The sequence below is a fragment of the Rhinatrema bivittatum genome, chromosome 5 (assembly GCF_901001135.1).
Source record: "Rhinatrema bivittatum chromosome 5, aRhiBiv1.1, whole genome shotgun sequence".
NCBI lineage: Eukaryota > Metazoa > Chordata > Amphibia > Gymnophiona > Rhinatrematidae > Rhinatrema > Rhinatrema bivittatum.
Window position 1 is genome coordinate 259,113,536 of NC_042619.1, and position 71,580 is coordinate 259,185,115.

A 71,580-nucleotide genomic window follows, 5' to 3' on the forward strand; every position below is an offset into this window, starting at 1 on the left:
AAGTACCTTAGGCAGATAACACCCAGGACCTACCTATCCCTGGTGACTCGGGCCCACTCCTTGAAAAACAGTGTTAGGCAACTGCCCACTGGAGGAGGTTTGGGGTGGGACCCCTGACTATCACGTAGCCCCTGTAAATCCCCCTGAAGCTCTGGGGGCTCTATCTCTAACCCAGCCCTGTGCTGCTCGGAAGGGGGGTCTCAGCTGGGGCCTAACTCCCTGACTACCCGGGACTCTCACTTGCCTAAACCTTTTAAATTCTTTGATCTTTTGTTTAAAGGGCCTTAAGAGACTTTTGGGCTTGTCCTCTGGGAGTCTCTGTGGTTTTGAATCTATCGGCTCTTCATTCCCCAAAGAGGAGACGCCCTTTGAAGGGCAGGACGCTTAACCTCGCTTTCGAGGGTGCATCTGCCGCCCAGTGTCTGAGACACAAAAACCTCCTTTCCACCACCACCGATGCCATCTGTTTGGCTGAGGATCTAATGAGATCATACAGTGTGTCTGCCAGAAAGGCTGTCCCTGACTCTATTCTGGCCATCCTATCCTCTGGGCTTTCTCCTGTCCCTAATGTTTCTTCCTGGAGCTGCTGGAGCCATTTGACCAATGCCCTGGCTACAATGCCCCCCACATACTGCTGCTTGCAAGGACAAACTCGCTGTCTCAAATGCTTTCTTCAAAAAGGCTTCTACCTTTCTCTTCTGTGCATCCCTATCGGGGTGCCCTTCTCTTTTCATTGCAACTTCAGTTTTACATGCTTTAGTGCTGGTTTTCAAGCATAAGAAACAACTGTTTAAATCACTGTTTTGTTGCATTGTATCTATTCTAGTGATCGATATATAGTTTCCTATTAATGTTTTAAGGTTCAGTGATATGTCTAATGTACATTTTTTCTATGCATTAATGTAAATGAGTAGAAGTGCAAAATATAAAACTTTTTAGGATTGTTTTTATGGTTGGAGTGAATGGGCAGTGATTTGCAATTAGGGTATGAGTGTGTTGTCTACATGATGATAGGTAGGTCTTTTTCTATTCAAAAATTGTAATGGAATTGCATTTTAATACTGTATAATAAAGCTTATTGTATAACAACCCTAAATTGTTAAACACATTGGTGGTGTTACTTCCCCTTTTTGTAGGGTTTCTTTTCTGTGTATTAAATTGAGTACCCACATAATATTTAACAGTGTAAAAGCCTTCCTGATCAAATGAGCATTCAAACAGGTCGATACAGAAACACGCGCAGGAGAGCCGGCGAGCGCTCGCTCTCCCGGCACGCACACAGGCAACTCTCCTGGGCGCGTGATTCAAAAGGGTGGCCTATGCAAATTAGGGCCCCCTTACTGTATAAGGGGTAAAGGGGTAAAGCTAGCGCGTCGAAAACGCGCGTCCAACCCCCCCCCCGAAACTAACAGCGCCCGCAACATGCAAATGCATGTTGATAGCCCTATTAGTTATTCCTGCGCGATACAGAAAGTAAAATGTGCAGCCAAGCCGCACATTTTACTTTCAGAAATTAACGGCTGCCCAAAGGCTGGCGTTATTTTCTGCCGGCACCGGGGAAGAGTACAGAAAAGCAGAAAAAACTGCTTTTCTGTACACCCTCCAACTTAATATCATAGTGATATTAAGTTGGAGGCCCCAAAAGTAAAAAAAAAAAGTAAAAATTAAAACATTTTTTTTTACTGTATAAGGGGTAAAGCTAGCACGTCGAAAACGCGCGTCCAAACCTGGGCTAACTGTATCGGCCTGAAAGTGATTTATAGTGTTGCCTGCTCCAAGACATCAGTACCCCCGACCACAGATACTATAAACCAAGCCCCTCCCCCAACCTATTCAAATATAAAAGGATGCCCCCCCCCCCCAAGAACTCCCTAACTCCAAGCTAACAAAACATCTATCGCCACAGGACACCCTATAACACAGAAAATACAGCAACAAACCTGTTAAAACTGTTATATTGTACAAAAAAGCAGAACCTCTATCACTGCCAGGCTGCTATAATGGAGGAACAGCAGACTGCAGATTCCTAGTTGGCATGCACATTTTTAAAAGTGAACTGCTACATGATGGTATATAGTCACTGAGGTTCAACTTTCCTTACAACCAGCGACTGCAGGCTTGTGCGAAAATCAACAAGAATCAAGTAGGGCTTCAGTCTGCCCAGGAGCAGGAGTTTAAAGAAAGCACTTCTTTCAGCAGTTTCGAGATTAAAAAAAAAAAAAAAAAAAAAGAGTTGAATCAAACATGACTCCTACATTTCTTTCCCGGTTTACAATAGGGATGGTGTAATTATGGAATTGAAGGCAACTGAAGAATTGGGTGGTGGAAACCTATTCATTATGATCATTTCAAATTTTGTGACATTTAGCACCAATTTGTAACTCAGTCTTACTTCCTGGCTTGGGTTACACCACTCAAGTTTACATGCTAAATCCCCTTACCCCTTAAAGCATGAAAAGTGAACACCATAAGTTTAAATTTGGCCCTTTAGATGAAAGGGAACCAATGTAATTAAGCATCTGGTATATTGGGCCCCTCCCATTTTGTACTTTGCTGAAGTCTTTACTATTTTCAGCCCCTCTCTCTCCATATATTCTGCATGTCAAGTCAGTCCCTAGTGTTTTCAGCACCTCCCCCCCCCAACCAGGATTGGCCACTGCTGGAAACAGGATACTGGGGAAGTAAGGGAATGGGGAATTATTACAGGGGAGAAAGGAAGAGAGAGGGAGGGGATTGGAGAGAGTCAAAGAGTAGGGTGGAAATGAGAAAGGGAAATGGGAAATGGGAAAGAGAAATGAGGTGTGGAAAGGGTGGGGGAGATGGAGAAGTGGAGACAAGCAGAAAGAGGGATGGGGAAATAAAGAAGGAATGTGGGGAGCGAGGTTACTTTTCCATACCTGTACTTATACTTGATTTATTACCAGTTTGTAATTTTCCCCTTCTTTTCCTACCCTTTTATTTTAATTATTCTGTATATTATTTTGGCAACACATGTAAAATCGTCATGCCAATAAAGTTATTTGAATGTGAAAATCTGAGCGACGATGATGGATGGGAGAAGGTGGATTTTTAGTTAGCTTGCGCCCCTCGCCAACCAAAAAAAGGCTTTGCTACCCCTCTCCGTAGTCTAACCAGCTGTCTCCTCCCTCTGTCGCCGTGAGCGCGCGCTGTGCGTGCTCATTCCCACGCTCAGCCGCGGAAGAGGGGTCTCGGGCTCTGCGTCTTACGTCGGCTCGTTGCGTCACCAGCCAGCGACACCCGGAAGCGAAGATCCAGTGCCACTGAGAGAGGTTCGGTCCTTGGGGCCAGTTCTGGGGTTGGTGTTGGAATATTTTACATATTCATGTTTTGTTTCTGGTTCTGTCTTATTAGTTTAGTTGCTGGTGCACTTGTTATTGTTCTCTTCCCAAGGAAAGAAGGTGCTAACCTCTTAGGGTTACATTTTGGGACATGTGGGGTGTGAATTACCGAACCGTTAGGATGAGTTTTCTCTTTTGGATGATAGAAAATTAATTTTGAAAGTAGGTGGGTGAGCGAGAGATCACAGGGAGGAACTCTTGCGGGAAAGTAGTTGAATTAACGCAACGTCTAGTCGAGAGGAAGTCTGTCTGTTATAGATCTCTCTAATTACAAATATTCCAAAGTCTTCAAAGGGGTCCTAGGTATGGGGAAGAGAGCCGGAACAATACTAGATACATATGAAGGGGCAACCAGAAATTGTGTCCGTTTACTCAAGCAGGTCCAGTTTTCAGGATAGAAAAGAGTATGCATATGTTTGATGAATATTCATTGTAGGTATCCTAGAAATAAGATGTAAAGCATTAATAAGGCAAGTAAAAAAAATAATTTGAAAATATGCTCACCAGAGTGGCAAAATAAAATCTTTTTAAAGTATATTTGCAGAAGCCTGTGAGAGAGTTGGTTGGACCACTTGATGATTAAGAGTTAAAAAGGATGTTCAGGGAAAACAAGTCCATAGCAGAAAAACCTAATGAATTATTTGCTTTTGTCTTTACTGCCCCCCCGCAACTCCCCAGAAAACGGATTGCTGTGGCAGGGTCCAATACCAATGGAAGACCCATCTCCATTATGTCTTATAGCCTGGCTCTTGAAAGGGCATGGCTGCCCTGCCACTCCACTCCAAAAGACTGGCAGTAGAAACCACACTAACAAAACTACTCAATCTAGGGCAATAACTCCGGTGCCCACGCTTCAGCAAAATACTGGGCACTATTCCATCTATTTTATCGTTCCCAAGAAGGAAGAGTCATTCTGGCCCATCCTGGATCTCAAGAACGTCAACCATTATCTGCGGGTACTACACTTCCGCATGGAAACTCTGCGCTCCGTTATAATGGCAGTACAACCGGGAGAGTTCCTAACCTCCCTGGACCTTTCCGAAGCCTATCTTCACATCCCAGTCCATCAGGATCACCAGCGCTTCCTGTGCTTTGCAATACTGGGTCACCATTACCAGTTCCGGGCGCTTCCCTTTGGCCTGGCAACCGCCCCCAGGACCTTCACCAAAATTAAAGAGGTTAGGACTTTTCAGCTTGGAGAAGAGATGACTGAGGGGGGATATGATAGAGGTGTTTAAAATCATGAGAGGTCTAGAACGGGTAGATGTGAATCGGTTATTTACTCTTTCGGATAGTAGAAAGACTAGGGGGCACTCCATGCAGTTAGCATGGGGCACATTTAAAACTAATCGGAGAAAGTTCTTTTTTACTCAACGCACAATTAAACTCTGGAATTTGTTGCCAGAGAATGTGGTTAGTGCAGTTAGTATAGCTGTGTTTAAAAAAGGATTGGATAAGTTCTTGGAGGAGAAGTCCATTACCTGCTATTAAGTTCACTTAGAGAATAGCCACTGCCATTAGCAATGGTTACATGGAATACTTAGTTTTTGGGTACTTGCCAGGTTCTTATGGCCTGGATTGGCCACTGTTGGAAACAGGATGCTGGGCTTGATGGACCCTTGGTCTGACCCAGTATGGCATTTTCTTATGTTCTTATTATGGTGGTCGTGGCAGCAGCGCTTAGAAAGGAAGGGATACTGGTACATCCTTACCTGGACAACTGGCTGATCAGGGCGAAATCTCCAGAGGAGAGCCGACATGACCAGCAGAGTCAGCCTACTGCAGGAGCTCTGTTGTGTCAACAGCCCTTCCAGGCATTGGAGTATCTGGGGGTCCAGTTCACCAAACAGAACAGAGTCTTCCTTCCCTCTCTGAGGAGAAGAAAGCTGATGACACAATTGCGACACTTGATGACCAATGCACGTCCCAAGGCATGGGACTACCTTCAAGTCCTTGGCCTCATGGCATCAATCCTGGAGGTCATCCCGTGGGCAAGGGCCCATATGCGACCACTCCATTGCTCCCTACTGTCACGATGGAACCCACTGTCCCAGGACTACTCAATTCACCTCCAACTACCAGCAGAGGTTTGGACTCAGTTCCAATGGTGGGTACAGGAAGTCCACCTAAGCAGAGGAGTAAGCCTATGCCCTCCAAACTGGATATTGCTCACCACAGATGCGAGCCTACAAGGGTGGGGAGCCCACTGTCAGGAACTGACCGCCTGGAAGCACGAGCAGTCAGACTAGCATGCCTGCGATTCAGCTACAAACTCCGTGGCAAATCAATCAGGATAATGTCGGACAACGCAACAACAGTTGCTTCCATCGACTGCCAGGGAGGAACCAAGAGGCAGCAGGTGTCTCTGGAAATAGACTCCCTCATGGCATGGGTGGAGATAAACCTACAAGGGATCTCGGCCTCTCACATCACGGGAAAAGACAACATCTCAGCAGAGAGAGCCTAGACCCGGGGGAATGGACGCTGTTGACCACAGCTTTCCAACTGATAGTAAATCGCTGGGGCCTCCCAGCCATGGATCTACTGGCAACCTGCCTCAATGCCCAAGTTCCCAGGTTCTTCAGTCGCAGACGAGAACCACGATCCCAGGGAATCGATGCTCTTGTCCAGACCTGGCCAGAGGAAGACCTTTTGTATGCCTTCCCTCCATGGCCACTACTGGGCAGAGTCATCCGCAAGATAGAGCATCACAGGGGGCTAGTTCTACTAGTCGCCCCGGACTGGCCAAGACTATCATGGTACGCAGACATGCGAAGACTACTTGTGGGGAACCCTCTTTGCCTACTTCCACACAGGGACCTTCTCTAGCAGGGCCCGATCCTCCACGTAGATCCGTCTCGATTCTCTCTTACAGTATGGCCCTTGAGAGGACTAGCCTGAAGAAGCGCAGTTACTCAAAGGCCGTGATTGACACCCTGCTCCGAGCGTGCAAGGTCTCCACATCCCTGTCTTACATACGGATCTGGAGAGTATTCGAAGCCTGGTGTGAGGACTGCCGGATCCCCCCGCAGACAGCAAGAATTCCATGATCCTGGAATTCCTGCAGGACGGGATGAAGAAGGGGTTGTCACTCAACTCCCTCAAGGTCCAAGTTGCTGCAGTGGCCTGCTTCAGAGCCGGTGGATGGTATCAGACTATCAACTCATCCAGATGTATCCCGCTTCCTGAAAAGGGTTAAACAACTCCGACCAGCCCTAAAATGGCCGGTGCCTCTATGGAATCTCAATCTAGTACTAGACTTCCTAGCAGGGGCTTCCTTCAGACCAACATGTTTGTTTATTTATTTAAAATCTTTTCTATACTGTCGTTTGGTATGTACCATCACAACGGTTTACAGAGAGGCACATATATTTAATGTTCAGCTTGGGTCATACTATCTTCCAAAGTGCCAATATAGTTTCGGTTACATGTTTCAATAATACAATCTATATGAAAGGTGACATGGGTCTTGTCCATATACCGTATTTTTCGCTCCATAAGACGCACCTGACCATAAGACGCACCTAGGATTCAGAGGGGGAAAATTTAAAAAAAAAAAATTGTGCTAAACCAGCTCTGCGTCTGGGCGTCTTATGGAGCAAATTAGGGGAGTGCATAGTTTGTTTCTTTCTCCCCATTTTGTTTTCGGGTCTGGGGAGGGCCATTTCGGTCCACTCCCCAGATCAGAAAATTTTTCTTTCTGTGGGAACCCCCAAAACCCCCCCCCCATCCCAACCCATTAAATTAACAACCTCCACCCCCCTGACCCCCCCAAGACCTGCCGAATTAATTTCCTGCAACCCCCACCCTCCTGACCCCCCCAAGACCCGCCGAATTAATTTCCTGCAACCCCCCACCCTCCTGACCCCCCCCAAGACCTGCCAAACGTCCCTGGTGGTCCAGCGGGGGTCCAGGAGCGGTCCGGGAACGATCTCCTGGGCGTGAGCCGTCGGCTGCCAGTAAACAAAATGGCGCCGACGGCCCTATGCCCTCACTATGTCACTGAGACCGACCAATAGCAGCGATCGGTCTCAGTGACATAGTGAGGGCATAGGGCCGTCGGCTGCCAGTAAACAAAATGGCGCCGACGGCGCTGCTATTGGCGCCGACGGCGCTGCTATTGGTCGGTCTCAGTGACATAGTGAGGGCATAGGGCCGTCGGCGCCATTTTGTTTACTGGCAGCCGACGGCCCTATGCCCTCACTATGTCACTGAGACCGATCGCTGCTATTGGTCGGTCTCAGTGACATAGTGAGGGCATAGGGCCGTCGGCTGCCAGTAAACAAAATGGCGCCGACGGCCCTATGCCCTCACTATGTCACTGAGACCGACCAATAGCAGCGGTCGGTCTCAGTGACATAGTGAGGGCATAGGGCCGTCGGCGCCATTTGTTTACTGGCAGCCGACGGCCCACACCCAGGAGATCATTCCCGGACCCCCGCTGGACCACCAGGGACGTTTGGCAGGTCTTGGGGGAGTCGGTGGGGGGGGGGTGTTTGTTAGATTTTTGTTTGGTTTTTTTTTTATATTCGCTCCATAAGACGCACATACATTTTCCCCCCACCTTTGGGGGAAAAAAAGTGCGTCTTATGGAGCGAAAAATACGGTATATGATTAATAGGGTAACCATATAAGTATAGTACTTTATACTGTCTCTATTTAGCTTTAAAAGTAAAGTATGAGAGAAAATAAAATATGCAAATACGCATTTAGGTGACTTTGTGCTGTGTGTTGATGTTCCGTTGCCTGTTAGTTCATATTTCTTATTCTCCATTTTCACTGTAAAAAGCTTTTTTGAAAAGCCAGGTTTTTAGACTATTTTTGAAGAGTTTTAAATCTCTCTGTAATCTAGTTTCTAGGGGCATTGTGTTGCACAAAATTGATCCAGCTAAGGATAGGGCTCGCTCTCTGACTTGAGTCAGTCTAGCTGTCCTGTCTGAAGGGATGGTTAGAAGGGCTTTATTGGATGATCTAAGATTTCTCTGGGGGACATGTAAGCGCAGCACTGTGTTTAACCAATCTGCTTTTTCTTCATTAATTAGTTGTGAATTGTGCAGTGTTTTATATTGAACCCTTTGTTCTGTTGGCAGCCAGGGTAGTTCGGCAAGTGTTTGAGAGAAGTGATCTCTTTTATTTTTACCAGTAAGTATTCTGGTGGCAGAGTTTTGTAAGATTTGGAGTGGTCTACCGTCTTATAGTTAAATCGGTAATCCCAGAAACAGTGTGTTACAGTAATCTGTGCTAGCGAAAATGAGTGCCTGTAGGACTGTTCAAAAGTGTGTTTGGGTTAATAAGGGCTTCAGCCTCCTCAGGACCATACGTTTGGTGTAACCTTCTTTGACCTTCAGTGATATGTGTTGTTTAAGGCTAAGTTCCGTCTCGATTATTACACCTAGGTTTCGAGCTTTCTCGGCTAGTTCTACTTTCTGATCATTTTTAAGTCTGTCACTATGCCTCTTAACTTTAAAGACTGCATTCTTGGTAGCAATATGTTCAGCTCGTCGCATCTCCGAACTTCAGACACTATCCTGTCGGGAACCGTTCCTTAGGTTCACACCTGGAACCATACAACTGCGCACTGACCCCTCCTCCTTACCGAAAGTGGTTTCACATGAACCAAACCATCTCGCTACCATCTGCAGATGAGCATAAGGACTCTGAAGACTCGCGCCTTCTTCGCCATCTGAATGTTGGCAGACTTCTGGTCCGATACCTGGAAAGATCTGAACCTGTGCGCAAAATGGATCATCTGTTTGTTCTCCACAGCGGGAAGAAACAAGGGGAAGCGGCATCACGGGTGACCATAGCCCGCTGGATCAAAGAAGTAATCAAGGAAGCCTACATAGAGGCAGGAAAGCCCTTACCTCTACAGGTTAAGACTCATTCTACGAGGTCCCAGGCAGCCTCCTGGGCAGAAACCAAGCTGCTGTCACCAGCCGAGATCTGACGGGCAGTGACGTGGTCGTCCATACACACCTTTTCCAGGTTCTGCCGCCTGGATGTTCAGGCCAGGGAGGACACAGCTTTCGCAAGGGCAGTACTAAGTGGGCCACGGGCAGCCTCCCACCCGGTTCGGGAGTAGCTTTTGTACATCTCATTGGTCCTGTGTCCATCTGGCTACATGCTAGGAAATGGAGAAATTACTAACCTGATAATTTTGTTTTCCTTAGTGTAGACAGATGGACTCAGCATCTCGCCCACGGCTGCGCCAGAAAAGGGAGAACCTCGGATGGCAAACCTTGAGACTAAACATATACGGGTAAGCCACGGCCTACCCCTAGTTCAAGACACCCACAGATATCCGGTGTCGGCGTTAATCGGTTGAGTGCCCTGGCGGTCTCTAGTTTGGAAATCAGTTGAACCAGTCAAGTTTTAATCAAGTTTAAGCAAGCTATTTAAGCAAAGATTTAACCACATTGGCTTTTTGAAGACTATACTGAGGAAGTGAGGTCAGTGCAGGGGTATATGTACCCAAGATGACGTCAGCTTTGAAATCTGACTCCGTCTCCCATCTGCTAGCAGAAGAGCACAATACCCATTGGTCCTGAGTCCATCTGTCTACACTAAGAAAAATGAAATTATCAGGTTAGTAATTTCTCCATTGTCTGGACTGATCTTTGGTACTTCAGGAACGAAAATTAGCAGGTAAGAACCACTTTTCCTTTCATGTTTAGCAGTTACTTGAAGCTTACTGCTGAGAACATAAGCCTTCCCTATGGAAGTCAAACATCCCATGAATCCTAGACTTGCAGAAGGACTTGGACAAAAGCTTAGCACTTAGTTTGCTAAGGGTGCAAGTGGTAGCCATTTCCTGTTATAGGGGCTGCATCAAAGGTACCCAGGTAACTGTACATTTGGATGTAGAATGCTTTTAAAAGGGGTGAAGGCTCTACAGCCATCCTTCAGACCTAGTGTTCTCAGTGGGATCTTAATCTGGTCCTTGAAGCATTAGTAGGAGCAGAGCACCCTTTGAGCCCTTAGAGCAAGCATCCATTAAAGATCTGACTTTAAAAACTACCTTTCTAGTAGCAATCTGCTCAGTCAGACATATTTCAGAGTTACAGGCCCTCTCATGCAGAGAACCATACTTGCCGATTTCTCCTCATTGTCCTCTTCTGACTGGTGCCCTCATTCCTGCTCAAGGTGGTGTCCCCCTTCCACCTGAATCAGACGATATCGTTATCAGCTTTTTGAAGAAAGGAACATGGAGGTAAAGATGAAAGACTGCACCTTCTGGATGTGCGTCATGCTTTATTAAGATACTTGAAGGTGACAAACCCTTTCAGGAAATCTGGCAGGCTGTTTGGGGGACCCCGAAAGGGATAAGCAACTAGCGAGATGGATTAAAGAGTCAATTGTTTCAGCCTGTATACTCAGTGGTAGGCAAGAACTAGGGGTGCTATGTGAATCAGCATGGACTGCAAAATGAATAAATAAATGAGATTGGTCTCTATTAACAATAAATGAGTACTGTGACAATTTTTATATAGAGATAAGACCTCAGTATTGGCAGGAGATCTGAATTAACAGAAACTTCTTATGGCCAATTGGTCCAATCATTGGTCTTATAATCTCTAGTTTTAATTTTTAATAAAAATTATTTTATTGAATTCAATTTTAACTTTTATCACAAACTTCCATTTTAATTTATTTTTATTTTTAAAATTGGATACATGTCTATAGAAAGTTGTTTAACAACACTGTGAATTTCAATATATTTGCTGTTCTAAAATTGCTTTAATCAAGCTTAGTTTGTTTTCTGTTTCTGTAAAGGATTATACTACTGAGTTGAAATTTTAATAATGCTGCAATGCTAACTATATAAGAAAATGATGTTGCAATATTACTTTTGTTTCTTAGATGATGATCGTGGAGCAATTGTTTTTGTAGCTTATTGTAGCTAATTTAAAGAGATGATGTAACAAATTGTTCACAAAGCAAAACAGAAGGCTATGCTGCTTAGATGGACCCGATCGTCTCAAAGGAATTTAATTTTGTTACTCCGGCAACTTTGTAACATCTTGTTAGGCTGAGATGTCTCAATATAGATTAAAGCACAGTGTTTGCTGGTAGAACTTTGCCAAACTAGTCCAATGGCACAGTATCTCAAAATCAATAGAACAAAATTCTCTGCAGTCAGGCTTGTTGTACAAACTTTAGCAATCGCATTTCAGTCTCATAATTTGAAGATCGGACGAATGGTATTAATCACTCCGTCTCGCATATGATTTTGAATCCCGACAAATTTGAAAACGGCAGAGCACTTATCTGAAATTCATGATGATCACATGCATTTAGGATTTTTCACCACTCTGCTCTGCTGTAACTTGGACCCGGAGGGTCTGGTCACCGCCGCCAACATGGCCGGCGTTTCGCGAAAAACGCTGCTTCAGGGCGGACTAATTTTTGGAGAGAAACTTCTTCTACTATGGTCGGGTTCAGACTGAACCCGGCCATAGTAGAAGAAGCAGTCCATGCTGATTCACATAGCTAGTTAATTTTTCATTTAGAGTGTATACTAGTTATATCCCTAATTTTTGTTGCTTAAGAACTAGGGGTGCTCCAAGCACACACTACAAGGGTGAAAGGCGTCATCCTAGGCAGAAGCATCTTCAATCTCCCTGGTTGAAATTTGCAGGGCCACCACTTGGTCATCCCTGCATTCATTTTCCAAACACCGTGGGCTGGATGTACAGACTAAGAAGGAAGCGGCCCTAGCTTCCTCCTACCCAGACTAGGGGAAGCTTTTGTGTCTCCAAAGTGCAAGGATTGGTCCAGCAGGAGGAAAAGGAACAACATGTTTGTTTATTCTTTCAAAAACAATCTAAAAGATTGTTTAGACAAGACTTCCCTTTTTAAAACCATGTTGACTGTTCCCTATTAAGCCATGTCTGTCTATATGACTAGTGATTTTGTTTTTTAAGAATGGGTTCTACTATTTTGTCCGACACTGATGTCAGGCTTATAGCTTCCTGGAGCCCTTTTTAAAAGTTCGTATCACATTGGCCACCTTCCAGTCTTTGGGTGTTCTGGTAAATTACTAGTAACAGGTTAGCAATTTCATGCTTTAACTCTTTTAGGACTCTGGGGTGGATGCCATCTGGTCTCAGTGATTCATTATTCTTTAGTATATCAATCTGATCTATTACACCATCCATTGTCACAGATATTTGTTTTAGTTGCTCAGAATCTTCACCATTAAAGAATGTGAGGTATAATTAGGAACAGAATGGAAAATATAGAATATAATAATGCCTCTGTATTGTTTCATGGTACAACCGCACTTTGAATACTGAGTGCAGTTCTGGTTGTCCCATCTCAAAAAAGATATAGCAGAACTAGAAAAGGTACAGAGAAGAGGGACCAAAATGATAAAGGGGATGGAATGGCTCCCCTATGAGGAAAGGCTAAATAGGATAAGGCTTTTCAGCCTGTAGAAGAGACAGCTGAGAGGAGATGTGATAGAGGTCTATAAAATCATGAATGGGGTGGAATGAGTAAATGATCATTTTACCCTTTCAAATAGTACTAGAATTAGGGGACACTCCACAAAGCTAATAGGTAGCACAATTAAAACAAATTGGAGAAAATATTTTTCTCTTAGTGCCCAATTACCTATAGAACTTGTTGCCAGAGGATGTGGTGAAAGTAGATAGTGTAGCTGGGTTTAAAAAGGGTTTAGACAAGTTCCTGGAGTAAAATTCCATAAAGCCATGTAGATTTAGGAAAGCCACTGCTTATCCTGGTTATGAACAAGAAGAATTTGATCTGTTCTTTGGGATCCTACTGGGTTGTGATCTAGATGGCCACTGTTGGAGTCAGGATGCTGGGTTTGATGGACCTATGGTCTGATCTACTATGACATTTTTTAAGATCTGCTTGTGACTTTCGATGACAGGTGGTGCCCAGCCCTACACTAAAGACTTGTTGCTCTGGCTTTCATTTTCCTGTGAAAAGGCAGACACCCACTTGTGTATTGAGGCCCACACTACCCCTAAAATATTAGTAAATTTGGAGAGTGGGGAGTAGGCAATACTGGCACTGCTGTCTCATGGTGTTATAATAGCGTTACGTTTGTTATTCAGTTATATGTAGTTACATTTATATGGTTTATGAATGTTTCTTCTAAATTAGTTTTCTTGATGATAATTTTCTTTTTACTTGTTGTGCTGTTTGGTGTCCCTGTTATTTTTTGTTCCTTATTATAGCTTATTTTTATTTTATTTTATTTGTTATTAGTTTATCCTTTGGGCTCCTGTCCCTCCCGATGCAACCCATGTGGTGAAACATGGTCTGTGTCGGGGGAGCAAAATGTTTTTTCTCTTCAAGCAACTGTGAATAAACGATGAATATGTTATTATTGAACTATGTAACCGTATAATACTGGTACCTTTTGGATAATTTAGAAACCAAACCAAACATATTTGTACCTAACTGTAAACCATTGTGATGGTGCTCTACTAAACGACAGTATAGAAAAGTTTTTTAAATTAAATGTTGAAATCTACCTTATTCTAAGTCTCTCATCTGTTGAGTCAGCTAAGACAAGGTTCCATGAACTTAATCAGCGCTATACTATCTACCATTGTAGTTATAATAAAGTAACATCTGTGATTTATTTTCTGATATAAATAAAACCAGTCTGTTGGACTGGCACACACTCCTGTCCTTAATTGCTTCTCCCTCTCTATCGCTAGGTTCTCAGGGATGGGTCAACTTGGTGCAATTGCTGTTCTGGCCATTGCTTTGCTCACATCAGCTTTATTCTCTGCCATTCACAAAATAGAAGAAGGACATATTGGAGTGTATTACAGGTGAGACTTGTGGGGTGATGTGCTGCCAGCATAGACCATAGGGGCGAGGGAGTTCATCCGAGTGGCATCCAGTGACAGAGTGGAGCTGAGTAAGTACACGCAAGATGCAGGTGGGAAGATGCCTAGGATTTTAGAACTCCCTGGACAGTTTGAGGTCAACTGTGCTGATATTTTCATCATATTTTCTTTTTTTCTATTATCTGTTGGATCTTTCTGTTTACCCCTCCTCAACATCTGTTCACTTGAGACTCCTGATTAACATTCTCAAGTTTCAAGACTGGGTTGTTCCAGTCGTTTTTTCCTCTGGTCTTTCTCTCTCCCTTTTCACGCACCTTGTATTGGGGACACTGTTCCTCTCATATGCTGGCTACAGTGGCTCTCTGTTGGGTTCTCCATAGAAAACTAGTTCCTCTCCCTTACATACTCTGCAGCCTATGCCTTGACCTACCATTCCTTCACTCTGATCAGCCCATATTTTCCCTCCTGATTGCATCACTCCTAGACACTCTTCTTGCATTGTTTTCTCCTGTGTCCCTTCCTGTTTTCATTGTCTCTTTCTTTGCTCCTCTTTTCCCTACCACACTCTGTTCACCTTTCCTCTGTCTTATAGCTATCATCCTCTCTGTCATCACCTTTTCATTTAGCTTTCCTGGCCCATTATCTACACACCCACACTGTTAATTTTGCCACCCAGATATCTGACAATAACTTCCCCTAACTACTGATTATATTTTATCCTTTGGTTTTTTTTTTTTTTTAATTGTGCTTTGGTGGAAGGAATTATATAAAATGGACATTTGGATGGAGGCATTGTATAAAATCTTGCTATTGATTTCATATCACCGGATGGTTTGGTGTGCCATTACGGTCAGACCACTCTGAAGATGCCTTTTAAAATGAAGTTCTCACTGGGTTCCTTCCATTGCTAGAGATTCTGGATCACTGGTTTGGAAGCTTCCATCAGGAGGCCACTGAGCAGGTTTCTCATGAATGATACATCCCATGGCTTGTCTCTGTCCTGGACCTGTGTGTCGGAGTTCTGCCCTTACACTCCTGTCCAGTAGATTTGGTGGTGGCAGTGAGGCATGTTAGGGAGGTCCCTCTGCTTAAGGAAGGCACTCCTAGCCTCTTATCATATTCCCTGAAAGAATTCCTGCTTAGGAAAGGATAGTGTCTTAGGTAACATGAAAAAGAGTATGACAGCAAATAATCTGCCCTGTCTCACTGCTGGTGAAATGCTGTAGACCCAAAAGAGTGTGGTTTTATTTTCAACTTTTATCGAAAGGGCTTCGCAAAAGGACTGGTAGTCAACTCTTTAGTGATGCTCTTCTAACTTGTACTTTTTTTGCATTTTTTAATTAGACTACAGATGTGAAAGCTTCCTTAATGTTTCCAATAATATAATCTATGCAGTTTACTGTACATGGAGGGGGAGGAGGGTGCTCTGACATGAAGTCAGGAGCACCGTCAATAACTATCTCCTAATTCCAGGATATCTGTGGATGTGAAGCTTCCCGATATCTGCCTTCTTGTAAAATGAGATCCAAACTGCCTCCCTTTCCTTTCTCCCTCCTGCAGGGGTGGAGCTTTGCTGACTTCTACTAGTGGACCAGGCTTCCACCTCATGCTGCCTTTTATAACCTCCTTCAAGTCTGTACAGGTAAGTGTGCACACCACGGTTCCCTTCACAGCCAGGCACAGCAGGTCTGCTACCATATGATAAGGGAAGAGTATTCCTTGGCACAGGTATAGTGAGTCTTGGCCAGGGGGTGGGTTAGAAGCCATGAGAAGGCAGGGAGCTTTACAGGCCAAGGGAATTCTAACATTTTGAGAGTTACAGTAGAACTAGGGTTTTCTCAGTTGCAGCACCTCAGCTGTGGAGCAGTATACCTTTGGAACTAAATTGCTTCTCCCTGCATAAGAATAAAGACCATTTTGTTTCCCAGTGCATTATTTTTATGGCCTTGTGTATCAAGTTCTGATGGCCTAATTAATAGGGCATGGTCGGAGATGTTAGCTGGGTGGGGCTGTTGTGGCTTATATGTTTGTTTCTGTCTGATTTTAGGTTTTATGATGTAGTTTTTTCTGACTTGTACAGGGCTCTGGGCACATTTTTGGACCAGGGAGGCGGAATATAAATCTTTTAAATAAACACCAAACCTATCATCACAGTTCTGTATTCTCAGAGGAAAGTGAAGGGCTTCCAGAACATGCGGAATTCGGGAGCGCTGCTAGTATTGCATCTAGTTCAGAAAAATGTTTATTTAACCTAAAAGCACTGTATTGACACTCTCCCATTGAAATGTGCAGACAAGCATCTCGCATCTTGGAACTGTCGCTGGCAGAGTTCTGTGTGCTGGTGGCAGGGTCGGATTAAGGCCAACTGAAGCCCTAAGCACAGCCTAACAGTGCTGCCCCCTCGGCCCTTCCATTGCTTAACTGACAAGACATTAAGCATCAGTATGTGCTGAAGGTGAAATAGATTAAAAAATTCAGTTTTCTTCCAGGCCAGACCCCACAACTATATTGAAAATCTAAACTTTGTTTTAAAGTATTTATTTAACACTAAATAGTAAGCAATATAAGTAAATTATTTATGTATAACTAGGGAGGGCAAAAGAAAAAAAATGCAAATTTTCAACACTCTGTGGTGCCCCTTTCCCTTGGTGCCCTGTGCATGTGCTTATTTTGCTTAATGGTTAATCCAGGGCTGAGCAGTGGGGCTGTTCATTTTAGGGATAGGTTTTGGTACATCTCGGTATAAGGAAGGAGGAAAACACCTTCCCAGGGCCTTGCTTCACACATTCCTCTGTTCCTTGTCTGTGTGTTACTATTCTACACCAGTGCTCTAAATTTCCATTGAAGGAGTCAACCAGTGCAGCGAGGGATTGGGCTCTTTGATTTTGCTCTGCGGAGATGGTGTGAGGAATTCCTTTGGTAAGATACGCCAGCATCTGCCAAGTTCCTTTCCTGTTACAAGCTGGGACCATCTGTATGTTATGATTTATGGAAATATACTTTCCTTGCAAACTCCCACTAATCTCTCACAGATGATAAAGCAAGATGTATTTAAATGAGATCTTGTTTGTGGAGAAGGCTTCAATGTAGATTTTTCATGAAATAAATTGTTTATTGATGACAAAATTCCATGGACCAAATGTGCTAAGCATTTTTCCCATAGACGCAGAATGAGAAAAAAACCTTTAGTATATTTGTCCCCATACATCCTAGAAATGATTGCCACTAACTGTATGAACTTGGGCAAGCCACTTTATCTCCCTGTGCATCCATTTTAAATTTCAGCTGTAATACTTATTCTGAGTTTGGAGAAAATGATCATTTTTGTTAAATTAATTTTATGTGAAAATCTAATGTAAAAGGTGAAAATAAAAACTTGGGTAACCATAGCTTCTCCTGTAAATACAATATTACCCATCACAGACAATTCATCCAGAGAAATACCTCTGGTATTTTAAGTATTTTTTTTTTAAGATGAGTTCTGGAAATTTACAATAGGACAGCTTCTCCTATAAATCATAACGCTGAAAATGGTTTAAGGATTTACACTGTATACAGTTCCAAGCTGTTCATACTCCTATGCTCATTGCAAAAATGCCATACTTCAAAGAACTATGACACCCTCTTATCCTGGCTTGTAATACTGTCCTACCTTTCTCTCTAGAGCACTTTACAGACAGATGAGGTAAAAAATGTTCCTTGTGGTACAAGGTAAGTGACTGGAAGAAGATGGGGAAAATTGTTTGTGCCAGTGGCACATTAAGTATTTTTTTTTTAAATGCTGTCTCAGATTGTGAGCTATTGCATCACCGTAAACAAATATTCCTCAGGAAATCTGGCACAGCCAGGACAATGTTCATATTTGTTTCTGCCCACTAGAGGGCATCCTTCTCACAGTTGATGTATTTTTGCTTGGAAACTAGTGTGTTTGTGGCCATGCTCAGGCCCTATCATAGGATCTCAGTTTTTCTCCTAAGGCAGACATCATTTTCCCCTAACCTAGACATATCCATTCTGCAGCTTCCAGGCCAGTCTGAGTTTGTCCCAGCTGTCATGCAGATTGTGAAGGCTGGGACTTTGAGATACCCTGAATGGCTATCTTTAATTGTTCTCCTTTGACAGAGGGCTGCTGGACTCTCTGGCCCTCCCTTCCCAAGCCAGCCTGATGAACAAGCTGGGGTCCAGTCAAGAAGGTGAAGCACTGCCTCCCCAACTGGTCAGGCTGACCCAGAATCAACAGCTTTACCACAGATCCTTAGTGTCTGTGGAAGGGAGTGTTTGATTCTTGCTTTATTGCAGTCTGAACTCTGTGTGTGCCTGATCTAAAGATGTCTAACTGTGATGTTGATAATGACCTTACTGGCTTCCCTTTCAGTGGCGGGGTGATGATTTATTTTGACCGAATTGAAGTAGTGAATTTCCTGATTCCCAATGCCGGTAGGTTATTTCTGTTTCTTCTCTTTTGCATGGCCTCTCTCCTTCCCATCTGGCTCATTAGGGAGCCAGCAAACACTGCCCTGTTCCTTCCTTTTTCCTATCCAGACTGCATTAAGTAGTCATGCAATTTGTCATATAACATCTCTAAACATGGCTTTCATCGAGGAGCCATCGTGCACTCTGTTTCTGTCCCTTCCTAGCTCTAGAGCAGCCAGTAATGCATGACTCTAGAGTTCCAGATGACATAGCCTAGCACCATGGTATAGGGATCAGTGTTTTACTGTCCTTTTTTTTTTTTACCAAAATATCTTTTCTTTTGCCAGTATACGATATTGTGAAGAATTACACTGCGGATTATGACAAAGCTCTGATCTTCAACAAAATTCATCATGAACTGAATCAGTTCTGCAGTGTGCATACGCTGCAGGAGGTTTACATAGAGCTATTTGGTAAGCTGAGGTGATTCTTGCACCAGTGCCAGCAGGGCACATAGTATTATTCATTTATGACTGTTGTGTGAAAGTGTGCTAAAGGGGGGAGGGTGATATTTAGCATGCAAGGCCTTTTCTGTACCTATGTAATGTAGGGGTTTGGGTGGGAGTACCTAACTGCCACATCTGGCCACTTCCAGGCTGTCCATGGTACTTAACTCCTGAGTCACATGCAGCCTTCCCCACAATTAACTCCTTTTCTCAGAGGACCACACGGGATCCCTCTTCAGCCTCTCTCTTTCCATAGAGCTGCAGCATTGCATGGTGAGCCTCACTCTTTTTTTGGCCTTTACTGGCCCATCCTTGGCAAAACTTTCCTTTTTCATGGGTTTTCTTCGAGATAGCCGCCTGCATTCGACACTGGATCCCTTTCGGTCCTCCCCTTAGCACTCCTAGTTTGCGGTTTTCAACATTTCTTGGTAAGTTTCCTTTTGCAGTTGATTCCCCTGTGGTGGCGGTGCTTCGGTGTACCATCTGTCTTGGAGCCACTGTTGGAGTCTCTCCATGTGCTCATTGGCACTTTACTGACCCAGCTGGCGTCAGTTCCTGGGTTGGCGTCTGTGCCCGTCATGGCACTGCAGCCTTCTCCTGCCAATACAGTGGTCTTGGACGGTTCCTTGGAGGAGGAAGTTCTGCCCAAGCCAGTCGAGACACTGAGGCCTACAGCTCCCTGTCCAGTTCTGTCAGTGCCTGCACCACTGGACGAAGGAGAAGTGCCTAAGGCCCCATACCCTGTCAGTGTCATTGAGGATGAGGGTCCCATGACCACTGGGTGGATGACCAACGACGAAGTCCTCCACCGATGGCATTGATGGTCTCCCCTCAGACCCATCTCCTCCAGAAGAATGAAGAAGGTCTCCACCTGAGGCCCTAACCCTTGCTGGTTTTGTTTGGGAGGAGGTCATCCCTTTTCAGCTGCTGACTGAGGAGAATGCCAGGCACTCCTAAGGAGGTTGTGGCAGGCCCAGTGCATGACATCCTTAAGGAGTTACTGCTGAGGATGTGTAAACACCCCTTCATGGTACCTCTTGTGAACAAGAAGGCAGACCGGGTTTACCTTGTCCACAAGGCTACCAGGCTTGACATGCGCCAGCTTCCCCACCAATTGGTGGTAGTCTAATCCATTCTCAAAAGAGTCAAGCATTCTCGGACTCATTCCTCGGCACCCCCAAGAAAGGATCATAGACGCTGTTGGGAGAGGTTTTTCAGGGAGCTATGCTCATCACCCGCATAGCTTCCTACCAGCTCTACATGAGCTAGATATTATGGGACATCTAGGAGCAGGAGGTGACCAAGTAGATGCCTCAGCAGCAGCAGGACACCCTCATGTCACTGGTGCATAAGGGTTTGGAATCCGGAAAACATGAGGTCCATGCAACCTACAATGTTTTCGAAATGGCATCAAGGGTCTCTGCAGCAGGAATTGGTGCCCCCAAAGTCCTCCTGCCCAAATCTCCGACCAGAGGTACAGGAAAGACTCGCTGACGGGCCATGTACTGGGGAGAATCTCTTTGGAGATAGGGTGAAGGATGCAGTGACCAAGCTCTTTGACCACCATGAAACCCTCCAAACTCTCCGCCAGCACTCCGGACCTGCCTTCTCTGCTAAGAGGTTGGTGAGATAGGGGCAGAAGAAGTCTTTTTTTTCGCCAAAGAAAGTACTATTCTCCACCCCCTCGCTCCCGTTAACAGCATCAGAGCTCCCACAGCTATCCCAGGCAGCAGAGAGCTCCCATGGCCCAGCGGGCATGTCAGTCAAATGCAGGGATAAAATTTTGACTGAGTCATAGGGAGCATAGTCCAGTTACCTGTACCCAGGGCGATGGACCTTCCGGTCGGGGGCAGGCTGCGGTTCTGTGTGAACCAGTGGCCAATATAACTTCAGACCAGTGAGTTCTTTCCATCATCACTCAAGGGTACTGATTGAACCTATTGGCTGCCCCAGCAAATTGCTCTCTGAGCCCATTTTGGGGGCCGGTAGTGCATCAGGAGGTACTACTAACGGAACTCTCCTTCCTCTTAACAACCAGAGCAGTTGAGCGTGTTCCACCAGCGCAAAGAGGGTGGGGATTTCACTTCAGGTACTTCCTGATTCCAAAGAAAACAGGAAGACCCCATCCCTTACTAGACCTAATGGCCTTGAACAGATTTCTCAAAAAGGAAAAGTTCAAGATGGTTTCCCTGGACACCTTGATCCCCCTTTTACAAAAGGGGGACTGGCTATGCTTCTTTGATCTAAAGGATGCGTACACCCATATCGAGATCTTCCCAAGTCACTGGAAGTATCTCCGATTCATAGTGGGGAAAATAGCACTTCCAGTGTTGGGTGTTGCCATTTGGGCTCGCGCCAGCCCCACTTATCTTTACAAAATGCCTGGCCATGGTGGCTGTGCACCTCCACAGGATGGGGATGCATGTTTTCCCTTATCAGGGATGATTGACTGGTCAAGAGTGCCTCTCAGTCCATGCATTTGACCATCCGGGTGTTGGAGTCACTAGGGTTCGTCATCAACTACCCGAAGTCCCATTTCAGCCTGTCACCTCAATTGGACTTCATAGGAACCCTGCTAGACATGGCTCAGGCCAAGGTCTTCCTGCCTCGTCAAAGGGCCATCACCCAGATGACCATCATGGTAGAGATTCAGCAGAACAACAAAAGGACACTGTGTATCTATCTTAGTGCTGTGACACAATGTGAATCATAACATTTTGTTAATATGGAGACCGCATCAGCAAGCCTGGCAACGGCAGTATATCAAACTACCGTCCGGTCTAATCGTCACTTGCAGTATTAGTCTTAATGGTCAAATTGCATTGTTATAGAAATGATTCCAAATGTATAAATAGTCCATCTGTTCCTGTAGGTGTAAATATTATAAGACCTGACAGCGGCCAGTGTTTCGCGACTTAACAGTCGCTTCTTCAGGAGTATATTGTTTTATAGAACAGATGCTGCAATTCAAGCAAAAGAATGTATACTTAATAACAACCTTCAACATTGAAAAAACTGGTACTTAACTTCTGAAGTCACAGCAAAACCAACCTTCATCCCGGACTTGAGCGTCTCAACTGTTTCCACTGTAAAAGGGACAGAAACCACCCTGAACCGGTTGGCCCTTTAAATAGCCCGTGTCTTTCTTCAGCGTGATGACGTATGACGCATCTGAGTAGCTACTGAGGCAGGAGAAAAGCGTCTCGTTACCATGGGAATGATCCAATGAGCTTCACAGGGAAAACCTGCAATTCTAATGCTGAGTTTAGTCCATCAGGATCCACTGTCCCCAAACGATGGATCCAGCGTTGCTCTGCTTGCAAAAGAAGGGTGTTAAAATCACCTCCTCTCCAGACGCGGGCTATTTAAATGTGGTCTCTGGACCAAGAAGTTGTGGATCAGATTTTCCAACTCTGGGGCAGCGCAGACATGGATCTCTTTGCATCCCCTTGCAACAGGAAGGTACCTTGGTTCTGCTCCCTGTACAGGATAGACAGCAAACCGTCCTCTGATATCCTCGCCTGGCATTGGGACAAAGGTCTTCTGTACGCATATCTTCCTATTCCCTCAGTAGCAAAGACTCTCTTGAAGCTTTGCGACGACAGAGGGACTATGATCCTCATAGCCTCTTATTGGCTGAGACAGATCTGCGGGAGTTGTCCATTTGGAGACTGATCAGTCTGTGGGACTTCCCCAGAATTCATTGCGCAAGACTGAGGCAGGTTGAGGCATCCCTGCCTCCAGGCACTGTCGCTCACAGCCTGAATGTTGAGAGGTAGGTTTTGCAACCACTCAATCTTTCAGAAGATGTGTCTCAAATCTTGTTGGCTTCTAGAAACCCTTCCACTAGAAAGTCCTATGGAATGAAGTAGAGGAGGTTTTCATTGTGGTGTGAGCAGAAGGCCCTAGATCCATTCTCCTGCCCAACACAAAAACTGCTTGGTTACCTTCAAACTTATTGGAAGCTGCCTTGAAGACCAACTCCATTAGAGTTCATCTGAGTGCATTTGGCGCATACCATCAAGGTGTAGATTGTACGCCCAACTCTGTACATCCTATAGTTGTACATTTTATGTGGGACCTGCTTCAACTGAAGCCTCCCCTAAAGCCTCCCGCTGTGTTTTGGGACCTCATCATGGTGTTAGCTCAGCTAATGAAAGCTCCATTTGAGCCTCTACGCACCTGTGACCTGAAAGTACCTGACCTGCAAGGTCATATTTTTGGTGGCGATCACCTCAGTGTGCAGGGTCTGTGAGCTCCAGGCCTTTGTGACTTATCCATCTTGCACTAAGTTTTAATCAAGTCAGGATGGTCTTGCGTACGCACCGTAAGTTCCTGCCTAAGGTGACGTACTTCCATCTTAACCACTCCATCATCCTGCTGGTATTCTTTCTCAGGCCCCATTTACACAGAGGCGAACAAGCTCTGCACAGTTTAGACTGCAAGCGAGCCTTAGCCTTCTATCTGGAGCTGACTGAAGCACATAGACAGTCCACCCAACTTTTTGTTTCCTTTCAACACGTTGGAATGTTTTGATAATGTTTGTATTCTTTTGCTGCTTTGTAACAATAAATTTCTAATGGGGAAAAAAAAAAAGAAATAGGTTTGCCATTGCCAAACAGACACTTTTGAATTGGCTAGCAGATTTCATCTCCTTCTGTTATGCCCAGGCAGGATTGCATCTTGGGGGCCATGTCAAGGCTCATTCTGTTCGAGCCATGACAGCATCGGTGGACCACTTGCTAGCAATCCCCATGGAGGAGATCTGCAAAGCTGCAACATGTAGTTCTCTCACACATTCACAACTTTTTTGGGTGTGTTGGTCCATTTTTATGTTGGGAGACAACCTGTGGCTAGGGATTCACCCATGTGTAAGGATTACCACCCTGCTTGGAGAAAACAGAGTTGCTTACCTGTAGCAGGTGTTCTCCTAGGACAGCCAGATGTTAGTCCTCACGAAACCCATGCACCATCCTGCGGAGTTGGGTTTCTCCTGTATTTTTGATTTGTCTAATTCTGTTGTAAGACTGAAGAGGGACCTCGTATAGATGCATGGTATAGGGCATGCTAGGCACAGTGTGCCAAGTCAAAGTTCTAGAAAATTTGACTTTTCTGTCAGGGCTTCATCTGATGATGTCACCCATGTGTGAGGACTAACATCCTGCTGTCCTTGGAAGAACACCTGTTACAGGTAAGCAACTCTGTTTTACATTAAAGACCAAACATGTTTGTCCCTTTCCTGTCTTCAGTATGCAAGTCACACCACTATATCTATAGCAGTTTTATCCTCCCTTACACTTTCTTTCCAGATCAGATTGATGAGAACCTGAAACTGGCTCTTCAGCAGGATCTGACGACCATGGCACCTGGACTCATTATCCAGGTAATAGTGGGAGAGGGATAGGGGCAGGAGTATAATTGAATGGCACCAGTGACTTGGTATTAACATTCCTTTTCCTCTCTCCAAACTGCTCTCACATGACATTTCTAAAGGACTGTGATTAAGAAATGTACTATGGAAAGCTGGTACATCTTATAAAATCACCTTTAGATGTACAGAAGCTTCTCTTATAACACACCCCCTATAAATCAAGTTTAACCTCTGGGCTAGTGTCCCACCACAGCACCCCAAAAAGACCTATCCTGATGTCCTGCTCTTCTGAAGTCGAAGATTCACTGCTGGGAGGTGTGGCGGGGAGAGAGAATATCTCCTAGGCCCTGAGCATCATTCAGTTGATAAGTTCACATAAAAGTCTTTTCTATACAGTAGTAATGATCCCAGTGGAAGCTTAAAGTGTTTTCCAACTTAATTGGTGGGGGAAGGGTTTTTACTGCCCTCCCTGTCTGTGCATAAGCATATGTGTTGTCTATGTGAACCGTAAGTTCACATAGACAAACGTAAGCTTATGCATAGATATTAGTTTCAGGAGTTTAGGATAAATTACAGGAATTTAATGCATATTAAATTAGTGTCCGATCTGATGGCTGATTTGTTAAAAGCTTGATATCAATATCTCTGGATCATATTTGAAGTGTTAATTTCATCTGCGATACTTAGGGGCTGATTCAATACCGTGTGCTAGGCGCTGCGCACGGCCTAACATGCGATTGGACGTGCGTCCATAACACTTAATCCAGTAAGGGATTAGTGCGTCCAAAATGCTCGTCCAAATCTCCGCGTATCTAATAGCGCTCATCACATGGAAATCTGTGAGGATGAAGCTATTAGCTATCCCCATTATCCAATAAATTTTCTGTGCAGCTAATGCGCCCTTGCAAAATGGCAAATTTAACCCAGCCCTAGGCGCATTGAAAAAAAAATCCTGCTTTCTGAGATTCCTCCTAATAGTATCGTAGTGATACTATTGTACGAGGAACCAAATAAAGCAGTATTTATTTAAAAAAAATAAAATTCTTTGAAAAAAAAATTTTTGGATGTTTAATACACGCACAAGATACACGGTCCAGGCCGTGTATTTTGTGCATGTCTATGTTGGTAGCAGGAAACAGATGCTTGTAGATTGAGCGTCCGTTTTCCCAACTGGCTTGACAGCCACCTCTCCTGTGTGCCCGATGCTGAGGAGATGCTAGAGAAACACATTTGCCCCTAGCGCCTTCTTTTTAGCATGGCCCCTCATTTAAATATTGGATCGGGAGCCCAAGAGAGGTGGCTGGGTGCCCGTTTTCTGCACACATTTACTGCATCAGCCCCTTAGAGCTCTCTAGGTTAGGTCACTGACTGCAACCTATTACTTTGCATGCAAATTGATAAGATCAGTAAAAGAAGAACTACAATTCCCTGTACGTACCTGGATCAGTCCAGACCGTGGGTTATGTCCCCAATCCAGCAGATGGAGTCAGCCCAAAACTTCGAGGGGGCGTCACCATAAGTACTACTACCCCCTCTGCAGGAGTTCAGTATCTTCTGACTCCAGCAGATGCGAGTAGGGGAATCTGGGCTTGCTCCCGATTTCCTGTAACCTATTCTGTTTTTTCCCTTAGTTGGAATTTTTCTTCTCTGTCTTGTCTTGGATCAAGTTGTGCTTTATTTAAAAAAAAAAAAAAAAAAAAAAAAAAAAAAGCTAACTAATTGATTAATTGGGGAGGCGGGGCTCCTTCCTTGTGCTGGCTCTCTGTCTCCTTTTGTTTCCTCAGCACGGCCTGTGTTCTTGCCGGGGTAAGTTGTTTTTCTTGCTTTGCTGGGCTGTAGTTTTTATTTTCAGCTAGCTGAATTACGACTGCCGGTGTGACCGGCCTACCAGCAATTTTCCTCGCTCCCGCGGCCATCTTGTGCGCTCCTCGTGGGCTGCAGGGAGCAGGGTGCTCGTCTTCAGCGGGTTGCGAGGCCAGGACAGGCCCCCCCGCGGCGCCGCTTGTTTTCTCCGCGGGTTGTGCAGGCCGTCCGGGCCCCCCCGCAGCGGCGCACCGTCTCGCGGCCCCCCCCCCCTCCCGCCCTGAGACTCACCGAGGGACTTTAGTAGCCGGGGGTGGTTCCTCTGAATGCCGGATATGCCGCGGCCGTCGCGTTGCTCGGCCTGCGGCGAGCCCGGCTCGCGCATCTCCAGGGAGGGCATCTGTGCCAGGTGCCTCCCAGGGGGGGAAGGCACGTCCGGGCCCCGCACTCGGTTTCCTTTGTCAGCTTTGCCCGGGCGCCGTGGGCCGGCCCCTCCCCCATTCTTGGCGGGAACGGCGGCCATTTTGCACGCGCTGCGACGCGAGGAAGATCGGACAGCGCTGGGGGATGGGGAGGCTTCAGGGGATTCTCCCCCGAACCTGCTTCCGGAGGAAGATCCGGAGCTGGACTCACAGGAGCAGGGCCCCCCGGGTTTTTTCCCCACGGAGATTCCCCCGAGTAGGCCGGGGTTCTCCCCAGAGTTTATTCGTCTGATGCACACAGCGTACCTGCAGGAGCTGGCAGCTCCCACGGGGCCTCCGCCCCCCAAACTACCGCGCCCTTCGTCCCTCTCCTCGGCCCCCCCCCTCCGGGGGGCGTGGGGGCCCCACAGCTCCCCGCAAACGTCCGGCTTCCTGTGGGCTCGGGGGGGGGCTGGCTCGGACCCAGTCTCCCCAGGATCGGACCCTGCCGGTTCGGGACAAGGGGAGTCGACCTCGGAGGGAGAGGATCCACGCACGCTGCGACTATTCCAGCGGGAAGAGCTGGATGACCTAATCCCACAAATCATTCAGGGGTTGGACCTCGATCCCCCGCCGGACCCGCCAGCTCCAGTCGCGCCCTCGGTCGTCACTTCTGCGAAGAAGGGGGACCCGGTCCTGGCGGCTCTTCGTGCGCGGGCTTTTCCCATCCACGAGTCGTTCCTGCAACTTCTCACTCGGGAATGGGATTCCCCGGAAGCTGCGCTAAAGGGCAGCAGAGCCATGGAGAGGCTGTACCCGCTGCCGGAAGATTTTCTGGATCTCATCAAGGTACCCAGGGTGGACTCCGCGGTGACGGCGGTCACGAAAAGGACGACCATTCCGGTGACGGGTGGAGCGGCGCTGCGGGATATGCAGGATCGCAAGTTGGAAGTATTCCTCAAGCGGGTCTTCGAGGTCTCCGCAGTGGGACTGCGGGCAGCGATGTGTAGCTCTCTTGCCCAGCGAGCCAGCCTTCTCTGGGTACAGCTACTGCTCACTTCCCAGGTGCTGCCTCCCGGGGAGGCCGCCCAGGCGGATCGGCTCGAAGCCGCAGTGGCATACGGGGCCGATGCCTCCTACGATCTATTCAGGATCCTTGCACGCTCCATGGCCTCGGTAGTGGCGGCGCGCCGACTCCTCTGGCTCCGCAACTGGGCAGCGGACACGTCCTCCAAGTCGAGCCTGGGTTCCCTGCCCTTCAGGGGTAAGTTCCTGTTCGGAGAGGAGCTGGACCAGATCATCAAGTCGCTGGGGGAAAACGCGGTCCATCGCCTGCCGGAAGACAGATATCGCTCTACCAGGTCGTTCCCGTCCTCCCGGACCAGAGCGAGGGCGCAAAGACGCTACAGGAGTTACAGGCCGGCGGTCTCCCGGCCCCCTCCCTCCAGGGCTCAGCCATGGTCCCGTTCCTTTCGCGGGCGACGCCCAGCGCGGGCCGCGCCCACGGTGGGACAGCCCTTGCCCAAATCCTCTCAATGATGTTCAGCTCGCCCACTCCGCCGTTCCCAAGATCGGGGGACGGCTGGCATTCTTTTACGAGGAGTGGGCACGGATCACCTCGGATCAGTGGGTTCTGGACACCATAGGACTCGGCTACGCGTTGAAATTTGCCCGCCCTCCGAAGGGACGGTTCATCTTTTCTCCCTGCGGGTCGGCCATCAAGCGACGGGCGGTGCAGCTGACCCTGGACAGATTGTGGGAGATAGGTGCCATTACGCCCGTACCCTCCGGAGAGGTGGGCTCGGGCCATTATTCCATCTACTTCGTCGTACCGAAGAAAGACGGTTCCTTCCGCCCCATCCTGGACCTGAAGGAAGTCAACAGATCCCTTCGGGTGACCCGGTTCCGCATGGAAACGCTACGTTCGGTGATCGCGGCGGTTCATCGAGGGGAGTTTCTGGCCTCCTTGGACCTGACGGAGGCCTACCTTCACATTCCCATTCGCCAGGAGCATCATTGCCTACTACGGTTCAAGATCCTGGATCAGCATTTCCAGTTTGTGGCTCTTCCGTTCGGATTGGCAACGGCCCCGCGCACCTTTACCAAGATCATGATAGTGGTGGCGGCTGCCCTCCGGAAGGAGGGGATTCTAGTTCATCCTTATCTGGACGATTGGCTCATCCGAGCGAAGTCCTTTCGACACGGACAGGCGGCGGTGGCCAGGGTGATAGAGTTTCTGCAGTCCCTAGGATGGGTGGTGAACTTCTCCAAGAGTTCCCTCGTGCCCTCGCAGCGCTTGGATTTCTTGGGGGCGACCTTCGACACCCGACTGGGAGCGGTTTTCCTACGGCAGGACAAGACGCACGCCCTACGGGAACATATACAGCGATTCTCTGCATTACCAGCTCCCACCTCCTGGGACTATCTTCAGCTCCTGGGGGTGATGGGCTCCACCATCGACATGGTTCCTTGGGCTTTTGCGCACCTCCGTCCTCTACAAAGAGCTCTTCTGTCCCGTTGGAAACCGCTCTCGCAGGACTACCAGGTGATTCTTCCGCTGCCCCAGTTCGCCAGGAACAGCCTGAACTGGTGGATGGTACCGGGGAATCTGGCTCGCGGCGTGTCCCTCGACCTACCAAATTGGGTGGTGGTGACCACCGACGCCAGTCTCGTCGGCTGGGGAGCCGTCTGCGACCGAAGCGCCACGCAGGGGACGTGGTCCGCGGAGGAATCGAAGTGGTCCATCAATCGCCTGGAGACCAGAGCGGTCAGATTGGCGCTCCTCCATTTCCTGCCACTCCTTCGGAATCAGGAAGTCAGAATCTTATCGGACAACGCGACCACGGTGGCTTACATCAACCGTCAGGGCGGCACTCGCAGTCCGCAGGTCGCGCTAGAGGCAGCTATGCTGATGCAGTGGGCGGAACGGAATCTGCGCCGCCTCGCGGCCTCACACATCGCGGGCGTGGACAACGTCCAGGCCGACTTCCTCAGTCGCCAGCTCCTGGACCCTGGAGAGTGGTCGCTCTCCGACACGGCCATGCAACTACTCGTCCGGCGGTGGGGCTCCCCCCACCTGGATCTCATGGCGTCCGCACAGAACACCAAGGCGCCTCGCTTCTTCAGTCGCCGGAGAGAAAGGGGAGCGGAGGGCGTAGATGCTCTCGCGCTCCCGTGGCCGGCCGATCTGCTCCTATATGCGTTCCCACCGTGGCCGCTGGTGGGAAGAGTACTCCGACGAATAGAAGTTCATCAGGGGACGGTGATCTTCGTCGCACCAGAGTGGCCAAGACGACCTTGGTTTGCGGATCTCCTCCACCTGGTAATCGATGGACCCATCCGGCTGGGACATCTTCCCCGCCTCCTACACCAGGGACCGGTATTTTTCGACCAGGCAGAACTCTTCTGTCTTGCGGCCTGGCTTTTGAGAGGCGCCGCCTCCGCCGACGAGGGTACCCAGAGGCGGTAGTGTCAACTCTGCTGCGGTCTCGGAAGACTTCGACGTCGGTGGCCTACGTGCGGGTCTGGAAGGTGTTCGAACTGTGGTGTACCGACCGGAACACGAGACCCACGGAGGCGTCTGTCCCGCAGATCCTACAGTTCCTACAGGCGGGAGTGGAAAAGGGGCTCGCTTACAACTCCCTTAGGGTTCAAGTGGCCGCCCTTGGCTCCCTCCTGCGGGGAGGGGGATCTTTGTTACAGCATCCGGACATCCTCCGTTTTCTCAAGGGCGTCAAGCACTTGCGGCCTCCATTGCGGGATCCTTGTCCCTCTTGGAGCCTCAATTTGGTCCTACGTTCCATGTCAGGACCTCCGTTCGAACCACTGAGGAGTGCGACGATCAAGGACCTCACTCTCAAGACGGTGTTCCTGGTGGCCATATGTTCCGCTCGGCGTATTTCGGAGCTGCAGGCTCTGTCCTGTCGAGAGCCTTATCTACGGTTCACCGATTCGGGCGTTTCACTTCGGACTGTGCCCTCCTTCCTCCCGAAGGTGGTGTCCGCCTTCCATGTGAATCAGACGGTGGAATTGCCCTCCTTCTCCTCGTCTGAGCCACGGACCCTTCGTCTCCTCGACGTCAAGCGCACTCTGCGGATCTACCTGGAGGCCACGAATGACTTTCGGACTTCTGACCATCTCTTCGTCCTTTGGTCTGGTCCCCGGAAGGGATCCCAGGCCTCGAAGACTACGATTGCCAGATGGCTGAAGGCCGGCATTGCTGCCTCCTACATCGGGACGGGGCGGACTCCTCCACCCGGTATTGTGGCGCATTCTATACGCTCTCAGGCGGCCTCCTGGGCGGAGAGCCGATCGGTGTCTTCGCAGGAAATCTGTAGAGCGGCCACCTGGAAATCGTTACACACGTTCTCGAGACACTACAGACTACACCTCGCCTCGTCTGTCCATGGACACTTTGGCGAACAGGTTCTACGAGCAGGCCTCGCAGAATCCCACCCGGGTTAGGGAAGCTTGGGTACATCCCACGGTCTGGACTGATCCAGGTACGTACAGGGAAAAGAAAATTATTACTTACCTGCTAATTTTCGTTCCTGTAGTACCATGGATCAGTCCAGACGCCCACCGCTTTTGGGTTCTACTCCTGCTCGGCTGTCTTGGGGTCTGACTTGACTCAGCTGTTATACAGTAGTGTCTTCTTGTCTTCTCTTACTATGTTCTCTCACGTGTTCCCCGTTTCACTATTTGTGATTGTTCTTTCCTTGGGGATCGACACGAGTTGTGACCTCCCATCCGTTGGTGGGATGGTACAGTTTCTCTGTTTTAAATTCAGCGGCTCATTATTGCCGTCTTGTTTTAACTTGATCCAATTCAGGGGGTTTCTGATTACTCGGGCTTTGATATTCTCGATACTGAACTCCTGCAGAGGGGGTAGTAGTAGTACTTATGGTGACGCCCCCTCGAAGTTTTGGGCTGACTCCATCTGCTGGATTGGGGACATAACCCACGGTCTGGACTGATCCATGGTACTACAGGAACGAAAATTAGCAGGTAAGTAATAATTTTCTTCTACCTTCTATATTACAAATTTTTCTTTAAAGCTTTTGAATTTTTACAGACAGAGTATACAAAGCCAGACTTGGAGCCTCTGGTAAATCTCCATGGATCTTCCCTTTGGGATTTTCCACAACCCTCATCAAATAAGAATAAAAAGGCCATAAAGTATAAATAGAAAGATACAGACAAAAACTGAACTGGAAACCACTAAAAGTCACGCATATGTAGTGCAATAATGCAAAAACAGAAATGTCACCATTCCTCATAAAATAAAATCACAAAATATAAATCAGACATAAGTGAGTAAAAACATACTAAGAAAAAAAAAATTCAAAACAAATGACAAATAGAACATCTAATAAATAAGAAGAATAAGGATAAAAATAACTTTAAATGTTTCACAAAAATCAATCAAATGTTTCAAAATAGCAGGCGTATCAAACAACCAATAATTAAAACTAATAAGGATAAAAACAATTCCCCTCTCCCCATACCTGAAAACTTTTCATTTCCAGGCACCCCGAGATTGTAGTGGATTAATAGTAGGGGGAAGGAGAGGAGGGAACACACAAACTACTTCCTTTCTCTCTCGTATACACACGCGTTCTTTCTCACACGCACTTACACTTATACACCCTTCTGCCCTTCTCACTCCCCTTTCCCTCTTACTCATCTTTGTTATTCATCCCTTCCCTATAATTCAGTCTCTTCTTTCTCAGTCACTCATCCTTCTTGTCCTTTTCCCTTCCTCTGTCACTCCCCCCTCAGTCATTCCCTCCCTCCCACTCCCTCCTTTCCCTTCTTTCTGTCACTCATTCCCATTCACTCCCTCCTCTCCTTTCCCTCCCCCCTCAGTCACTCACCCTCTCCCTCCAACTCCTTCATGTCCCTTCCCTTTCAATCGCTCACCACTCTTACCCTTTCCTCTTCCTTCTTTCTGTTTCATTCTATGCCTTATTCTCACCTCCTCTTTTATTCCCTAACTCATACCCCTTCCTTTTTATTTAGAACCCATATTACTCATCTCTCCTCCCCAGGACATTTTTCTCAGCCTGCTGACAGGTTACCATCAGACCTCCATGGGGGTCTCTCCTCGCTGGTGGGGTGTGGGAAAACCCCATCAGCGTGCTGTTGCACAAGGTCTCTACTTGCTGGGCAGGGCGTGGGAATCCCGCCAGCGCACTTTCGCATGGGGTCTCTTCTCACTAGCGGGGGGTAGGAATCCTGTCAGCGCATCATTAAATGGCACCAGTACTCTGAGCTGCCTACTTAAGTGCTTGATGTCGCATATCATCAAGGGCAACCACTTGGCCACTCAGGCAGGCCGGACAGATCTTCGGCGGGCTGCACATAATGCAGTGTTTGCAAGGAACAGGCAGGTCGGAAGAAAGGTCCTTATGGGCCAGAAGTGGCCCACAGGCTGTAGTTTCCCCACCACTACTCTAGTCTGTACCCCGGCTTCATCCCAAGTATCCTTTCCCCAGAAACATAACAAAAACAGGAGACATCCTGAAAGGGCTAACTACAAATTCACACTCTAAAATGGTGGCACTAGGTTTTATACTCGTGGGGAGCTCACATGAGGGAGCTAAACTCAACCATCTACTACTTCTGCCCCCTTCCTATAATGGGAAAAACCTCTTAGGTTTCTCTGCGCAAATAAATGGCATCAGTTTCTGACCCCTCTCCCACCCACCCCTAGCTCATCCTTTGACGTATAGGCAGGACACACTTTCAATAAAAATAAATACAAATTCAGCCTTTTAACTTAAACTCAGGATTGCCCCAGTTCTTTATCAAAAGTTTAATCATCCCCTTTTTAGTTACTACCAGATAAATAGTGAATACACTAATACATTTAAATGACTCTAATTGTATGCACTCCTAATCCCATAGCAACCTAAACTTAACTAGGAACTGAACAAAATTAAGATGAAGGCAGCAGTCCAGCAGCAAGAGGGGGGCCTTCCAGTCTTTTGCATAGAGTGTCACATGTATGATTTTTTTTTTTTTACCCGCCGGTGAGAGGTTGTTTGTGTGCACCCAGTTCTAAGAGCTCCTGTCTCCAGAGAACGATCTCTGGAGACTAGAGTGGCAGACCTGGTGGAGCTGAGGCAGACAGAGAGGTATATAGATGAGACCTTCAGGGACATAGCAGCCAAGTCCCAACTCTAGTCTGGCAGCCTGGTGCTGCCTTGGAGGAGGAAGGTCTCTGGGTTGGAGAGCATCAGTCTGATGCAGCAGGAAATGATTCTGTAGCAAGGACCTGCTCTCTAGGTCAGTGGTTCTCAACCTTTTTTCAGCCGGGACACACCTGACAGATGGTTCTCACATGCGTGAAACACTGAACATGTGACTGTCATGGGGATAATGTAAACATACATGCTGCATCCTCAGGAACCCCCTTGACCCCCAACAATGGGTGCAGAGCTAGGGCATTTACCCGTACAACTCACCATACAAAAAAGATATTCTGGTTCTGATAACATCTCAGTAAAAGCAAAACAAACTCCCTTTACTGGCAGGCACAATACCCCTTATATGAAAAGACATTACTTTACCACTAATGCATGTCCTATTGAGAAAACACAACAAATAAGATTGATACAAATGCCTATATGCTAGTAAAATACTTCACCTCGGTCATACACCCAGAACTGACCTTCAGCAAGTACAGAAAGACCACAAATTATAAATATGGAGACAAACTAGAATAGAAAACCAAAAATGCCACTCTGCATGCAGTGCAAACCTGGAGAAATGGAAAGAGAACTAGAGCACCTAACATAGTCCCAGGATCTGCAATAATGCACACAAACTAATCTGCACAAAGTTACAACTATATTATAGAACACCCTCAAACAATAACAACCCCATCTAAGAAAAGGCAACACTACAAATATTAAACCAGGCCCTAAACAAATACACTTTCTATTAGAAAAACAGAATAAGCCCAGCTGCTACAGATTTCTATTTTATTTTATTTATACAGTTTTTCTATACCGTTACATAGAAACAAGTTTCTATCTCCACGGCAAAGTTAAGACTAAAAAAAAACCAAAAAAAAAACAAAACATTGAATAGGAATAAAAATATACAATAAAATTATCCAATATAAAATAATAAAAGGATTAAAAAATTAGAAATTTTCGTTATCACAACTAAAAAGATAAAAGTAAAGCATAAGCTTTATGTGGATCTTAACTAATGTCATGGATCTCAGCTAGTATCTTGAGTATCAGTCCCAAATGCCTGTTGAAAAAACCATTGTTACCTAGCGTGTAGCAGATGGACTCAGGACCAATGGGTATAGTGTGCTCCTGATAGGAGTTGGAGATGGAGTCAGAGTTCAATCTGATGTCAGCTCTACATATACTTGTGCAGGAAGCTCTGTTCTTCAGTATTTCTCCGTCTCCTTAGCAGTTTGGGACTCTACACACGCTTGCACAGCGTTAGGAAATCCAAACCAAAGAAGAAAGAAAATTCCAAAATCTTACCTCTACAAGACCAGCCCCGCTCTCCTGCAGTGATACCTAAGGGTCCCTCCCCCAGTCGAGAATTCCTGAGGTGATTTCTGAGATCCCTCAGAGGTAAGCCTCTGTCTGGTAGCCGGTTCCCGGCGTGGACTTAGCCCCCAGGAACGGGAGTGGCTGAGAGGCAGCGGGTGCAATACTGAGCACGGCGGTGAAGGTATTTCCCTCTCCCCCCCGCAGCCGGAGACCGCCCAGCACGAGACCGGGAAGCGCCGAGACAAGGTAAGATAGAAAACTTTTCTTAAAGTCTCCGGTCTCCGAGGCTCGGATACCGCACAGATCGCCCTCTGGCGTCTGTCCCATCGGGTTGAGCAGCGCCGTCTGGGCTAGACCCCGATTCGGTACGAGGGTCCTCCCTCGTGGAGATCCTCCGGGAGGGTCGCCATCTTGCCCACGTGGTCGCCGGTGCCATCTCCCCCCCCTTGATCGCTGTATTGTCTGCACAATTGAGCTGTGCGCAAAGCAGCGAGCCGGGCGCATAAACTACTTGTGCGCACAACGGCACGCTCAACGGCGCCGGGCACACACATTAAGCCGGTGCGCACAGTGGCGTGCGCATCTCTCACTAGGCACACATAGAGGCCTGCACGCACATCTTCTGCAGCTTGCACGCACATGTTCGACGCACCCGGAGCGCATATCTAAGCCTCCTGGTGCGCGCATATAGGCGCACAGACGAGTTTCGAACGACCCCACACGCTCAAATCATGGCACCACCGGCCAAGAAAACCAAGGGACAAGCTCTCTGCCCAGCCTGCCACCTGAGAGCGGCACAACACGAAGTGGCTTCGGCCCTATGCCCGCAGTGCGAAGAGGCCCTGGGGGAACCAGGACAAGGCCCCCCCCCCCCCGCTCCGGCCAGTAGAGGAATCCGGCTCCACCAACGACAGTACCCCGGACCTCTCTATTCCCGGCTCTGTCCCTTCTCAGTTGGGCCCCTCAGGGAACGCCGCTGGCTTTAATATGGACCCAGGAACCTTTTCCTGGGTAGAATTCTTCAAAGGGCTGCAAACCTTTGACCAGGCCTCTACGAGACCTGCCCCCTCTGGACAAAAGCCTCCTCTTAGGGGACATGGACACCTCGGAGGAAGAACCAGACTCCCTGGAGGAAGGAGAAATCCCTCCAGGAATGGAACCATACCAAACCATGATGCGTTTCTTCTCCAGAGACGAGTTACCAGACCTCGTGTCTCTGAGCTTGAAGGAGCTGGCCATCTCAGGCACAAGCGCCACAGCGGAGCCAAAGACGAACCATCTGCTGGTCGGGCTCCGTCAGGCCTCACGCCATTTCCCATTGCTGCAGGCCTTACAACAACTGAAAGACTTGAAATGGAATGCTCCAGAGGCCAGTTTCAAAGGAGGACGGGCCCTAGAAGCCCTATATCCACTGGAACCCTCAGCCAAAGAACTCCTGGTGTTCCCCAAAGTGGACGCCATAGTCTGCGCTGTCACGAAGCGCACTACCATTCCAATCGGAGGAGCGGCACTCAAGGATGCCCAAGACAGACGTCAGGAATCCATCCTTAAACAGTCATTTGATGCAGCAGCTATGTCACTACAGATTGCTGCCTGCTGTGCCGTGATGACACGTGCCTGCTTATCACTTGCCAGGAACACTACTACACCTGTCGAAACATTAGAACCAGCGATATCCTTCCTCACGGATGCGACATCCAACCTGGTGCGCACCTCAGCCAGGGGCGTCTCATCCATTGTGGCAGCCAGAAGACAACTCTGGCTCCAAAGCTGGTTAGCCAATGCGACCTCCAAGACGAAACTCACGAGAATGCCCTTTAAAGGAGCCCTCCTGTTCGGAAGCGAACTAGAGAAGTTAACCGACAAATGGGGCGAATCCCCAGTACCTCGGCTACCGGAAGACAAGAAAAAAAGAAGCCATCTCCCCCGAACATCCAAGGGCAGAGGATCACAGTGCTTCAGACCGTACAAGAATACATACCAAGCACCTCACCCCGCAGGCAGGGGCCAGCCTTTTCGGAACAAACACAACAAGAAGGGAGCCGGCTCAGGTCCAGGCCCCAGCCGCACCCCACAATGAGAATCAACAGACCCATCCACAGGAAGAAGCTATAGGGGGCAGGCTTGCCCTATTCTACCAAAGATGGGTCGAGAGAACATCGGACAAGTGGGTCCTAACCATCATTCAAGAGGGATACTATATGGACTTCCACAGCATTCCCCCAGACAAATTTGTGAAATCCCCTTGCCACTCCCCCTCCAAGATGACAGCAGTGGAAACCACACTGACAAAATTGCTATCCCTAGAGGCTATAACACCGGTGTCCACGCACCAACAAAATACTGTGCACTGTTCCATCTATTTTATCGTCCCCAAGAAAGAGGGAACGTTCTGGCCCATCCTGGACCTCAAGTCTGTCAACCGCTACCTGAGGGTACCACACATCCACATGGAAACCCTACGTTCGGTCATAAGGGCAGTACAGCCGGGAGAATTTCTGACCTCCCTGGACCTATCAGAAGCCTATCTGCACATCCCGGTCCATCACGACCACCAGCGCTTTCTACGCTTTGCGATCATGGACCACCACTACCAGTTCCGGGCGCTACCCTTCGGACTAGCTACTGCCGCTCGGACGTTCACTAAAATCATGGTGGTAGTGGCAGCAACACTGAAGAAAGAAGGAATCCTCATACACCCGTACCTGGACAATTGGCTGATCAGGGCAAAATCTCCAGAAGAAAGTCAACAGGCGACCACCAGAATCAAGAATTTACTGCAGAATCTTGGGTGGGTCGTCAACACAACCAAGAGCTGCCTACAGCCCTCCCAATCCCTAGAATACCTGGGAGTCCGGTTCGACACCCAACAAGACAAGGTCGTCTTTCCCCTTACAAGGAGAAGGAAATTGATAGACCAGTTGAGAAAACCATTGAACGGCGCTCGCCCCACGGTATGGGATTACCTCCAAGTCCTCGGCCTCATGACATCGACCCTAGAAGTCGTCCCATGGGCAAGGGCTCACTTGTGACCACTACAACGTTCCCTACTGTCACGATGGAACCCGATATCCCAGGACTACACCGTTTGCCTCCAGTTACCGGCGGATGTACAGATCCAGCTCCTATGGTGGCTACAAGAAGACCATCTGAGCAAGGGAATAAGGCTATCCCCACCGACCTGAGTCTTGCTCACCACAGATGCGAGCCTACGAGGGTGGGGAGCCCACTGCCAGGAACTGACGGCCCAGGGGCAATGAGACAAGGAAGAGTAGGGATGGATCATCAACCAACTGGAAGCCTGAGCAGTCAGACTAGCCTGCCTGCTATTCAGTCACAGACTCCGGGGAGAATCAGTCAGAGTCATGTCGGACAATGCCACAACAGTGGCCTACATCAACCACTAGGGAAGAACCAGAAGCCAACAGGTGTCCCTGGAAATAGACCCCCCTAATGGCGTGGGCAGAAGCAAACCTGCAAGGGATCTCAGCCGCCTACATCGCGGGAAAAGACAACGTTACTGCGGATTACCTCAGCAGAGAAAGTCTAGACTCGGGGGAATGGATGCTGTCGACCACAGCATTCCAGTTGATAATAAACCGCTGGGGAACTCCAGCCATGGATTTCTGGCAACCTGGTCCAACGCCCAAGTTCCCAACTTCTTCAGCCGCAGACGAGACCCACAATCCCAGGGGATCGACACCCTCGTCCAGATCTGGCCACAGGAAGACCTGCTACACGCCACAGGGGGTTAGTACTTCTAGTGGCCCCGGATTGGCCAAGAAGGCCATGGTACGCAGACATGCAAAGGCTTCTGGAGGGGAGCCCCCTGTCCCTACCCCCACACAGGGATCTGCTCACCAAGGACCGATTCTCCACGAAGACCCAACTTGATTCTCTCTTACGGTCTGGCCATTGAGAGGACGCGCCTGAAGAAGAGCGGATACTCGGGGGCAGTGATTTACACCTTGCTCCGAGCACGCAAGTTTTCCACGTCTCTAACCTACATACTAATATGGAGAATATTCAAAGTCTGGTGTGAAGACCTCGACATACTTCCGCGGACAGTCAAAATCCCCACGATCCTGGAATTTCTGCAGGACGGCATACAGAAGGGGTTGTCTCTCAACTCACATCAAGGTTCAGGTGCCAAAGTGGACGGCATCAGTCTGTCTTCACACCCAGACGTCTCCTGCTTCCTGAGAGGTGTCAAACAGATCCGACCACCACTAAAGTGGCTGGTACCCCTATGGAACCTCAATCTAGTACTAGACTTCCTAGTGGGAGCTTCCTTCAGACCTACCCGCGGGCTGTCTCTTCAGCTTCTAACCTTGAAGATGGCATTCCTAGTGGCAATATGTTCAGCCTGTCGCATCTCCGAACTTCAAGCACTATCCTGTCAGGAACCATTCCTCAGATTCACACCAGGATCCATACAGCTAAGCACTATCCCTTCCTTCCTTCCAAAGGTGGTTTCTCATTTCCATCTAAACCAAACCATCTCGCTGCCATCTCCAGATGAGCATGAGGATGAAGACTCTCGCCTTCTTCGCCATCGTAACGTCAGCAAATTACTAGTCCGATATCTGGATAGTCGGAATCCGTACGAAAGACGGACCACCTATTCGTCCTTCACAGCGGGGAGAAACAAGGGGAAGCGGCCTACGTAGAGGCAGGGAAGCCTCCACCTCTACAAGTCAAGGCCCATTCAACCAGAGCCCAGGTAGTATCCTGGGCAGAAACCAAGATGCTGTCACCCGCCGAGATCTGTCGGGCTGCAACTTGGTCCTCCATTCACACCTTCTCGAGGTTCTACCACCTGGATGTCCAGGCCCAGGAGGTCAAGCATTTGCAAGGGCAGCCTCCCACCCGGTTCAGGAGTAGCTTTTGTAGAGGTTTAAAAGAGGTTTGGATAAGTTCTTGGAGGAGAAGTCAATTACCTGCTATTAATTAAGTTGACTTAAAAAATAGACACTGCTATTACTAGCAGCAGTAACATGGGATAGACTTAGTTTTTGGGAACTTGCCAGGTTCTTATGGCCTGGTTTGGCCACTGTTGGAGACAGGATGTTGGGCTTGATGGACCCTTGGTCTGACCCAGTATGGCATGTTCTTAGGAAAGAGATCTATTCATCATAGTAGATAATACATTTGAAATCATGCTCAGTATGCTGTGACAGTCAAAAAAGCAAACAATATTAGGAATTATTAGGAAGAAAATGGCAAATAAAACAGTGGATGTCATAATGCCTCTGTATTGCTCCATAGTGAGACCGCACCTTGAATACTGTGTGCAGTTCTGGTCGGCGCATCTCAAAAAAGATATAGTTGCACTGGAGAAAGTACAGAGAAGGATGACCAAAATGATAAAGGGCATGGAAAGGATCCCCTGTGAGGAAAGGTTAAGGAGGTTGGGGCTATTCAGCTTGGAGAAGAGATGGCTGAGGGGGGATATGATAAAGGTCTACAAAATCATGAAAAAACTTGAAGAGATAAATGTAAATCAGTTATTTACTCTCTGACAATAGAAGGACTAGGGGGCACTCCATGAAGCTAGTAAGTAGGTCAATTAAATCTCAGAAAATTATTTCTCAGTCAATGCATAATTAAGTTCTGCAATTCATTGCCAGATGTAGTTAGGGCAGTTAATGTAACTGGGTTTAAAAAGTTTTTGGTTAAGTTCCTAGAGGAGAAATCCATAAACTGCTATTAATCAATAGGGAATAGTAGTTTGGGATCTGTTTGATGTTTGGGTACTTGCCAGGTACTCATGATGGATTGGCCACTGTTGGACATAGGATGCTGGCTTGATGGACCCTTAGTCTGACCTGGTATGGCATGTCTTATGCTCTGTCTCATCATGTCTGTGTCACAGTTCACAGATGAGGTGTTCAGCAGACTTAACAGACTGGTGGGAACCTGACAGAAGCCACAATATGAACACTTCTGTTGTGATCCTGGAGCTGGATTGAGACCACTGTCCCATTTCACATAAGCCACCCTAGCTGAGATTTCTCTGAGCTATCCATTCCCCACTATGTGATCAATGATTCTAACAGACTGTATCACTAGTGCTGTAACTAACACTGTTTTATTGTCTGCCCACATCTCCTGCCGACTTTCGGGCCGATACAGTAAAAACGCGGGAGAGCGGGCGAACGCCCAGGCCACTCTCCTGTGCGTGCGATTCAGTATGCAAATTAGGCCCGGCGGTAAAAACAGGTAAAAGGAGGTGCTAGGGACACTAGTGCGTCCCTAGCGCCTCCTTTTGGACCGGAGCGGCGGCTGTCAGCGGGTTTGACAGCCGATGCTCAATTTTGCCAGCGTCGGTTCTTGAGCCCGCTGACAGCCACGGGTTCGGAAACTGGACGCCGGCAGAATTGAGCGTCCGGTTTTCGACCCACGGGCCAACTTCAAATTATTATTTTTTTTTTTTTACTTTTGGTAACTTTCGGAACCTCCGACTTAATATTGCCATGATATGAAGTCGGAGGGTGCATAGAAAAGCTAATTTCTTCGGGCACTTTCCCGGTGCCCGAAGAAATTAGCGCCTACCTTTGGGTAGGCGCTAATTTCTGAAAGTAAATTGTGCGGCTTGGCTGCACATTTTCCTTTCTGAATCGCACAGGAATACCTAATAGGGCCATCAACATGCATTTGCATGTTGCGGGCGCTATTAGGTTCGGGGGGTTGGCCACGCGTTTTCTGACCCTTACTGAATAAGGGGTAACGCTAGCGCGACGAAAACGCGCGTCCAATTGAGGGTTAACAGTCAGAGCGCACTGTACTGTATCGGCCCGTTTATGCAGGTGTGTTTTCATGATACTTCCATGTTCTACTGGGAAACCTCTAACGTCCTAAGGAGTGAGTGCTTGGGTGAGGGTTTTGACAAGGCACACTCAGCATTTCCCCAGTTAGAGATCTTACTTCTTTCTCATTTTTCTCCTCCAGGCTGTCCGGGTAACCAAACCTAATATTCCTGAAGCCATCCGGAAGAACTATGAGCTCATGTAAGTGCTGTGGATTGACAAAAGCCGCTGCAGGTAAAAGGGTTAATAGGAAGTCTCCTCTCTGCAGACAGGCCAAGGTATTCCCCGTAAGCTCATCAGGAGGGTTTCTCCAGGGTTGCTTAGGTGACACATTACCCTTAGGTTGCTTGCTGTTGAGGCTGGCCTCCTGCACTTGAGATGCTGTGCATTTGTAGATAAGTCCATTACAAATGACATTACAAGTCCATTACAAGTCCATTACAAGTCCATTACAAATGACCTGATCTACAGTGATTTCTGATGTGCTCCAAAATCATGAAACTCTAATTTTCTTTTTGTTTTACCACCCCTCCTCTCCATCCCCCAACCCAAAGCAGTAGGGGAAAGTACAGTATGCCTTACAATATAACTATCCAACAAAATGCCATTTTCATCTGACATACAACCCCCATCCATTGAAAACTTCTTCCCACTCTCCACCCCGTGGCAAGGGTAACAGGAGTTACAAGATCAAAAGGCACAGGCCAGCATCAACTGACAGTCCCAGAAATCCATTAATCCCTGCCACCCAAGTGCACTCCCAAGCCAGTGTAGCCCAATCCATCTCGAGTAATTGATGACATCATCATCACCCTGATTTTAAAAAGGCATTGCGCGTAAATTTTGGGGGTTACGCACGTGGCTGGGCCTTGTGCGCGCTGCGCACATTTTATAACAGGCCTGGCCATGCGCATATTCCCCATTCCCTGTACGTACCCGGATCAGTCCAGACTGTGGGTTGAGCCTCCTTTTCAGCAGGTGGAGACAGACTAAAACTGAAAGGATATCCTATATGAGGACAGAGCCTATCCTGTAACCCTTCAGTATTCGTTTGTCTCCAGCAGGTGTAGCAGCTCACCCTTCGGTCTCCTGCTGTAGGCTAGTCAGCCTTTTCTTTTCCTGGATCAAGCAAGTACTTCTTCCTTAGGGATCTAGTGTGATCTTCTTCCTGTAAAAAAAAAAAAAATTCTGACAGGGAGTTGTAGTTTTTCTTTGGTGCAGGAGACGGTTCCATCTCCTGGCTCTTGCCAGACTCGGGGGGGGGGGGGGGGGGCCTTTGCCTCTTGTGCAGTGCATAGCCTGAGTCCGTAACCGCTTCCAGGTGTGGGGACCGAGTCTGGTGGTCCAGGTCTTGTCTCCCCCTCCTTTGGCTGCTGAAGGGGCTTAGTTCCCCACTGCTGTGCTCAGTCTGTAAAAAAAAAAAAACAGTTAAAACTATTCAAAGTGCTTTTTAACTTACCTTGCAGCAGTAGACCCATTTTGTTTTTCATTTTGGTCTTCGGAGGGCTTGAACCGGCAGCCAGAAAGACAGGAGTCAGCAGGATTCCCCCCTGCTTCACTCCGGGCCTCCAAGCTGCCAATCAAACTTTTTTTTTCTGCAGCTTTTTCTTCAGAGCGGCTCTCCTTATGCCGAGGTAGGCAGCCTGCCTCTCTTGTGGTCAGCCCTCGTCGCGATTTTCGCGAGAGGGCCTCTGTTCTGCTTGCCTGCCGGGTGGGGAAGGTCCCTCCTCGGCAGGGCAGGCAAATTTAGTCCGGGGATCGAGTCCCCACAGCATGGCCAGGCCGTTCCCAGATCGGCAGAGCCCGGGAACGGCAGCCATCTTGGATTTTTCAGCAGCTCCGTTTTTGGAGCTGCCTGGAGCTGGGGGGCTGATGATTTTTTTCTCAGTCTCCCCCCGATTTGAGCCCCGAGGGCCCCCAGAATGTATTCCCTGACCCCCCTCGCCCCACCCGGGAAAGCTAGGGCCCGTTTTTCAACGGAATTTGTCCTCCTCCTGCATAAATCCTATTTAGCCAGCCTGCAGGAGGAGGAGAAAGGTTCCCCCCCCCCCCCCCCGGCAAATATTCCCCGCTTCACGCCGTTGACTGTTGGCCCAGCTGCGGAGCCCCCGGGGCCTATTCGGGTGCGGATGGTCCAGGGCCCCCCCCCCCCCTGCGGACCCGGTACTTCGGATCCTGACGCCTCCCTTGACACAGAGGGTACCCCTTCCTCCCTGGAGGGGGACGACCCCAGGGTCCTACGGAAGTTCCGCAGGGAGGAGCTGGAACCCCTCATCCCCTTTGTCCTCCAGGAATTGGGGTTGGAGAGGCCACCCGCAGACACCCTTACGGCCTCTTTACCTATAGATATGGACCCGGCCCTGGCGGGACTCAGGGCTCTAGCTACCGCCTTCCCTTTTCATCCCATGCACAAGCTGTTGCTCCTGCGGGAATGGGAGGCTCCCGAAGCGGGACTCCGAGTGGCGCAGCCATGGATAAGCTCTACCCCCTCCCAGAGGAGTTTTTGGAAATTTAAAAAAATCCCTCTGTGGACTCTTTCCATCTCTGCGGTCACTAAACATACCACCATACCTGTGGAAGGATCGATGGCCCTGAAAGACGCCCAGGACCGCAAGCTCAAGGCACATATGAAACGCATTTTTGATGTCTTGGCGCTGGGGGTTCGTGCGACTTTTTGCAGCAGTCTCATGCTACGGGCAGGTCTCAGGTGGGTTCAACAGTTACTCTGCAACCAGGACCTCCCGTCGGCGGAGGCGGAACAGGCTAAGCGTCTCGAAGCCGTCGTCGCTTATGGGGCTGATGCGTTCTACGACCTCATTCGCGTTCAGTCTAAGGCAATGGCCCCAGCGGTCTCCGCCAGATGACTCCTCTGGCTGCGCAATTGGTTGGCCGATCCATCCTCCAAGGCCCGGCTGGGCATGTTGCCTTTCAAAGGTAAGCTCCTTTTTGGTGAGGACCTCGAGAAGCTTATGGATTCCTTGGGGACAATAAGGTCCATAAGATCCCGGAGGACTGTCCGAAGCCATCCCGCTCCTTTACACCCTCTCGGCCTCGTTTCCCGGGTCAGAGATGGTATACCCCACGCGGCCGGGGTGGCTCCTCGAGGGATTATTCTTCTCGCTCTCAAGTCTTGGTCGCAGCCCTTTCGTGGGCGTCAGCCCTTTCGTGAGGGCCAGCCCGTGCGCTCCACTCCCAAGCCGGCCACCCAATGAAGTTCACTTGGCTCATTCCTCGGTCCCCTTCCTAGGCGGCCACCTCTCCCTGTTTTTCGAGGAATGGGTCAAAATCATGTTGGACCAGTGGGTCCTTGACATTATCAGAGACGGGTACGCCTTTGAAATTGTTCGTGACCTACCGGATCTTTTTCTCTTTTCCCCATGCGGGTGATCCAAGCGGGAAGCGGTGGAGCAAACCCTCGCCAGGCTCCTGAGTTTGGGGGCGGTGGTCCCGGTTCCGGAGAGGGAGCTTGGCGCAGGCCAGTATTCTATTTACTTTGGCGTCCCCAAGAAGGACGGCTCTTTACGTCCAATCTTCGACCTCAAAAGAGTCAACCGGGCCCTCAAAATCCCGCATTTCCACGTGGAAACCCTGCGAGCGGTTATCGCAGCAGTCCGCCCCAGAGAGTTCCTCGCCTCGCTCGATCTGACAGAGGTGTACTTCACATTCTGATTCACCACGATTACCAGACGTATCTTCGCTTCCATGTCCTCAATCGGGATTTCCAGTTTTGGGCGCTTCCTTTCGGCCTCACGACCGCACCTCGCACCTTCACCAAGGTCATGGTGGTAGTAGCGGCGGCTCTCCGCAGGGAAGGATTCTTGTTGACCCTACCTGGACGACTGGCTCGTGCGGGCCAAGTCGGAGGCTCTTTGTCGGCAGGCGATGGATCGCGTGTTAGCTCTCCTCGCGTCTCTCGGGTGGATAGTGAATTTCTCCAAGAGCAACCTTCAGCCCTCCCAGGAGTTAGAGTTCCTGGGAGCTCACTTTGACATCCGGGTGGGCAAAGTCGTCTTGCCGTGTGCGAGGGCTCTCAAATTGATTGACCAGATTCAAAATCTGATCTCGCTACCTCTTCCGATGGCCTGGGATTACCTACAGGTCCTGGGATCCATGGCGTCCACCATCGACCTAGTCCCGTGGGCTTTTGCTCATATGTGACCGTTACAGAAAGCTTTGCTCTTCCATTGGCAGCCGGTGTCGGAACAGTTTCACATTGTCCTTCCGTTCTTGGACTCTACAGTCGCCAACTTGCAGTGGTGGCTTTCCCTTCCTCATCTCGTACAGGGCATGCCTCTCCAAGCCCCCAGTGGACAATAGTAACCATGGACACCAGTCTCTGGGGCTGGGGGGCGGTCTGTCTCTCCCAGTCCACCCAAGGGATCTGGTTGACAGTTCAGTCTCGCTGGCACATCAGTCGATTGGAGACTCGAGCGATGCTCTTGGCCCTTCAGGAGTTTCTCCCCCTCATCCATGGCAAAGCGGTGAGGGTTCTGTCCGACAACTCCACCACTGTGGCTTACATCATTCGCCAAGGGGGCACCCGCAGTCTGCTGGTGGCTCTCGAAACCAGCTGTCTCTTCGCCTGGGCCGAGCGACATCTACAGTGCCTAGCGGCCTCCCACATTGTGGGCAAGGAGAATGTTCAGGCCGATTTTCTCAGTCGTCAATCGCTCGATCCGGGGGAGTGGGAACTTTTGGACGCGGCTATGGATCTGATCATCGACAGGTGGGATCCCCCCCACCTAGACCTCATGGCGACCCTCCACAATGCCAAGGTAAATCAGTTCTTCATCCGCTGGAGGGAGCACGGCTCGGAGGGCGAAGATGCTCTAGCTCTCCCTTGGCCCGTGGACATCCTTCTATACATGTTCCCCCCCCCCCCCCCCCCCCCGTGGCGCCTGGTGGGAAAGGTTCTCAGAAGAATAGAACTCCACCGGGGACCCGTGGTTCTGGTAGCACCCGAGTGGCCGCGCAGGCCTCGTCACCCTAGCGACGGACGGACCTCTGCGGTTAGGCCACCTTCCTCGGCTCCTTTGGCAGGGGCCCGTATTTTTCGTCCAGGCCGATCGCTTCTGTCTAGCTGCCTGGCTTTTGAACGGCGACGCCTGAGGCTTAAGGGCTACAAGGAGGAGGTCATCTCCACCTTACTGTGGGCCTGAAAACAGTCGACTTCACTGGCTTACGTGGATATCTGGAAGGTTTTTGAGTCTGTGTGTGTGGAGTCCGGTGCTCAGAGCGCTCCGCCCCGGTCTGATTAGTCTTTTCCTTTCTTCAGAAAGGTCTTTCCAAGGGGCTTTCCTTTAGTTCTCTGCTCGTACAAGTCTCGGCTCTCAGCTCTCTCCTGGGTCGGGTAGAAGGCCATCCCTTAGCGGTGCACCCGGACGTGATTCGGTTCTTGAAGGGAGTCAAGCACTTACGACCACCTTCTCGGCCAACTTGCCCATCGTGGAGTCTTAACCTGGTCCTTCGGGCTCTCTGTATGGCTCCATTCGAACCTCTCCGTCGCGCTACGCTAAAGGATCTTATGCTTAAGACTGTTTTTCTTGTCTCTATCTCCTCTGCTCGCCGGATCTCCAAGATCCAAGCGTTGTCCTGTTGGGAACCTTTTTTGCGTTTTTCCGATTCCGGGGTATCCCTTAAGATGGTCCCTTCTTTCTTACCAAAGGTTGTTTCTAATTTTCATGTCAACCAGTCGGTAGAGCTCCCTGCGTTTTCCCCAGAAGAGATTGCGGGTACGGCTGGGGGCGATCTCTGTAAGCTAGATGCCAAATGAGTTGTTCTTCGCTATCTCCAGGTTACCAATGACTTTCGGGTCTCGGACCATCTTTTTGTCCTCTGGAGTGGGCCCAATCGGGGTAAGCAGGCTTCTAAGACCACTATTGCGCGGAGTTGAAGGAAGCGATCTCCTCGGCCTATCTTTGCCAAGGTCGGCCGGTTCCCGAGATTCTCAAGGCTCATTCACTGCGCTCCCAAGCTACTTCCTGGGCGGAGAGTCAATCGAGCTCTCCGCAGGAGATTTGCAGGGCCGCCACTTGGACGTCCTTACATACTTTTGCTCGCCATTACCGCCTGGATGTGCAAGCTCCGGTTTTTGGTTCTTTTGGCCGGCAAATGCTTCGAGCGGGGCTGTCTCGGTCCCACTCGGTTTAGGGAAGCTTTGGTACATCCCACAGTCTGGACTGATCCGGGTACGTACAGGGAAAGGAAAATTAGTTCTTACCTGTTAATTTTTGTTCCTGTAGTACCACGGATCAGTCCAGACGCCCTTCCCTGTCTGTCTGTCTTTCTATCCTCTCGAAGCTTGTTTCTTGCAGATTCTAATACTTCATTTTTGTGCAAGAAATACTGAGCAATTACACCGGAAGCCTTGGTTGTTTAAATACCAAGTATATGCAAGAGCGTATAGTTATACCATGTTCCTCACATTGTTCTATAATTGCTCCATTAAGCTTTATGCTTACTTGCTTGATCTTATTCTGGTTTTGTTATTTTCTGCTTTGACAATAGTTATACTGAAGGGTTACTGGATAGGCTCTGTCCTCATATAGGATATCCTTTCAGTTTTAGTCTGTCTCCACCTGCTGGAAAGGAGGCTCAACCCACAGTCTGGACTGATCCGTGGTACTACAGGAACGAAAATTAACAGGTAAGAACTAATTTTCCTATACGTACGAAAGTGCCAGCATGTCTGAAAGGGGCGGGCCTGGGGGTGTGATCTGGGGGGGCGGGGCAGGCCGGAATGGAGGTGCTCAGATAAAAAAAAATCCCCTCAGCTGCTGTGACCACATACTGCCCCACCAGAGTTGTGAGGTATGGGCACACTTTTTTCCAGAACTGATGTGTATCTGGACACGACCAGAAGTAATGTCCTAGTGTGCCACTATCTTGCTGACAGTTCAAACAAAGCTCTGATTCCAGGAAACCAGGCCTGCAAAGTCTTATCGGGGATAAATATACCCTGGCCAAAAAAGTATAATGCACTTCTTGTAAGCTGACATCGCCCATTATTGTTGGGATTCTAGCAAAGGATTTAGATAACATAAGAGATGTCATGTCGAGCTGTAGCTTATTATGCCATTTAGTCAATAAACCGTCCCACCCTAGCTTTATATAAATGGGAAACACCCAACCTGTTCCTCCCTTCAGTCTGAATAAACTCCTCAATCTTCTCGTGGAAATCTTCCAACAGATTGGATGCTAACAATGTGCCCACAAACAGGCCGATGCACTGTGGCCAACGCACGGCTGAATGTGCATTTTGGATGCATGTCCAGAGCCCCCGATGCAAAATGGGGACTAGCGCATCCAAAACATGCATCCAATCGAGCACATAGCTAATAGCGCTCATCCCATGAAAAGTATATGTAGATGAGGCTAGTAGCTAATCCCCACCATACACAAAATTTCCCGCGTGGTCAACGCGCCCTTGCAACGCAGCAAATTTTACGCCAGCCTGGGGCTGGTGTAAAGCTCTGCCACGCTCAAGGGCGCATTGTAAAATCCAAAGTTCCTGCTTTCTATGATCCCTCCTGCTAGTATCATCGTGATACTAGCAGGAGGGACCACAAAAGGCGGAATTATTTTTTAAAAAATGATTTGTGAAAAATAAGTGTCTGGGTGCCCAGTATACACCCACAATATCCACGGGCCACTCCATGTATATTGTGCCGGTAGTGGGAGAAAACAGACATTTCCTACCCCGCTGACAGCCATCTTCTCTGGGCACCCAATGCCAAGGAGGTGCTAGGGATGCACAGTTTCCCCCGTCTTCCTTTTTACTGCAACACCTAATTTTAATATAAAATCGGACGCCCGGGAGAGGTGGATTGGCATGTGTTAAGAGCGGGCGTTCAGTCATGAGCGCCTGTTTAATGCACACCAATTTTGCATCAGCCTGATAGTGTCTTAATTGCAGATAAGCAAAATTCTGCTTAGCATTCAGTCCATAGGATGTAGATAGCACCCCAAAGGATTGCTTTTGACCTTGAGGGTCTACTACCTGGGCCACCTGACAAATACCCCATTCCCCCCAATATTGAAAAGATTCTGACTGTATATTGGGCAAAAAAAACCCCTGATTACCCTGTATAAGTAAATTTGTGGATTCACGAAGACTATGACCCAGCTATAGGTCCAGGCCTTCCTTAAGGTCTGATGAGAATGCTCTGTATCTCTCTAGGTAGACAGGATTGTCTGGCATGCAGTACATATTGAGGTCACAAGGGGGTGACATAGGCCCCTTCCATATCTAGAAGTGTAAAATGGGAAGAATTGAATACCCAATCTTTGATATGTTGTAGTACACATGCTGCAGTATATTCTCCATGTTGGGGATACCTGGGTCCCCCTCCCTCTAGCTCCCCAACAACTTTCCAATCGATACTAGAGTCCTCTTTTCATGCCACATAAACTGTGAAAGCATGGCCTAACACAACTTAATATCAGATTGGAGCTACCTGAAGTATATATAGCCATTGCAGCCACATCATCTTAAACAGGTTTACTCTACCAGGAACAGAAAGAGGAAAACCATTCCATCCCAACAGTTTATCTTTCATCTTATGCAATAAGGGAAGGACAATAAGATAAAGACTGGATAAATCAGAAGAAAGCTTTTCCAGCCCATTTAAGCAGAAAATCAGACCCCCACAAAGCTTGAGTCTCGGAAAACTGTGTCCTAGCCTCCGACTTTAGAAAATTAAACTTGAAACCCATGAATGACCCAAACCGACTAAATTCCTGCATCAACTTCGTGAGAAAAGAGCATGACTGACTAAGGTGTACCAGTATATCAGCAAACGCTGCAACTTTGAACACGTGCTTACCCATCTTTATCCCCTCAAAGCTTCCATTTAATTGAATGGCTCACAACAAAGGTTCTATAGAGAGCAAAAATAGTAGAGGAGATAGTGGGCATTCCTGATGGATGCCCCTTTGTAAATTGAATTCTCTGCTGAGTTCCCCATTGACCAGAATCTGTGCCACAGGGTCAGTGTACAAAAGACGAACAACATTCAACCATGAGCCCGAATAAACAAAACTATCTAAGACAAAAAAACAAATAATCCCATGCCACCCAGTCAAAGGCCTTTTCAACATCATAACTAACTCACAGGGACAGGTAACCCGACTGCCTATTTCAAAGCATAGATAGCTGAACTGGGTGGCGTTCCCTAACAAAAGCAACCTGGTGATGTAACCCCAGTTTTGGTATAAAAAGGGCCAGTTGAAACGCAAAGATTTTTGCCAGAAATTCAACAATATTGGCCTATAAAACTCCGGTTGTAGGGGGGTCTTTGCACTTCTTAGGTATGATAGTAATCAGTTCTTTATTAAACCCAAAGAGAAATCATCATATCTCTGTAAGGTGGGTATATAATGCTTTTAGTGGCCCAAAAAGCTGTTCTAATAGTATTTTATAAAATTTGCACTCATATCCTTATGCTTTGAAGGTTGGAGCCTTTTGGATGCCCAGCTGTATTTCATCCACACTCACTGGTTTATTAAGAATCCCCAGTTGGGCCTCCGTCAGCCTTGGAAGTGCAATTTTCTGAAAAAAAAAATGTTCTCTAGCATTCACATCCCCAGGTTCCCTGGAAGAAAGCTTTTGAAAATAGTCATAGAAGACCCTATGCAATCCCTCCCTAGACGTCAAGATCTGTTGATTATCATGTATAGCCGCAATGTATTTAACCTCCATCTTTCTTGTGACCATTGAAGCTAACATTTTATCCATTTTGCTCCCATATTGAAACAACTGGTATTTATAGTAAAACAGTGACTTCTTGGCTCTTTGATGGATTAAGGAGATAAGGGATGCAAAAGAAGAAATGTAGTTGGCTTTCATCTGTGGCACTGGCCTGACAGCCATTATCTACCTATCCCATCATACCTGCTTTTCCAACCTCAACAATCAGCTATTCAAGCCTCTATGACGCTTAACCACAAAGGCTATATCTTCTCGTAAGACAGCCTTGGCCTTCTCCAAGTATAGCGAGGGCTCTCCCACATGGGCTTTATTATGTTCTTGGAAATCCTTCCATCTCTGGGCAAGATAACTATGAAACCCTGTGTCTCTGGCCAAATAGGCCAGAAACTGCCAATGTATACTCCCACCTTGGTCTTCTGACCAACATAACTCCACCCATATAATGCATGATCTGAAACCTCCAGAGGTCCTATAGTGGCTTACAAGACTTATTAAAAAAAAAAAAAAAAGTGTAGTAGATACTAATATGTAATCTAGGCTGGAATGGTATGCATGTGCCTTTGACATGTGTGGAGTACCTGCCATGCATCCAGAAGATCTTAGGTGCCTACACCAGAAAGATATACCCTTATATGTTGATAGATGATCCCTGTCCCCCTTGAGATCTATCAAGCATTGGGTCATGAACTAAGGTCACCTCCCAAAACGATAGGTCCTAACTGCACATCTAAGAGCTTGTGAAGACTATTTGTGAAGAAGGCATGTTTGTAATTGTTGGGGATGTAAACATTGTACAAAGTCAAGGGCTTCCCCTGCAGTGTACCCTGTACAATAAGAAAATGACCCCCCTGGATCTTTAAAAGTGGTAACAGCCTGAAAAGAAAGGGCTTTATTAATTAGTATTGCCACACCAGCTTTACGTGTTGCCAAGGATGCCCAATGTACATCCCCCCACCCACTGACACAGTTTTCCATGTTTGGCATTATTAAGATTGGTCTTGGAATGATGTCTCTTCAAAAGGTTCAATACCTTATGTCTCACTACTGGGGATCCCAGCCCTGAGACATTCCAAGAAAGTACTCAAATCCAGGACTACTCATTTAAGGTCCACTGTCATTCTCTCTTCCCACAGGTGTTCTATAACCAAGGCATCAGCCCCCAGCCTAGGGCAACTCTCAATTGGTACATGTTGTTATAAGTAATCTGGAATGTTATTACTTTTTCCCGCACTCCCCACCTGAGCCCCACATGAACACCCCAAACATTCAAACCCCACAATGAACTCGTGCCCTTCCCTCCATTCAAACCCCCCTGTCCTCCCCTATGTATTCGCCTCCTGTTCCCACTCAATCTTATACTAATCATAGGACAAGCCTACTAAAGATGCTATAGGGGCTCCACACTCCCACCCGTAACAATGCATCCAAAACTGTAGCACAGTAGGTATGAAGGCAATTATTGCTCCAATGTGGAGTCTAAGCAAACAGCATCGCAGCCCTCCTACACCCGCTCTTTAACAATCCTCCTCCTTGGATCGGCCACAAACCATCCCAGACAGAACTCCACAGGCTGGAGCAAAACACAAGTGGACCATAAGAAATAGAAAAACAGTTGAACACTTGAATCCAGGGTCAGTTAAGTAGACCGCACACATAGCTGGCCGCACTCCTGCCTCAGCTAGCAAAAATAACCCCACAAGGCACGACTGGCATATCGCAGTGTCCTCAACCAGGGAATCATTCTTCATTAAGAGAGTGCTTCCTCTGGCATAGTGTAGAACACAGTGGTGCCCACATAGGGTCACCCTCAGCTTAGCGTGGGATATTGTAGCGAAAAAACTAACCATTTTAGCAAATAGGACATTGAAATAGGCGAGAAGGCTCTCTTCAGGCTAGCAAGCTTAGCAGAGTAGTCCTGGAAGATCAGCACTTTCCATTCCCCTCCAGCTTAGGCTGTATACCCTTGCACACTGCTTGCAATATAGCTGTTTTGTGGGAAAAGTTGAGGAAATGGACAAAGGACTACATGTGGCCTATCTCGATTTTCCTGCCTGGGACCATGCAGTGGGCCAGCTCTACCAGGAGTGGCCCAAGCTTTTCAGGAAGCTGCAACTCAGCTGGGTGCCATTTTATCCAAGAATTTACCCAGCTCTGCGTCTAACGAAGTTTCAGAGATGCCAACAAGCCTCAAGTTGTTCCACTGCGACTGGTTCTCCAGGTCCTCCATCTTGGCCTCCAGCTGCACCTCCGCTGCTCTCTCAGTCCCCTCTGCTGTCCAGGGCGCCATCTTCCATGTCTGTTATGCGCTGTTCCAAAGTGCCGATCCTCTGGGTAAAGTATTCCACAGTGTCTGACAGCACTTCAAAAATTTTCAAAAATGGCCTCAAATTTTGCATCCAGCTTTACATCCAAAGCTTTTTCGACAGCCACCGTCACAGCCTCCAGAAGCGCACCGGTAGCAACCTCGACGGATGCCACCCCTGACTTACTGCAATCCATCATCTTAAGAGTCCTCTGATTTCGGCTTCTCCTCATCTCTCTTCACCAATCTAATGGACAAGTCCCGCATTCAAAATAAGCAAATTGAAGCGCACTGACCCATTTCCCTGCTCCCCCTCCCCCCAAGAATGGATCCACTAGGTGCGATGATAATGCTGCAGGGTTGGCCCAAAACGGGGGTGGATGGCGGGAAGGCCCCGGGAGAAGAGCTAAAATGCGTCTCTCTGTTCCCAGCATCACATGACCCTCTTGTTATTTATATTTAATTAGATTTTTTTTGGCAATATTTTTTATCTTTACTTTTATTTGAATAGAAACAAATTCAAATAATACATATTTGACTGTAAATGGGCAGTGTACCAGTTAATCAATAAAAGAAATCAGTACAAAAAATGAAATATACGTAAGGACACGAAACCAAAGAGTGCACAGTTGGGAGGATACAAAAAGAAAATACCTAAGAGGGCTACCAAAGGTATAAAACTCCAAGAAAAATACAAAAAGAAAATGATTATAAGAATAGAATAGTTAACGGATAAAACTATATCAACCCTTCCTGCTTCTTAGACTCCAGAAGAAATCTCAACTGAGAGAACTCAAAAAGATATGCTCAGCTATGCATTTACAAGAAAAGGGAACCACACATGAAGCCCCAAGTACCAACACGTCAGACTACATAAAAAGACATTTTTTCCTACGGTTTTACATTACTCTAGTCAAATCGGGAAATATCTGAATCTTGAAACCATTAATGCAAAACCAATTTCGAAAATACACATTACAGAATTACGATCTCATAAGAAAACAAAAGTAACCAGCAAAGTAGCCCTGCTAGATATTTCTTCTGTAGATTTTTCAATAAAAGCAGGTAAGTTCAAACTATCTGCAGAGACGTCCTCTAAAATGTCCACATTTGGAACATCATCCACTGCCACCTTCTCAGCAGGGAGATAGAATGCCTTACTTATAGGTGGTAAACTTTCCTCAGGAATATGTACATCTTAAAATGTTCCAAGGGTGAAACAGTGAGAAAATTCAATATGTATAGATTCAAACTTCTAGCAAAATTCTCAAAGTTTTCTAATTTTAGATGTACTGTGTTATGATCTTGTATCAAATTGAGTTTGTACATATTTCATTTGTATATTGGAAGACTCAAGTTCTCCATTCTAAGGATGCAATTCTAGCATCTTGTAGCTGAGACCAAAAATGAACGTCTGCAGTTATTAAAGCCAAAGAAGAAACAGCCTATTCCACAGAGCTTAATGCATTTCAAATGCTCTCAAGAGTGTAATGGTAGATGATTTTACCAATGGAATTCTCCTCTTTAAAGCAGCATGTACCTCTAAAGAGTCATGAGTCCCACTCCCAGATAAGACTTGAGGCTCAATTGCATTTGTACCATATCCAACGAAAGGAACGCTCACCTTCAAACCAGCAACCATCACGCCTTCCCAGGGCTGCTCTGCTCTCTCGCTCTCATACTCCACTCATCATGGGAGCAGATATACAGGCCCCCTCATGGGATGCGGTCCGTGCTGAAACTCCCGGCTCAGAAAATGTTGTTACTTCCCAAATCAGAGGCACAGGGGTGGTATGATCATCCGGACTCACATGTTGGTCACCCATTGGTCGGATGCCATTCCACCAACCAATGCAGGATTCAGATGACCCAGCCAGTAAAGTATGCATGTGCTCTGCGATAGTAGTCTGACGTGGTGGTGGCGGAGAAGGCTCCGAAGGCTTCCTCCTAACCACTCCCTTTTGCTTGACCATAGTTTCTAAGAAAATTCAAAGGTAACAATGGAGCCACTTGCAACTACTCAGGCCACCATCTTGAACCACAATTTTATGGTAGAATTTTTGTGGCTTGCTTTTATGATTATGCTGAATTGTATTTTTATTTGTTATGTAGGCTATTAATTTTGTGCACTTACTGCTTTGGATGTCCATGATAAGGCTGGGGAGGTGGTTTAATAAATAAATCTTGGAGCATTACTAATACTGCTATGTATCATTTCTGTAGCACTAGTAGGCTTATACATGCATGTGAGATGGTCCCTGCTCCTTGGAGCTTACAGTCTAGTCAAGATGGATAAACAAAATAAGAGATTTCAGGAAATTTGTTTTATAATTTATTAGTCAACTTGGTCAAATCAACATGGCTATGATCAGAGAGCAGCACCAGAGTTTAAGATTTAAAAGCAGCCTCAAAAAGATGGATTTTTAGGCGGGACTTGAATATGGCCAAGAGGGGACATGACACTCCAGCTCAGGAAGGCTGTTCCAGGCATACAGTGCAGAGTCTGGAGCTGGTGATGGAGGAGAGAGGCCCAGATAAGAGCAGCTTGCCAATGAATGGAGGCATGCAGAGGAGAAGGTAATGAGATGCAGTGTGAAGGAACTTGTAGGTGCATAGGAAAAGCTTGAAGTGAATGGGGAACCAATGTAGTTACTGGAGTAGGGGGGGGGGGGGCACATGTTCAAAATGGAGGAAGATCGGTTACTATCGTGTCTCTGCCCCTCATTAGGGAGAGTGAGAAAACCAAACTCCTGATTGCAGCTCAGAAGCAGAAGGTGGTGGAGAAGGAAGCGGAAACAGACCGGAAGAAGGCTCTTATTGGTCAGTATCAATACTTTCCCCCTCCCCAGCCTGATGCTGTTAGCTTTCTTCCTTTTCTCTGATTACCTATGGCAGAGCAATGCCAAGGTCTATTCAGCAGTTCCTACTTACCGCCAGCAGAGGGTTCTCTGGTTGCATGGGATCCTGGGTCCCTTTTTCCCCACTACCAAAAATTCCTGAAGGTTTGGCATTTGTTGCTCACTCATAATTCCACCGCTGCCGTGCGACAGGGAGTCCAAAGCTTTTTGTGCCACAGCTCACACAGTGCTGACAAACTTGCCGTAGAGCATGTCCGCCCTGGATTTTAACATTGCTGAATGCTCGAGGGGCCCCTCTGAAACACTCAGGCCAGGAGTAGCATTGTTGCAAATACCACATTCTATGAGCTGCTGTGTACCTGACAGAGTTGACAGCACAGCTGGGGTGGACTAAAGGCCTTCTTATTTTCCGGAGACAGAGGCAGAAAAAGTTGCCCAGGTGGCGGAAATAACATATGGGCAGAAAGTGATGGAAAAAGAGACAGAAAAGAAGATTTCAGAAATTGAAGGTGAGTAGGAGTGCTTGCAGTGTCTTGCTTGTATTCAGACAGTTCCATGGAGCAGTGGGAAGCCCCCAAAAAGCCACATGGTTGCGGTGTGCTTCCTGCATGCCATGTGTGTCCTATACCTATGCTGCAAGCAAGCAGCATTTGAAGCCTAAGAAAGCTCTCTCTAGTTGTAGGTGTTACTGTGCTGTTCATCATCTGATGACCCCAGCCCACACTATGCAGGTATCACACTGATAAATGTAAACATGAGTACAGCACAGACAGCTGAAGAGTAGACTTGGGGAAGGTGTTACCACACAAGATGTATCCATAACTTGTTCTTAAAAAGAAATACAACCATATAGAAAACCTCTTCTGAGAGATAGCTGGAGTTAATATAAAACAGAGACATGTAAATGTGTGTTTACTTTTATTCAGTTAAAAGCAAAAAATATTACTCTTAATTCCAGGATGTTAATTTAATTGACTTTCTGAGAAGTGGGTATTAGTCAGGGAGGTAATGAGACTATGGGCATGTGGTGTGTGAATTTTAATATAGCACCTTTCAGCCAGACAGGATGTCAACCCACTTCTGCTGTGGAAGGCTTGGCACTGCATGTCACTGGGAGAACAAGGGCTGCAGAGAAGAACAGAAGTGAATGCAGCTAGCTTTATAAATGCTTTGTTACTCTCGCCCCACCACAACCTCCACAGATGCAGCATTCCTCGCCAGGGAGAAAGCCAAGGCAGATGCAGAATATTACACAGCTCACAGGATAGCTGAAGCAAATCAGGTGAAAATCAGGCTGGAGGAATTGTGCTTGTTGGCTGCTATATGTGCATGTCTGGACTGTCACGTGCCTACGTGGCAGTAGTGTGTGTGTGTTGCACTTTCTTAATTACCTGCTGCGATACAGACTTTCTGTGTAAATTCTGTGTTTGTGATGCTTCATACCTCTCTTTTTCCCCTCTCCCCTCTCTGTCTGTCCACCTTCTGGCCATCTCTTTCTTCCTACCCTCCCTCTGACTCCTTATCCACCTACAGCTAAAGTTAACCCCCGAGTACCTGCAGCTGATGAAATACAAGGCAATTGCCTCCAACAGTAAGATCTACTTTGGTAAGGACATCCCTAACATGTTCATGGATTTTGCGGCTGGTCGGGGAAAGCAGCCCAGCGAGAGCCTGGCAGAGGAGCTGAACACATCCAGAGATGCAGGCTGGGGGACAGAGGACGTGAACAACTGAGCCCTTCCCTCCCTCCCGCAGAAGAGAAACAAAGATTTTTATTTATTGTGTGGAGAAATACATCTTTTTTTTTTTTTTATCCCGATTCCCTCTCCGCACTGTCATGAAACCGAGGAGATGTGGCTTTGCCTGGTTAATGTGGGGTGGGTGGGGGGGGGAGGGTTTGTTGTGATAGGGGAATGGGAAAGCATTTCGGGAATATCTAATCAAGTTTGTCCTTGCCGATATTTTTCCACAGGTGTTTTCGTTCTTAGCTGCTCCCGGACTAAATGCTAAGAGCCAGGTTCATTAACTCTTTAATGGCAAGTGCTGAGTTACCATAGGCACAGATTTTAGAATTTTTTTTTGATCATACTTGGGGGAACGCAACATTGATCTAATAAGTGAAAAAAAAAATGTTCTGTCGGGGAGGGAGAGGATAATGTCTTCCGTTTTGCATCCTTGGCAATGCTCTTATTAAACACTAATTGCTACTGTAGCACTTTCTCCTGCTGAATAAGAGCCCATAGCTAAGCTGCCATCTCTACCAGGGAAAGAGAAACTTTGTATGTTAGTGCTTCTTTGGGAGAGAACTATTTCCTTATTGAAATGCGTATGTCAAGAACATATCCCTGTATGTGTGTGTGCATTCACCATCTCGCATGTGGAAATGAGAGCTTTGTCTCTGTTCATCCCAGACGATTTAAGTAATTTTGGTTTCTTTGGTAATGCTTTTCACATGCATTGTTTTCTGGCTGAAAAACTAGTTCCTGTCGGCTTCATGCTTCTGGTCGTCCATTGCAACAGAGCCAGCTCAGTGACATATTGCATTCACCTATGCACTACTTAGTACCTGAAATGCTCATGGCTTGGCCTAACTTCCTTTACACATTGTCGGGATGCAACTTCTGCTGACAGACATACTTGTCCTCTATCCGTAGCAACCTAAATTCTGATGGCAGATATGGATCCTAAGGCCTTATCTGGAGTAGAGAGCCCACTTGCTCTCTAGCTTTACCTTCATTTCCTCTCAACTGAGGATTCTCTTTCCTTAACCAAGGCTGTCTTGAATTCTGGTACTGTTTTTTTGCCTCAACCCCCCTCCCCGAGAGGCTGTCCCTTGCATCCATCACTCTTCCGTAAAGAAATATTTTCGAATGTTTTTCCCAAGTCTGCTCCCTTTCAGCCTCAGAAGAAAAGAAAATTATTACTTACCTGCTAATTTTCGTTCCTGTAGTACCATGGATCAGTCCAGACCGTGGGTTATGTCCCCAATCCAGCAGATGGAGTCAGCCAAAACTTTGAGGGGGCGTCACCATAAGTAGAACTACCCCCTCTGCAGGAGTTCAGTATCGAGTATATCAAAGCCCGAGTAGAACAACCCGAACCCCCTCATGGAATCAAGTTTATATAAAGAAATTGGCAACAACCAGCCATGTAACTGTAATAACAGACTAACCGTGGGCGACCTACAACGGGTAGGAGGCCACACAGACAACACGTCAACTCGTGAGGCGCCGATGCTGGGACAACAGTGGAAAATTGACAAGTGGTGAAGTACAGATACCCTTACCGATATCCCGAGCAAGATGAAGCAGGAGTGGAAAAGACCCAAAGCGGTGGGCGTCTGGACTGATCCATGGTACTACAGGAACGAAAATTAGCAGGTAAGTAATAATTTTCTTTTCCCTGTACGTACCTGGATCAGTCCAGACCGTGGGATGTACCCAAGCTTCCCTAAACCGGGTGGGGTCCTGCGAGGCCTGCTCGGAGAACCTGTTCACCAAAGTGTCCCGTGACAGAAGAGGCGAGGTGTAGGCGGTAATGCCGCGCGAACGTGTGCAACGACTTCCAGGTAGCCGCTCGACAGATCTCCTGGGATGAGACCGAGCGCGCCTCCGCCCAGGAGGCCGCTTGCGACCTTGTGGAATGCGCTACAATGCCAGGCGGAGGCGTCCGCCCCGCCCCGACATAGGAAGCGGCAATACCCGCCTTCAGCCATCTCGCAATGGTTGTCTTGGAGGCTTGGGAGCCTTTCTTCGGACCGGACCAAAGGACAAATAGATGGTCGGAAGTCCGGAACTCGTTGGTAACCCCCAGGTATATACGCAGTGTGCGTTGAACATCCAGGAGTCGGAGAGACTTCGGCTCGGAGGCGGAGAAGGACGGCAACTCCACCGTCTGGTTCACATGAAAAGCCGAGACCACCTTCGGTAGGAAGGAAGGGACGGTGCGGATCGAGACTCCAGAGTCGGAGAACCGGAGGTAGGGTTCTCTGCACGATAGCGCTTGTAACTCTGAGATACGCCGAGCGGAGCAGATTGCCACCAGAAATACCGCCTTGAAGGTGAGATCCTTAAGCGTCGCGGAGCGCAAGGGCTCGAACGGAGGCCCCGACAGGGCTCGCAGCACCAGGTTGAGACTCCAGGAGGGACAGGGATCCCGTAGCGGAGGCCGGAGGTGCTTAACGCCCTTGAGGAACCGAGCAATGTCCGTGTGCTGCAGGAGAGAACCCCCATCACGCAACAACGAACCAAGAGCGGCAACTTGGACTCTCACCGAGTTGTAGGCTAATCCCTTGTCCACCCCGTCTTGCAGGAACTGAAGGATCAGGATCAGCCGTTGTGGGACTAGTTTCCTGGTTGGCACACCACCGCTCGAACACCTTCCAGACGCGAACGTAGGCCACCGACGTGGACGTCTTGCGCGCCCGCAGCAGCGTCGATATTACCGCCTCCGGGTACCCCCTGCGCCGGAGGCGTCGCCTCTCAAAAGCCATGCCGCAAGACAGAAGAGTTCTGCCTGCTCGAAAAATACCGGGCCCTGGTGTAGGAGGAAGGGGAGATGCCCCAGCCTGATCGGGCCGTCGACCACCAGCTGCAGCAGGTCCGCGAACCAGGGTCGCCTGGGCCATTCCGGGGCGACGAAGATCACCGTCCCCGAATGTCCTTCTATTCTGCGGAGCATCCGGCCGACTAGAGGCCACGGTGGAAAAGCGTAGAGCCGCAGATGTGTCGGCCATGGGAGTGCCAGGGCGTCCACCCCCTCGGCACCGTGTTCTCTTCGCCGGCTGAAGAAGCGGGGAGCTTTGGCGTTTAGAGCGGATGCCATCAGGTCTAGGTGGGGAGCCCCCCACCGATGTACGAGGAGCTGCGTCGCCTCGTCGGACAGAGACCACTCCCCGGGATCCAGCCGTTGACGACTGAGGAAGTCCGCTTGCACATTGTCCACCCCGGCGATGTGTGACGCTGCCAGCCGGACGAGATGACGCTCTGCCCATTGCATGAGCAGCGCTGCTTCCAGCGCGACTTGTGGACTGCGCGTGCCTCCTTGGCGATTGATGTAGGCCACGGTGGTCGCATTGTCCGATAGCACTCTGACCTCGCGGTTTCGGAGGAGCGGGAGAAAATGCCGCAGGGCGAGCCGGACCGCCCTGGTCTCCAGACGGTTGATGGACCACGTCGCCTCCACCGCCGACCACGTTCCTTGCGTGGCGCTGCGATCGCAGACAGCGCCCCAGCCCGCTAGACTGGCATCGGTGGTGACCACCACCCAATCCGGTAGGTCGAGGGACACGCCGCGGGCTAGATTCGCCGGATCCAACCACCAGGCCAGGCTGTCCCTGGCCTTCTGAGGAAGTGGCAGAATCATCTGGTAGTCCTGCGAAACCGGTTTCCAACGGGAGAGGAGCGCCCACTGCAAGGGCCGGAAATGGGCAAACGCCCAGGGGACCATATCTATGGTGGATCCCATCACCCCCAGGAGTTGCAGGTAATCCCATGAGTTGGGTTCCGGTAACACAGAGAAACGTCGTATGTGCTCCCGCAAAGAGAGCGCCTTGTCCTGTCGCAAGAAGACTTTGCCCAGCCGGGTGTCGAAGGTTGCCCCCAAGAAATCCAAGCGCTGTGAGGGTACGAGGGAGCTCTTGGAGAAGTTCACCACCCATCCCAGGGAATGCAGGAACTGTAGCACCCTGGACACGGCCGCCTGGCCAAGGGTGAACGATTTCGCGCGAATGAGCCAATCGTCCAGATAGGGATGAACCAGGATCCCCTCCCTCCGGAGGGCCGCAGCCACGACTACCATAATCTTGGTGAAGGTGCGTGGGGCCGTCGCCAGTCCGAACGGGAGAGCTATGAACTGGAAGTGCTGGTCCAGTATCTTGAATCGCAGAAGACGGTGCTGATCCGGCCGAATGGGGATGTGTAAGTAAGCCTCCGTGAGGTCCAAGGAGGCAAGGAACTCCCCCCGATGTACCGCTGCGATCACCGACCGCAGCGTTTCCATGCGAAAACGGAGCACTCGGAGGGACTTGTTGACCTCCTTGAGGTCCAGAATGGGCCGAAACGATCCGTCCTTCTTTGGCACCACGAAGTAGATTGAATAGTGGCCCAAGCCCACCTCTCCGAAGGGCACGGGCGCAATAGCGCCTATCTCCAGAAGCCTGTTCAGCGTGGACTGCACCGCCTGCCGCTTGAGGGCCGAGCCACAAGGGGAAAATACGAAACGACTCTTCGGTGGCCTGACAAATTCCAAAGCGTAACCCAACTTTACGGTGTCTAAGACCCACTGGTCTGAGGTAATCCGCGCCCACTCCCTGTAGAAAAACTTCAGACGTCCCCCGATCCTGGGGACGGTGGAGTGGGCGACTCTGGCATCATTGTGAAGACTTGGAGGAGGGGTTACCTGTCCCGAGAGCGGGGCGCGCAGGTCTGCGGCCGCGAAAGGAGCGCGACCAGGGCTGTGACCGGGAAGCAGGCGGCCTGGAGCCCCCCGGCCTGAAGTTCCTGTAACGTCGCTGCGCTCTGGCTCTAGTCCGGGATGAAGCAAACGCCCGGGAAGGGCGATATCTATCTTCCGGGAGGCGGTGCACCGCATTTTCCCCCAGCGACTTGATGAGCTGGTCCAGATCCTCTCCAAAGAGGAACTTACCCTTGAATGGTAGGGAGCCCAGACTCGACTTGGAAGACGTATCTGCCGCCCAATTGCGAAGCCACAGCAGCCGCCTGGCCGCCACCACCGAGACCATAGTCCTCGCCTGGACGCGGAACAGGTCATACGAGGCATCCGCCCCGTACGCCACTGCAGCTTCTAACCTGTCCGCTTGGGCGGCCTCCGCCGCTGGCAGATCCTGGGAGGTGAGAAGTTGTTGAACCCACAGGAGGCTTGCCCGCTGGGCGAGGGAACTGCACATCGCTGCTCTCATACCCAGCGCGGAGACCTCGAAGACTCTTTTCAGGAAGATCTCCAATTTGCGATCTTGCGTATCCCGCAAGGCCGTGCCCCCTGTCACCGGGATTGTCGTCCTCTTCGTGACCGCCGAGACTGCAGAGTCAACTCTCGGAACCTTGATGAGATCCAGGAAATCTTGAGGTAGCGGGTACAGCCGTTCCATGGCACGACTCACTTTCAGAGTCGCTTCGGGGGTATCCCATTCCCTCGTGAGGAGCTGCAGGAACGAGTCGTGAATGGGGAAAGCCCTCGCCCTCGGGCGCAGGGCCGCCAGGACCGGATCTCCTTTCTTTGAGGATGTGACCACCGCCGGCGCTACTGGAGCAGGCGGGTCAGGTGGCGGATCCAGGTCCAGCTCCTGAATGATGCGCGGGATGAGCTCGTCCAGCTCTTCCCTCTGGAAAAGGCGCAGCGTACGCGGATCGTCCCCCTCCGTCGTGGCGTCCCCTTGCCCCAGATCGATGAAGTCCGGGTCAGGGTCCACTGGGTCCGGCGTCGATCCCCCTGTCGTTGGCGAAACCCGAGCCCGTGCGGGTAGGCGAGGGGCCCCCGCTCCCGCCGCAACGGGGGGGGCCGGAGCCGCAGGCGAGGTTCGGCATATCTTGGCAGGGGGGGGGTCCACCGGCGTATCCAGACCCTGCAGGTATGCCGTGTGCATAAGTAGTACGAACTCCGGGGAAAACCCGGGTCGCGCCGCGGAGGCTCTGGAGGGGGGCACGTCCGCGCTCTCCTGCCCCTGCGGGCCCTGCTCCGGCAGCAAGGGCGGGGGCGAGTCTGGCTCCGACTCCCTGTCATTCGCTCTCTCCTGAGGTGCCTCGGGGCGCCGAGCGCTCAAGATGGCCCCCGTTCCCGCCAGGCCTGTGGGAGGGGTCCGCCCCCGGCGTCCGGGCAGAGGCGCGAGAAAGGAGAAATCTGCCACAGGCTGTGAGGTGCCTTCCCCCCCGGGAAGACACCGGGCACAGATGCCCTCCCTGGAGATGCGGGACCCCGGTTCGCCGCAGGCCGCGCAGCGCGTCGGCCGCGGCATCGCAGTGCCGAAAAAGTACCGCGAAAAACGAAAAACGATAAACGAAAGACGAAAGAAAAACGAAAGTGCTCAAAATGAATAAAATAATGAGCCTCGGGGTCCCGCGAGCCGAAACGCCGCCGCCGCGGGGGGGCCCGATGGCCTGCACTGCCCGCCGAAGTGAGGAATCCGAAGGCGCGGGGGGGCCCTCCTGGCCGCACTACCCGCCAAAAAGAAAAACCTGCCTGCCTGCCTTGCCGAGCCGCCCACGAGGCGCTCAAGATGGCCGCTGACAGTGTGGCAAGCGCGCAGAGGCCGGTGCTATCGGTCTCCGCGAGGTACCAGGGGTGTTTGGGGAGCTGAAAGGAAAAGAAACAGAGACTTACCCCAACAGTAGTGCATAGAACACAAGGGAGACGCAAACAGAGGGTAAGCCACGCCTCCCCAAAGTTGAACCCCTCAATAAATTAATTTGCTCAATCGGAGCTTTCCCTTTTTTTTTTTTTTTTTTTTTTTTTTTTTATAACAAACTTGCTTCAAACTTGATTCCACAGAAAAAAGGCAATAGCCCAAGAAAAGGCAGCCAAAGACAAAGTGAAAAGCTTATGCTGAATTGGGAGCACTCCAAATTCCCTACTCGCATCTGCTGGAGTCAGAAGATACTGAACTCCTGCAGAGGGGGTAGTTCTACTTATGGTGACGCCCCCTCAAAGTTTTGGCTGACTCCATCTGCTGGATTGGGGACATAACCCACGGTCTGGACTGATCCAGGTACGTACAGGGAATAATATTTATAATGTATTGTATTTCTCGATTGCCTTTCCAAGTTGAGTTCGTGGCATTCAGCTCTTATTTCTGTGTGTTAATGGGAGTAGAGGCAGGAGCCGGAGCCTTGCAGGAAGAGATGGTGGTAGGGTACTGTGTTAGGTTTGGCAGCTCAGAGCCCCTGCAGTGAAGCAGGCTTGTTTGCTTTTCCAGACACTACAGTAGGAGCTCTGTGCAGCAGCAGCATCGCTCTACAGAGGAGGAAGCCCTTTCCTTCTCAGGGCATTGAGGTGCCTTCTTCACCTCTGGGACCCAGGGCATTGAGGTGCCTTCACCTCTGGGACCCAGGGCATTGAGGTGCCTTCTTCACCTCTGGGACCCAGAATTCCTGTGCAAGTTTTGGAAATAAGGGAGACACATTTTTCACGAATATTTTCAGTACATTTCATGGTTAACAAAATTATCAGGTCCTGGGACTCTCCTCAATACAGCAAACATCTGTGGCATTCCATCTCTTGGAGAAAATGATGGAATTTTTTTTTTCTTTAACAAGCAATAAGGGGTACCAGATGGCTCCAAGTCATCTTGGCCAGGCTCATGTAGTATAAATGTTTTATCTGTAAGATAATGAACTGCTAATGAACTACAGTTAGCATTCAGGTGAGAAAATGTGTAGGTCTGCTTGTGTCTCCTTATGTCTGAAAGTATTGAAACTGTTTCCTGTGCCTGTACTAGTTTATGGATGTAAGATCTTTTAATACCTTCCAAAAAGAGAGGGTTAGACTAAATTAAGTGTTGCATGCAGTGTGGAGCAAGCATCCAGACAATCCCAATAGCAGAAGTTTGCAGTCCAAGGTGCAGGAAGTTAGTCCCACGTAATGATACTGTCATTTATGTAGTGGGCGCTACATTCTGCCCAGGGGTTGGTGATTGCTCCACTGCCAAGTGGGAGATTTGGACTCCTGCTTCTCGTGCTGTTAAGGGCTGAGGGTTGTAGCTGAGACAGGAACAGGTGAAACAGGCCTTGCTTTTAATGAGAATGCTGGCGGGCCAGTGGCAAACCAGGGCTGCAGCTAGGGCTCCCAGAAGTCTCATTCCACTCTTGGCTACAATTTTGGTTTCTCTGTGGATAGGAAGAGGGCAATGGTAAGATCAAGATTGCCAGATGTCATTCTGTAGGTGCCATAAATCTGCCCACATTTTGTTTAATCTTCCACTTACAAGGAAGTTGAGCTGCACCCCACTTCCTTTACCACCACACAACTCTCAGTAGTTTGAGCATGGAGTAGAGAGCACAACCGTGTGGGATATTTTCTCAGCATGGACTGTGCTGGAAATTACCCCATACGAAGCAGTAGTAGATGGACTCGGCTGAATTCATTCATCCATCCATCCAGTCTGGCATGGATACAGAAATAAAGGAATCATGTTCTGCCCAAACTATATGCAGAAATGAAAAGGGAAATGGGCTTAAACACAGAATTAAAAAATAGAGGCAACTAAAAGAGGTAGAGGGGGGGAGAAAGCTGAGTCCTGGTGCTCATAAAGAATGTCTTTGGGCTTTGCAATGACTCTGTACCCCGAGCCACCGTTCAGCAGGCAACACACCCCAAGTGTGAGAGATGACCCGGAATTAACACTACTGCAACCAGCCAGGAATGACTGATCAGGTTCAGAAAGCAGGCAGTGAAACTGCACTTGGGGAGCCTGTGGGAGAGAGACTTGAAGATGGCTGGAAGTCTGTGCAGATGACAGTCCTGTGGCATTGATTGACTGGTCATTCCTGTATTCCAGCCTCTCACTCTCAAACCTAAGATTGCAAGCTGTCTAGTTCGAGGGACCTTGTAAGCACGTACAGCATCATGCATGCAGATGGCACCTCGAATGTTTAGCAGGGCGGCTTCTATGGCAAACTGTATAAGAAATTGAAATCTTTTCCCACCCACCCAAAGGAAATGTTAACCAATATTTGGCACACAGGTCGCATTGTACTGGGGCACGTTCTCTAAAAGTATTGCCTGCGATACCAGGTGTTAGAGGAAGTGCTGTGTGTCAGTCTCAAGTGGAGCTCTGCATGCATACATGGTGAATTAATTACCAAAAAAAAAAAAAAAATCGTGCCACAGACTGTACTGCCCTGGGGTAAAATGGTACTTTATTCATGAATGTATCAGGCTTAGTCGTGAACTGCTGAACTGCTCATTAAACATTTGTCTCTTTTTAAGCACCATAATGTTTTTAATAGGAACATATTGTTTTTTTAATATAAAGTACATTACAAGGAAGCCAAGGTGCATTTTGGTGGGGGATTTTATATTTAATTTTTTTTAATTGGGTCAGAAATATGTAGTTGAAGTTTGTGGTTTGCTACAAAGATTCCCTGAAAAGATTATTTTGTGTGTGTTTACTGTGTTCTGAAGATTCAGAAAATGCTTAGAAAATCATAGAATTTATAAATGCAGATTACGCTAGGACTGAACATGATTATTAATGATAGCCATCTGTCAGTGTTTTCATAAGTAATTTGAAGGGGAATTACAGGATGATATTAAACAGCTCCTGATTTGTTCAAATCACAATTTGTAAAGAAATTAAAATGGTAAATCTCTAAGATGGTTAGTGCTGAATTATTTATTAAGATACCCCCAGCATCTAGTCCTAGAAGTGATGGAATCCATACCCCTGCGCCTGACCCCTCCAGTCGTAGAGATGGCAGGCTGTGTACTCTAGCAGCCATCCCCTGAGTCCTCCAGTCCTGGAAGTGACAGGCTTTGTACTCTTGCACCCATCATAGCCTTAGCCTTTCAGGCCTAAAGATGACAGGTTCTCTATCCCTATGGCCTTCCATTAATCATCCAGACTTAGAGGAGAGGAGCACTGTATCTCAGAGCCTTCCAGTTATAGACAGTTTTTGTACCCTTGAGTTATCCAGTCCCCTAGAGATATCTGCAACCAAAAGAGAGGGTGCTTGTGCTTGGGGATCTCTCCCAACACACACTCTTATTCTTGGGATGTTATTCAATACTGGAGATTTCTTAGTGTTCAAACAGATGAATCCAGAACCAGTGGGTTATGCATCTCATCCAGTAGATGGAGACTGAGCAAAGTTGACATCACGATATATATACTCCTTCAGTGATAGCTTGCCAGTATTCTCCGTCTCCAGCAAATGGTGGACATGCATCTCCCTACTGGGGATTGCTTCAAGTTTTAGAAGGAGAAAGAAGTAAAATTAATTTGCTCCACTCTCCTGTGGTGATACCAAATGGCCCCTCCCCCAGTTGAGAATTCCTGAGGTGATTTCCGTGGTCCCTTAGATTAGTGCCTTGGTCCGGTAGCTGGATTTTCAGCCAGCATGGAATTAGTTGTTGAAAGAGCAGAAAGGCAGTGGGTGCAGGAAGCTGAGTGCAGCAGTGACTGTATGTGCCCTCTCCCTCCGCAGCCGGAGATTGACTCTGTACTCAGCCAGGATGGGCTGAGCTCAGGTAAAGCTTTAAAAAAAACCAAAACTGAGGAGGGTTTTTTGTAGTGCTTCCTCCGGTCTCCATGCTCAGCGTGCTGATCCGATGTACATTCCCCCCTCTAGAGGAGCTTAAAGGACTTGGGCAGCCTGGCAGGTTCAACAGCCCTTTTGGGCTAGGCCCCGCTCTTAGGGTTTTTTTTCTCTGTGAGCCATGTGGTAAGCAGCAGCGGCATTTTCACGCATGTTAGGCTGCCCTCTTCAGGACTGTCGGTTCGTGTGAGTGTGTCCGGCTGTGCATCCAGTTGTGTGCCCAGTTTTTGGACTCTTAGTTGGATGCCTGCATGAGTGTCCAGTTGGTAGCGGCATCTAATTTAGGTGCGTGTTTTCCTGTACACACAATCTGGGCTGCATTGAGGGCAATCAGTTTTTGTACGCTTAAATTTTGGACACAATTTTTACAGCATGAATTCAGCTGGATGCACATTTTTCAGTCGCCTGTTAAATGTACTGACAGACTGATGGCACCTTTAGCTAAGAAACCTAAGCGCTTTACCCTCTGTGCTGCTTGTCATATTCGGGCATCTCATCCTGGCCTTCCCTCTAGCTTGTGCCAGCATTGCTTGGAGGCTCAAGGAGAATTGCCTTCGTATGATTTTACTAAGCCCGGTGCTTCCCATCCTGATGAAGGCCTGGGTAAAGACGTGTCAGAAGGGGTGCCTGGCCTTGGAACTCCCTTAACTGGTTTGTCAGTGGGGGAAGGTAGCTCAGTGGGCACAGCACAAGTGCCTTCTGGTTTTGGCACGGATCCTTCTGCCTTTTCTTGGATGGAATTTTTTCAGGGATTGCAATCCTTTCTTTAGGTGCAGTCCTTGGCCCCGACCAATCTTGCCAGGTCAGAGTCACAGGTGGTGACCTCCCGCATGCCTGGTGCTGCAGTTAAGCGTCGAAGTACACCTAGCTCGGCACTGCTCTTCCTGATAGGAACCCGGATGGCACGGATGATGAAGCCGATCCTTACTCCTTGGAGGATAGGGAAATTCCCCCAGGATTGGAACTGTATATGACTATGTTGTGGTTCTTTCATAGAAATGTTACCACTCTGATTTCCCAGACATTAAAGATGCTGGGAGTCCCTGGGGCTGAATCCATATCTGAGCCAAAGAAAAATCCTATTTTGATTGATTTAGACATTTTATATATCGTCGTTCCATGTAAAGATCACAGTGGTTTACAATAATGACATTCATAGGTATAAATCAGCAGAAAATGATGGATTACATAGGAGGCATTCATAAACAGACCTTAACATCTGTCAACTGAATTCTCAAATGCATATTAATTAAAGATTAGGACATGAGATGTGAAGTTCAAAAATGAAGCCTCTTGTTTTTTTCCTGTTATGGAGGCCATTCAGAATTGATTGATCTTGAGCGGGGCACCCCAGAGGCTAATTTCAAAGGGGGACGAGTCTTGGAAGGTCTGTACCCTCTGGCTCCAGTGGCGAGAGAACGGTTGTGTTTTCCGAAGGGGGACGTGCTTGTGTGTACTGTCTCCAAGTGGACGATGATCCCTGTGGAGGGAGAAGAAGGATTGAGGCCACTCTTAAGCAAGCATTTGAAGCAGTGGCAATGACTTTGCAGATAGCTTTTTGCTGTTCCCTGGTGGCTCGCTCCTGTTTACTTCTCTCGCAGGAGGTTGATGATTCTGGTGTGAATTCCAGGGCAGCCAGCAGATGTGGGCTGCAATTTGGGCCCACCTTAGCCAGAGGGGTGACTTCAGTAATAGTGGTCAGGCCTCAGTTATGGCTGAGAAATTGGTCAGCTAACCTTACGAAGTTGCCCTTTAAAGGCTTGCTCTTGTTTGGGAGCGAATTGGAGAAAATGGCCAATAAGTGGGGTGAATACCCGGTTCCTGGGTTGCTGGAGGATAAGAAGCAGACACCGTGCTCCTTTAGCGTGAGAGGTCATACTAGGGGATCCACGTGTTTTCAACCTTACAGAGGAGCAGCCTTTCAGAGGACTCGACCTTTCAGTAGATCTCAGTCCTTTCGTACCAGACAGCCCAGATGGTGTGCAGGCTTGGGTAGTGGAGCCCCCTGAGCCTCCCAATGAAGGTGTACTGACCCACCCCCAGGAACAAGAGATAGAAGGTGGGTCAAAATCACATCAGACCAGTGGAGCCTCAAGGTGATACGAGATGGATATGTGCTGGAGTTTCACAGTGTTCCTTGGGATGTGTTCATGGTGTCTCCTTGACGCTCCCGCAGAAGAGGTAGGGGGTGGAGTGTACCTTGTCAAGGCTCCTCTGTAAGGGCTGTGGTTCCAGTCCCCACAGGTCGAAAAAATACAGGCTGATATTCCATTTATTTTGTTGTGCCCAAGAAGGAGGGCACTTTTCATTCCATCCTGGATCTCAAAGGGGGGTCAACTGTCATTTGCAGGTGACTCATTTTCACATGGAAACCTTGTGCTCAGTGATAATGGCCATGCAGTAGGGAGAGTTTTTGACCTCCTTGG

The 71,580-nt window shown here is 48.5% G+C and overlaps 1 protein-coding gene across 2 annotated transcripts; it reads left to right on the forward strand.

Moving 5' to 3' along the window:
- The first annotated feature begins 3,176 nt into the window (after positions 1–3,176).
- ERLIN2 (ER lipid raft associated 2) lies at positions 3,177–59,097 on the forward strand. 2 transcript variants are annotated; one of them, XM_029603890.1, is made up of 12 exons: positions 3,177–3,290; positions 14,057–14,173; positions 15,752–15,833; positions 17,856–17,902; positions 18,567–18,628; positions 18,952–19,077; positions 24,420–24,493; positions 42,159–42,217; positions 56,756–56,847; positions 57,305–57,394; positions 58,088–58,167; positions 58,419–59,097. In XM_029603890.1, the coding sequence occupies exons 2-12, from the start codon at positions 14,067–14,069 to the stop codon at positions 58,617–58,619; spliced, it is 1,020 nt and encodes a 339-aa protein (XP_029459750.1). In that variant the 5' UTR covers positions 3,177–3,290; positions 14,057–14,066; the 3' UTR covers positions 58,620–59,097. The 2 variants fall into 2 exon arrangements, with proteins under 2 accessions (XP_029459750.1, XP_029459748.1); XM_029603888.1 differs by having other exon boundaries at positions 3,182–3,316.
- Positions 59,098–71,580: the final 12,483 nt, after the last annotated feature.

What these genes read in the sequence shown, in the direction of transcription:
- ERLIN2 (XM_029603890.1), top strand. Translation starts at nt 14,067, where the DNA reads ATGGGTCAACTTGGTGCAATTGCTGTTCTGGCCATTGCTTTGCTCACA. An exon ending in CCTCCTTCAAGTCTGTACAG is followed by an intron (nt 15,834 to 17,855) that starts GTAAGTGTGCAC and finishes CTTTCTCTCTAG; the next exon opens with AGCACTTTACAGACAGATGA. An exon ending in CGGAAGAACTATGAGCTCAT is followed by an intron (nt 42,218 to 56,755) that starts GTAAGTGCTGTG and finishes GCCCCTCATTAG; the next exon opens with GGAGAGTGAGAAAACCAAAC.